Source organism: Bos mutus, chromosome 29 (assembly GCF_027580195.1).
Source record: "Bos mutus isolate GX-2022 chromosome 29, NWIPB_WYAK_1.1, whole genome shotgun sequence".
Lineage (NCBI taxonomy): Eukaryota > Metazoa > Chordata > Mammalia > Artiodactyla > Bovidae > Bos > Bos mutus.
In genome coordinates, this window is record NC_091645.1 from 26,084,552 (window position 1) to 26,156,640 (window position 72,089).

Here is a 72,089-nt window from a genome sequence, read left to right on the forward strand (position 1 = left end):
GCTTAAAGTTATATTTTTGATATCAAAGCATTCATAGTTAAACTCTTTGGGACATTTGCTTTCATTATGCAGTCTTTTTTCGATAATCTTGGAACACTGTAACTTGAATGCTAATCATTTTGTTGATGAGAGAAAGCTATTTAAACACATTAAAAATCCTTTTTTGAAGGATTGTAATAAATATAATGATAACATTTTTGGAATCTGAATAAAGGGTATACATGGATTTTTTTGTACTACTTTTGTAACTCTTTTGGAAGTTTCAAATTATCTCTAAATTTATAAAGTCTATTTGATGAAGCTTTAGGAATGTATCAAGAGAATGTAAAAGCTAGACATTATTTTTTCTTATATAGTTTTTTATGTTTAAAAACTTTTATATGTTTTGTGTCAGAAGTGGTAAAATTTCTGAATCAGAGGTGACCTCTTACAATAAAATACTGAATTATTTTTCTATTTAGTGTTTTTATTGCTATGATGACTTGTCTGGAAATTAATGAAAGTTCTGTAGCATCAAGATCACCCATAAATTCCTCAGTTGGAATTTATAAGTCTGTGCAACAGGAAAAGAACTGATCTGCAAACCAGAAGACCAAGATTCTATTTTTGGTTCTACCATTAACTAAGGAAATTTCTGTATCCAGGCTCTTAGCCTGTGAACCTGGCCCTTCATACAATTATGTAAAGTTTAAAAATAAAATAAAATTAAAAAAAATAATAAATAAATTTTGGAAGAAAAAAAATCTATGAGTATATCAATGGAAGGTGAAGAATTTGGAAGTAAATAGAAAGATATGAATAGTTAAAATTACATTTAAAAATACACATTAGAGGAAAACTGTTAGGATAAAATACAAAGAAATTTTCTAAACCATTGTAACTTTTCAAATGTTTATTATTTTTTTGTATCGTCGTGTGTTTCTTTGTAGTGACAAGTAGTAAAATCCTTAAAACAAAAAAGTGTGCGTTTAAAGAACAGAAGAGTGGAGGCTGTAAAACATAAACCTATTTCAGCATCTGTCCATCAAAGTTGGAGATCAGGAAAGAAAATATGGGTATTTATGTTTAGGGAAATGGAAAGCAATTAGTATAAATCCTTGGAGTCTAGAGAAAGGATGAAATGAATGGGATGGGTATGAATGCAGCTGACAGCATCAAGACAAGGCTAAAGAATGGAGGTGACTACAGTAGATGCCCATTATCCTGGGGTATATGTTCCAAGATCCCCAGTGGGTTCCTGGAACTGCAAACAGTATCAAACCTGAATCTGGTGGCTCAGAGTGTAAAGAATCTGCCTCCAACACAGAAGGCCCCGGTTTAATCCTTGGGTTGGGAAGATCCCCTGGAGAAGGAAATGACAATCCACTCTAGTGTTCTTGCCTGGGAAATCCTGTGGGCAGAGGGCTGGCGGGCTACAGTCCACGGGGTCACAAAGAGTTGGACACAACTGAGCGACTAACACTTTATATATGTCTTTTCCTATACATGCAAACCTATGATAAAGTTTAACTTATAAACTGGTCACAGTAAGAGATCAACAATAACTAATAATAAAATAGAACAATAATAACAATATGCTGTAACAAACATTATATGAATGTGGTCTCCCTCTCACTCTTAAAATACTTACTGCACCATTTAATGACTTTTCCATCCTAATTAAACACTTATCACACACTATGGTCATAGCTTTTGTAGTTTGAGGTGTGGCAACAAAACTAGTACAAATTTCTTTTTCTTTCTTCACAGTTTCTTGGGTATCCAATTCATTATTAGTATTATAGATCACAGCAACCTCAATACAGAACCAATTTTTTTCTTAAGTTGAGAACTTTAACTTTATCACTTACAGGAAACACTTTATGGCTTCACTATGGCTTATCTGTATTGGCAACATCACTTCTCTTGAGCTTTGGGTCCTTACTGAGTAAAAGAAAGGTTTCTTGAACATAAACACTGTATTCCTGGGACAGTGATTCATGTACGTGGCCAGATGGAGCTCGAGATTTCATCACACTACTCAGAAAGGCTGGCTGTTTAAAACTTAGGAATGATCTGTTTCTGGAATTTTTCATTTAATAGTTTCAGACCAAGGGTGACCTGTGGGTGACTGAAACCACAGAACTGAAACCACTGAAAAATGAAACTGCAGATAAGGGTGGAACTACTGTAGTTCGCTCTCGGTTAAGAGAACGTTGAAAAAAACAACCTTGCTATAATGGAAGATACTGAGTTTTTGATGTTTATACGAAAGCAATGAGTGAAAATCCAACCGTTATTTACACTATATCCTTTAACACTTGATATATTTAATATTTCAATACAATTGTTGCTAACCTGGAAACAACTTCCATGTAATTAAGGTTACTTGGTTAATGTCCTCTGGATTTCTAGCCAGAAATGCCTAGTGACTCCGGAATTACTTTTCAGGTGAAATTACAGTATCTCACATTAGAGATTCCTTTACAACAAATTCAGAGCACTGGTGACTGGCATCTCCTGCCATGGGAGCCCATTTAATATTTTCTGACAGCTCACTCCACATTCATTGTGATGCTTACAGTTTCTACTTGGAGAACTTATTTTCAATCATTTGATAGACAGGAATTGAAGGCCAGAGAAGGAAGAAAATAATAAATCCATTATGAAAAATACTACTGAAATACAGCTTTATTAATATCATTATTATTATTTGTTTTAGTGCATTATTTATTCTCTGGTTCTTACCAAAAGGACTTAAGGTGGCTTACAAGAAAAGTCATAAACATCTGGTAGGTAAAACATAAAAGGAAACAAACAAAAATCAGCAACAGAAGAATGAGACTATGTTATAAAATTTAACACAGTTTCTATAATAAATTTACCTATTTTTTCCCTTATCGTTAGGGAACCTAGAGATTAGCAGAATCAAAATAAGTTATATATACCTTATTATTTTCAATGGAAAAGCAAGTTTATTGCTACCTGAATTTAAATGAAAATTCTAACCAGCTTGCTTTTTATAACAGACAAATCAATCAATGTTGTTGTTTTAGAAAAACATGTAGTATTACATTTAAATTTGACTCTTTTTGTTTGTCTTACTATCCTTTTGTTTCCTTTTTTCTTTACAAAACTAAAGCTGATTTTTGTAGGGGCTAATGAGACAAGATTCAAGATCACAGCCTTCCAGTCATCTAATAATACAAGAATATCTGTATCCCAAAGGAATGTGTACACAAGGAAAATATTAAAATAAAACCAGACTACACATGAGATAGATCTAACCCTTAAATATTACTCAAGTGAGAGTTTTGGTGTTGAGTGGAAGTAAATTGGAGGTTATACTCTACAGAAAGGATATTGAGTTCTGATACTCTGTATTAAGCTGGGCTTGCTTGAATTTTTTTTTCCGTTCTCCCTTCCCTTTAGATATATACGGAAATACTTTTAACTGAGATTATGAGAAAGAAAATATGTTCTCTGAACTCTTTTAAAAATTTAATGAGGGAGGAAATGTTTGGGGAAGGATGGCGGTTCTGGCAGGGAATCCAGGCAGCCCAAGAATAAGATTGATGTCAGTAGTTACTCTAGTAATTATATTTCATTACAAACACAGGAAAATATGAAAGCAGACATGGCTTTAAAACTTGGTGAGGTTAAGTGGTAGAACCATTCAGAGCACATTTGATTTCAACACGCCGTGGAAGCTGTGGAAGAGAATTAGTCCTGAGAAATGGAGACTCAAACTTTGTCCAGCAAAGCTTGAGCTTTTCTCAGTTTTTCTTCAGAGTGAAGCATCTCTTGGGAAATGCATTCCTCAGAGCTGATTTAACATCCTGATTTCTCAGGCTGTAGATCAATGGGTTCAGCATGGGGGTTACATGATTATTCAATATCTGGATTATAGCACCAAGCAAGGCACTGGGATTGGGCTGTAGATAGATGATGATGACTGGCCCATAAGCACAGAGAATTGCAGTCATGTGTGCACTGCAGGTGGAGAATGCTAGCTGCCTGCCCTCTGCTGAGCGAATTTTTGATATGGCAATCCCAATGCCGGTGTAGGAAACAAGAATGAGAAAAAAGCAAATGAGAGACAAAAGACCAACATTTGTAAAACCTACCCTCTGGGCTAGAGATGTATCCCCACAGGCTAGAGGTAAGATGGCAGGTATGTCACAGAAGTAATAGCTCACCTTGTTAGAGCCACAGTAGGACAGCTGGAAGGTGAGGGACGTTAGGATAATGGCATGGATACAGCCGCCTATCCAGGTCCCTGTGGTCAAGATGGTGCAGACTCTGTGATTCATTATGACCATGTATCTCAGAGGAAAGCATATGGCAACAAAGCGGTCATAGGCCATCACCGTGTATAGGAAACACTCAGTATAGGAAACACTACCACATCCCAGGAAGTGGTAGAAGAAGAGCTGGGTAGCACAACCCTGAAAAGAGATACCTTGACTCAGCCCTGAAAGGTATGACAGCATCTTGGGAGCAGTTGTTGATGAGAAACCCAGGTCAAACACGGAGAGGTTCGCCAAGAAAAAGTACATGGGTGTATGAAGCCGAGAGGAAGAGATGATAGCCGAAAGGATGAGCACGTTTCCCAAGACAGTGCACAAATATAATGATGAGAACAGGGAAAAAAGCACAGTCTCTAGGCCCTCTGTCTCAGGGATTCCCAGCAGGATGTATTCAGTCACCACTGTGTGATTTCTCATGTTTATGGAAGGATCAAATCTTGGGCGTCTGTCAAAAGAAATCTGTGGTTAAAGTGAATATGTATGTGAATATGTATGTGAATGTGTTTAAGACAATGAAATGGAAAAGGAGCAAATAATCTCAATGTAAACAGACTAGTGCTTCCCTTTAGAATTGCCTTGATTGGCCCGCTTCTTTCCATGCTGGGTCTCTCTATGCAGTGCAGTTTCTGCTTGCAGTCTCACCAAGAAATCCTTACATGACAACTCTCCTATCTTCCACGCTTCATATACACTGTTAAATTGTATAAATTTTGAATGCTGCTTTGTGATTCTAAAAAGACAAATTTAAAGATGCAAGAAAGTCCTATCCAAGTTTTCTATATTCACCTGAGACAATTAGGTTACTTTAAATGTCCAAAATCATTTATGATCATATAAGTCACATATGGGCTTCCCTGGAGGCTCAGATGTTAAAGAATCTGCCTGTAATGCAGGTTTGATCCCAGGTCAGGAAGATCCTCTGGAGAAGGGAATGGCTACCCATTCCTGTATTCCTGCCTGGAGAATTTCATGGATGGAGGAGCCTGGTGGTCTACAGTCCATGGGGTCATAAAGAGTCAAACAGGACTGAACAACTAACACTTTCATTTTAGGGGCTTCCCAGGTGACACTAGTAAAGAACCCACCTGCCAGTGCAGGAGACAGAAGAGACCTGGTTTTGATTCCTGGGTTGGGAAGATCTCCTGGAGGAGGACATGTGAACCCACTCCAGTAGGCTTTCCTGGAGAATCCTATGGAGAGAGGAGCCTGGTGGCTACTGTCTGGAGAGTCTCCAGAGTCGGACACGACTGAGGTGATTAGCATGCGTGCATGTAAGCCACACATACAAAAGACAGACTCTTTCCCACATTATCTCCCTGGGTATGAGGGTCAACAATGAGAAACCAGCCAAAAGAGGGGTCTTTAACAGCCCTTAAAGAACGGAAAATTACATTAACAGGACGCATATGCTCTGGATTTTAGCACACATCAGTAACCAATAGCCTCCATTTCAGTATCCAAAACCTGTAATAGTCTAACCAGATCCAGGCTAAAAAGCATTCTACTTTTATGGCAGTAGAAGACACAGGGGTAGGTATAGTAGAGATTCCTTTCCAATTTCCATCTTTTGAACATTTCTCATATTTTTTTCAACTTGTTTTAACTTTCAGCACAGTAAGCTCTTTAAATCATACATTAACCCATGAATTCTACGGCCTAAGACCCTAGCTAGCTCTAGCTCTATCTTTATTATTTTATTTTGATGGTCATGACAGGAGGGTGAGAGCCAAAATTTTTTTAAATGAAGGAGAAATCTGGGCACTTACAAGGCAAACAGAACATAACTGACCGGTGCTATTGAATTGAATGTTACTTTGTTTTCCTTCCCTGGAAGAAGGAAGTAACCCTGTCCTGGGAAATTCCCATCAACTTGCAGTCTGTTGGTAGATCTTCAGAATTCTCTTTTTCAATCACTTTCAAATAGAATGTCAAAATCTGAGTGTGCTTTTCACTTTTATAGTAATTTCTCTCTGATCTAGGAACTGCAATAATTCCCAAATACAGGAGATAGTAAGTAGCCTTGGTCTTCCTTTGGGTATTAATCCTCCAAGTCAGGGTCCTTATTAAGCAAGGGAGAAATTAACTGCTTGATATAATTAGACCTTACCAATGAAACCTAGAGAGAAAGAGAGAGGAGGAAACTGATTAAAGAGGGAATCTTTTATGGTTTCCTTATAAAATATACTTCAGTGAATAATCATTTAAAACTTCATTTGGCACATATATCACATTTATAGATATATTTACTGCTTTTTCATGTGTATGTGTTGTTTTAATCAATCAATTATTTTACTATTTGTGGTAATAGGATTGATTTATTGCAAGCAACAGTTACTGGGTTAGCTCAGAAAATTAAAGAAATTGTTGAAAAAACTAGGCTCATGGAAGGCTAGGAATTAGGGCAGCTCCTCAGCAGTAAGAACTTGTGGTGCATCCTCTGGGCCCTGCCAGCAGGTGATTCAGCCTCAGCTGCCCATTACTTCTGGGAGCCTCAGATTCAAATCTGATTTTCTTGGCTGAATCTCACGCCCACCTCTGTGGCCAGGGTACAGGGTACAGTGGAACAGAAATGGGCAGTCCTCCAAAGGGTAGGGAAAATAAAGGCCTAAGCTAGGAGAAAAGGGAGGAAGACACATGCTAAGAGGTGGAAAAGAATTTTGAGCTATAATTTGAAGTACGTGTTTTATTGTTCTTGGCACTTAGGTAGTTATGTTATTCTAAGTACATCTGGAATTTCTACTTAAAAAGAAAACAATATTTTTATTGCACATCTAACTGATGCTAAAAGGATGTTAAAGTTAATGATTCTACCATGCTATTTATCTCCGATTATCTTTAATACTCTGAAGCATGGTGATCGACTTGAAAAAACTTTACAGACTGTCCAAATAAAAAAGATGGTAACAATGCCTTTGACTAGGAAGTAAACACCATTAAATTGACCTTGATGTGTAACGGTGTATTCAGGGTTAGGATTAAAGTCAAGAGAGGGCTTCCCTAGTGGCTCAGATGGTAAAGAAACTGCCTACAATGCAGGAGACCTGGATTCAATCCCTGGGTCGGGAAGATCTGGAGAAGGGCATGGCTACCCACTCCAGTACTCTTGCCTGGAGAATTCAATGGACAGAGGAGTGTCATGCAGACTAGAGTCATGGGGTTGCAAAGAGCCGGACTTGATTGAGTGACTTTCACTTCACTAGAGTGAGGAAGGCTAGGAAGGAAAAATAAATAAAAAGTGGAAAAGGCATTGAATAACTGGAGGGGAAAAAAATAAGTATAAAAAGGAGGGGTGCTTGGAGGGTTTAAAGCAGGAATAAGAGATAATATGGGAACATTCTCATATATCAGAGATGATGAAAGGAAAAAAAGCTGAGGTAAGATGTTTTGGTGTTTATATAAAAGGTCAAATATATATTTTAAGAATTTCAGCAAAATTGCTATATTGATTATAGCTTCATGATGATTTGAGATGGAATCCTTATCCTATCCACAAAAACCCTGTAATTTACAGAAATTTATGCAACATCCCTAAGAGTTGTTTTACCTCTGCAATGTGATCTAGCACTTTCTGTAGATTAACTAGGTAATACTTGTGAAGAAATTGCATTACACGGTGTCTGGTAATGAGTTAGGACACAGATAACTCCAGGACGACCCCCTGAAGCCTACGTTATGCTGGATTTCTGACTTTTCTCTGCCTACACCAGACTGAGGTATTCAACAGTTTAACAGTGATTTGAGTGGGTTCAAGAGTAGATGAAGTTATAAGAAAAAGGAGTGAACAGAAAACTAAAAAAAATCCCAGGGTATGTGAGAATCAGATAAGGAGGCTTCTTTTTATTTATTTTTGAAAAGTTTTTATTTTATATTGAAGTATAGCTGATTAACAGTGTTGTGATAGTTTCAGGTGAACAGCAAAGGGACTCAGCCCTACATATACATGTTTTCATTCTCCCCCAAACTTTTGTCCCGTTCAGGCTACCATGTAGCATTGAGCAGAGTTCCCTGTGGTATACAGTAGATTATCCATTTTAAATATAACAATGTGTACATGTCCTTCCCAAAGGAGCTTCATTTTTAAATGGTGGAAAAGCAATATAAAGCATAACATTTACCATCTTAACCATTTTAAGTATACAGTTCAGTAGTATTATATATATTCCTTCTACAGTGCAACCAAACTTCAGAACTTTTTCATCTTGCAAAAGGAAACTATATATATTAAACAACAATCTATCTTCCTCTTCCCCAGCCCCTAGGAATCACCTTCCTACCTTCTTATCTGTCATCTAACTACTCTAAACACCCAGTATAGCTGTAGATCCTACAGTATCTGTCTTTTTGTAGCTGCTTATTTCACCTAACATAATCTCCTCAAGCTTCATCCATCTAGTAGCATCCAACTGTGTCATCCCACTTTTTAAAGTGGGAATAATATTCCATGTATGTATATACCACATTTTGACTATTCATTTATCGTTAATGAATATGAATAGCTTTCACCTCCTACCTGTCTATTGTGAGTAATGCTGCTTTGAACATGATATAAATATGAATATTTAGGACCCTTTTGGATCTATACTCAAAAGTATAATTGGTGAATCATAGGGGAATGTTATTTTTAAATTTATATTGAGGAGCCTCCACACTGTTTTCCATAGTGGCTGTACCATTTTATAGTTTCCACCAACAGCAGACAATGGTTCCAATTTCTCCGCATGTCCATCCCCCACCCCTTTATTCAGAAAAAGCCATTTTGATGGCTGTGAGTGACATCTTCTTGTGAATCTGATGTACATTTACCTAGTGGGAGTGATATTAAACATCTTTTTATATGCTTGCTGTCTTCTTCACAGAATGTCTTTTAAGTCCTTTACACCCTTGTAAATCAAGTTACTTGTTTTTCTAAATTTATTTGTAATTGAAAGATAATTGCTTTACAGTATTGTGTTGGTTCCTGCCATACATCAACATGAATCAGCCATAGGTATACATATGTTCTCTCTGTCTTGAGCCTCCTTCCTACCTCCCTCCCCATCCTGTCCCTCTAGGTTGTCACAGAGCATCTTTCTAAGATCCCTGAATCATACAGCAAATTCTCACTGTCTATATATTCCACACATGGTAATGTATATGTTTCCATGCTATTCTCTCCTTTCGTCCCACCACTCATTCCCCGCCTCTGTGTCAACGAGTCCGTTATCTATGTCTGCATCTCCATTGCTGCCCTGCAAATAGGTTCATCATACCAGCTTTCTAGATTCCATATACATGCATTAATATTAGATATGTGTTTCTCTCTTACTTCACTCTGTATAATAGGTTCTAGGTTCATCCGCCTCATTAGAACTGTCTCAAATGCATTCTTTTTATGGTTAAATAATATTCCGTTGTATATATGTAACACAGCTTCTTTATCCATTCATCTGTTGATGGACATAAAGACTGCTTCCATGTGCTATTGTAAATTGTGCTGCAATGAATATTTCAGAACTTGTGTCTTTTTTTCAATTATGGTTTTCACAGGGAATATGCCCAGTAGTGGAACTGTTGGATCATATGGTAATTTTATTCATAATTTTAAAGGAATCTCCATACTGCCCTATAGAGTGTCTGTATCAGTTTACATTGCCACCAACAGTACAAGAGGGTTCCCTTTACTCCACACTCTTTCAAGCCTTCACTGTTGTAGATCTTTTGATGATGGCCATTCTGACGGGTGTATGATATTTCATTGTAGTTTTGATTTGTATTTCTCAATGAAACTAAGCCATGCCCGTGGGGCAACCCAAGACGGGTGGGTCATGGTGGAGAGATTTGACAGAATGTGGTCCACTGGAGAAGGGAATGGCAAACCACTTCAGTATTCTTGCCTTGAGAACCCCACGAACAGTATGAATAGGCAAAATGATAGGATACTGAAAGAGGAACTCCCCAGGTCAGTAGGTGCCCAATATGCTACTGGAGATCAGTGGAGAAATAACTCCAGAAAGAATGAAGGGATGGAGCCAAAGCAAAACCAATACCCAGTTGTGGATGTGACTGGTGATAGAAGCAAGGTCCAATGCTGTAAAGAGCAATATTGCATAGGAACCTGGAATGTCAGGTCCATGAATCAAGGCAAATTGGAAGTGGTCAAACAAGAGATGGCAAGAGTGAATGTCGACATTCTAGGAATCAGCGAACTCAAATGGACTGGAATGGGTGAATTTAACTCAGATGACCATTATATCTACTACTTCGGGCAGGGATCCCTCAGAAGAAATGGAGTGGCCATCATAGTCAACAAAAGAGTCCAAAATGCAGTACTCGGATGCAATCTCAAAAACGACAGAATGATCTCTGTTCGTTTCCGAGGCAAACCATTCAATATCACAGTAATCCAAGTCTATGCCCCAACGAGTAACGCTGAAGAAGCTGAAGTTGAACGGTTCTATGAAGACCTACAAGACCTTTTAGAACTAACACCCAAAAAAGATGTCCTTTTCATTACAGGGGACTAGAATGCAAAAGTAGGAAGTCAAGAAACACCTGGAGTAACAGGCAAATTTGGCCTTGGAATACAGAATGAAGCAGGGCAAAGACTAATAGAGTTTTGCCAAGAAAATACACTGGTCATAACAAATACCCTCTTCCAACAATACAAGAGAAGACTCTACACATGGACATCACCAGATGGTCAACACCAAAATCAGCTTGATTATATTCTTTGTAGCCAAAGATGGAGAAGCTCTATACAGCCAGAAAAAACAAGACCAGGAGCTGACTGTGGCTCAGACCATGAACTCCTTATTGCCAAATTCAGACTGAAATTGAAGAAAGTAGGGAAAACTACTAGAACATTCAGGTATGACCTAAATCAAATCCCTTATGATTATACAGTGGAAGTGAGAATTAGATTTAAGGGCCTAGATCTGATAGATAGAGTGCCTGATGAACTATGGAATGAGGTTCATGACATTGTACAGGAGACAGGGATCAAGACCACCCCCCTGGAAAAGAAATGCAAAACAGCAAAATGGCTGTCTGGGGAGGGCTTACAAATAGCTGTGAAAGAAGAGATGTGAAAATCAAAGGAGAAAAGGAAAGATATAAGCATCTGAATGCAGAGTTCCAAAGAATAGCAAGAAGAGATAAGAAAGCCTTCCTCAGCAATCAATGCAAAGAAATAGAGGAAAACAACAGAATGGGAAAGACTAGGGATCTCTTCAAGAAAATCAGAGATACCAAAGGAACATTTCATGCAAAGATGAGCTCGATAAAGGACAGAAATGGTATGGACCTAACAGAAGCAGAAGATATTAAGAAGAGATGGCAAGAATACACAGAAAAACTGTACAAAAAAGATCTTCAAGACCCAGTTAATCACAATGGTGTGATCACTGACCTAGAGCCAGACATCCTGGAATGTGAAGTCTAGTGGGCCTTAGCAAGCATCACTACGAACAAAGCTAGTGGAGGTGATGGAATTCCAGTTGAACTATTCCAAATTCTGAAAGATGATGCTGTGAAAATGCTGCACTCAATATGCCAGCAAATTTGGAAAACTCAGCAGTGGCCACGGGACTGGAGAGGGTCAGTTTTCATTCCAATCCCAAAGAAAGGCAATGCCAAATAATACTCAAACTACCGCAGAATTACACTCATCTCACATGCTAGTAAAGTAATGCTCAAAATTCTCCAAGCCAGGCTTCAGCAATATGTGAACCATGAACTTCCTCATGTTCAGGCTGGTTTTAGAAAAGGCAGAGGAGCCAGAGATCAAATTGCCAACATCCACTGGATCATGGAAAAAGCAAGAGAGTTCCAGAAAAATATCTATTTCTGCTTTATTGACTGTGCCAAAGCCTTTGACTGTGTGGATCACAATAAACTGGAAAATTCTGAAAGAGATGGGAATACCAGACCACCTGATCTGCCTCTTGAGAAATTTGTATGCAGGTCAGGAAGTAACAGTTAGAACTGGACATGGAACAACAGACTGGTTCCAAATAGGAAAAGGAGTTCGCCAAGGCTGTATATTTTCACCCTGTTTATTTAACTTACATGCAGAGTACATCATGAGAAACGCTGGACTGGAAGAAACACAAGCTGGAATCAAGATTGCTGGGAGAAATATCAATAACCTCAGATATGCAGATGACACCATCCTTATGGCAGAAAGTGAAGAGGAACTCAAAAGCCTCTTTGCCGGGGTCCAGCCCCGGTGGATCCAGGGAATTCGAAGGGGGGACGGCGTCGGCGAGGATCAGGAAACAATTGCTTAATTAAATGTTAATTAAGGGTATAAAGAATAATAGAATGAGGATAGCTCAGTAAAATTCAGTGAAGAAAAGAGGCTGAAATAAGGATAGCTCAGTGAGGAAATTCAGTGGAGAAAAGAGGCTGAATAATTCAGCCAGAAGGTGAGAGAAAGAACGACATGGTGAGACCAAGTTTCGGTGAACAAGGCCCACACTTTATTTTCCAAAGTAGTTTTTATACCTTAAGTTATGCATAGAGGATAATGGGGGAAGGGGTAGAGTCAGGCAGCAAGCCAGGCTTTCTTCCTGCAAACTTATCATATGCAAAAGCTTAGGTGATTTGCATCATCTTCTGGCCCAGAGGCCTTTTTCTCTAAAGGTGATTATTCTAAAGTCAGGCGCCAGCCTCCAAAAAGCATTAGATAAAGTTGCATTCCTACAGAGCAAAGGTGTGGTGGACTATAACAAGAAAAAGAATTAACTCAAGGGTCCCAGGTTACAAACATTAAAGCTACTACTTACACCAATTATATTAATCAATACACTGCCAGGGACACAGCAGATAAGGGATATGGAAACTTAGCAGCAAACATTGGCCCAACAAGTGAAAATCCCTTCACCAATACAATTTCTAATCAATCTTTTAACTACTCAAAAGAATCTGTGTTTAGACAGTTTAGAACATCTCCTGCCTCTCACAGTTGGGAGGCTCTGAACAATCACATGTGGCCGGAAAAACCTATTCAGGCAGGCTAGAGGATTTCCAAAGGAGTTTGTAGGTTAAACACTGTCACACCCAGGAATTATTAACTGGAACTGTAAGCTAACTCTTTTTTCAGAGAGAGGTAGTGGGGGACAGCCCCCCGTAAAGTCAGAGGTGTAGGTGAAAGCTCAAAGCAGAAAGTAGGCAGACTCTGGTTTTGGGGGTATATGCTCGAGAATTTCCAGGGGGACTTCTGAAGCTCGATCCCACCTTTGCGTATGCCGAGCCTCCTTCCTCATGACCTTTGTCATGGGCGGAGTTCCTCACACTGGCTACCGGCAGTGATAGAATTCCAGTTGAGCTATTCCAGATCCTGAAAGATGATGCTGTGGAAAGTGCTGCACTCAATATGCAATATACCGGCTCCCGGCACCTCTTGATGAAAGTGAAAGTGGAGAATGAAAAAGTTGGCTTAAAGCTCAACATTCAGAAAATGAAGATTATGGCATCTGGTCCCATCACTTCATGGCAAATAGATGGGGAAACAGTGGAAACAGTGTCAGACTTTATTTTTCTGGGCTCCAAAATCACTGCAGATGGTGACTGCAGCCATGAAATTAAAAGACGCTTACTCCTTGGAAGGAAGGTTATGACCAACCTGGATACCATATTCAAAAGCAGAGACATTACTTTGCCAACAAGGTTCGTCTAGTCAAGGCTATGGTTTTTCCAGTGGTCCTGTATGGATGTGAGAGTTGGACTGTGAAGAAGGCTGAGCGCCGAAGAATTGATGCTTTTGAACTGTGGTGTTGGAGAAGACTCTTGAGAGTCCCTTGGACTGCAAGGAGATCCAACCAGTCCATTCTGAAGGAGATCAGCCCTGGGATTTCTTTGGAAGGAATGATGCTAAAGCTGAAACTCCAGTACTTTGGCCACCTCATGCGAAGTGTTGACTCATTGGAAAAGACTCTGATGCTGGGAGGGATTGGGGGCAGGAGGAGAAGGGGACGACAGAGGATGAGATGGCTGGATGGCATCACTGACTCGATGGACGTGAGTCTGGGTGAACTGCAGGAGTTGGTGATGGACAGGGAGGCCTGGCGTGCTGCCATTCATGGAGTCGCAGAGTCGGACATGACTGAGCTACTGATCTGATCTGATCTGAATAATGAGTGTTGTTGAGCCTCTTTTCATGTGTTTATTAGCCACCTGTATGTCTTCTTTGGGAAAATGTCTGTTGAGGTCTTCTGCTCACTTTTTGAAATCAAGTTCTTTGTTTTTGTTGTTGTGTTGTTGATGGAGTGAGATTTTAAGAACTGGTTTTTGCTTGTGTGTGTGATTATGTATGTTTAAATAAAATTTTTTGTTGTGTGCTAGGCTGCAGTCCATGGGGTCGTGAAGAGTCGGACATGACTGAGCAACTTCACTGTCACTTTTCACTTTCCTGCATTGGAGAAGGAAATGGCAACCCACTCCAGTGTTCTTGCCTGGAGAATCCCAGGGACGGGGGAGCCTGGTGGGGTGCCGTCTATGGGGTCGTACAGAGTCAGACATGACTGAAGCAACTTAGCAGCAGCAGCAGCAGCAGCATACTAAAATATTAGATACAGGAAAGATTTAAAATGATTTAATTGTTTTGCCATGCCAGTCATCACAACACTGATCTGAGAATTGAGAAAAGTGGTTAGAGTTCATTCAGATTGGTTTTATATTTCCTCAACTTTAAGAGGATATGTATTTAAATCAGTTTATGTGGTTGTTCTGTTTCCCAATTATTGAAATTATGTTTCTGTTTATAGTAAATAAATATTAAATTACATCAAATTTGAAAGGTTAAGTGGTACCCATTCATTCACTTAATAAACTCATGCATAGCACTTACTAGATCACTGAGCCATGTCCTGCGGATACAACAGTGAATAAGACAAATGTGAGGAAGCATTTTCCATGAACTGTTTATTCATTTAAAAGGGAGTGGAGTTTGGAGGAGAATGATACATGTATATGAATGGCAGAGTCCCTTTGCTGTTCACCTGAAATTATCACAACATAGTTGACTGGCTATACTCCAATAAAAAATAAAAAAAATTAAAATAAAGCAAACAAAAAAGAAGAAATAGATTATCTTATGTGCAAAGAAGAAGTAGAGAAACAGGTATAGAATAGACCTATGGACACCAATTCGAAAATGGGGGGTGGTGGTGGGATGAATTGGGAAATTGGGACTGACATATAAATACTATTGATATTATGTATAAGATAGATAACTGATAGGAACCTACACTGTAGCACAGGGAACTCTACTCAGTGCCCTGAGGTGACCTAAATGGGAAGGAAATCCAAAAAAGAAGGGATATATGAGTGTGTATAAAGAACCTGCCTGCCAATGGAGGAGATACAGGAGACACGGGTTTGATCCCTGGGTTAGGAAAATCCCCTGGAGTAGGAAATGACAACCCCCTCCAGTATTCTTGCCTGGAGAATCCCATGGACAGAGGAGCCTTGTAGGTTTTAGTCCATGGGGTTGCAAAGAGTCGGACATGACTGATGCAGCTTAGTACATGGTGAGACAATATTATTTAATATTTGCACCGTGGCACTGAGAAAAGGGTTGGGTGTGGGCTGCAGATAGATGAAGATTACAGGCCCATAGGCACAGAGAATGGCAGTGAGGTGGGCACTGCAGGTAGAGAAAGGTTTCTGCCTGCCCTCTGCCGAACGGATCCTCAAAATGGCAATCCCAATGTGTGTGTAGGAGACACAAACACTCAACCAAAGCATTAAAGCCAGAAAGCCAACATTAGTGGAACCCACTCTCTGGGCCAGGGAGCTATCAGCACAAGCCAGGGGTAAGACAGCAGGAATGTCACAGAAGAAGTGGTCCACCCGATTGGGGCCACAGTAGGGTAGCTGAAAGGTAAAAGATGTCAAGATAGTGGCATGAAGACAACCCACCAACCAGGCTGCCAAGACCAAACCAACACAGACTCCAGGTCTCATGATGAGCATATATCTTAGTGGGTGACAGATGGCAACAAAACGATCATAAGCCATCACAGAATAGAGGCAGCCTTCCGTAGAACCCAGGAAATGATAGAAGAAGAGCTGAACAGCACATCCCTTATAAGATATGGCGTGGCTCTGGCCAGAGAGATAGAATAGCATCTTGGGACAGGTGACAGAGGGGAACAGCATGTCCAAAATCGATAGGAGTCCCAAGAAGAAGTACATGGGAGTGTGAAGGGTCGAGGAGGAGACAATTGCTAGAAGAATGAGCAGATTTCCCAGCAGGGTGAAGAGGTAAATAAATGAGAAGATGCCAAGGAGCACAGTCCCCAGTCCCTGTGTCTGAGGTATTCCCAGTAGGATGAACTCATTCAGCTCTGTGTGGTTCCTCATGTTCTTGGGAGGAAGGTCTAGGAGAGACAAAAGACAGGGAAGCATGAATATGCAGGCTATGACAGACACAATACCAATACATTCATCATCACTCTGAATCCAAAAAGAAATCAGTCCTCAATATTCACTGGAAGGACTGTTGCTGAAGCTGAAAAATTTTGGCCATCTGATCTGAAGAGTCAACTCATTGGAAAAGACCCTGATGCTGGGAAAGATTGAAGGAAAAAGAAGAGGGTGGCAGAGAGTGAGATGGTTAGATATCATCAATGACTCAATAGACTTAAACCTGAACAAATTTTGGGAGATAGTGGAGAGTAGAGGAGCCAGGCATGCTACAGTCTATGGGATGGCATAAGAGTCATACATGACTTAGTGACACTAACAACTATAACCTTTGCTTAACCATCAAGATGATGTTGAAGTTAATTAGAAATTCTACCAAGGACATTGAGGGGCTAGGAAGTACTTTCCTGGTGGCTCAGTGGTATTGAATTCACCTGCAATGCAGGAGAAGTGGGAGACTCGAGTTCTACCCCTGGGTCTGGAAGATTCCCTGGAGAAGGAAATGGCCACCCATTCCAGTATTCCTACTGGGAAAATCCCACACACGCTGAAGCCTAGGAAGCTATGGAGTAACAAAAGGGTCAGATAGGACTTAGTGACTAAACTACAATAACTTTATGGCAGTAGACAGCCCAGGAGTATGCATATTAGAGACTCCTTTCCAATTTTCATTTTTTGAACACATCTCATATCTTTTCCAAATTGCTTTAACTTTTCCAACACAATGAAGTCATTGAATCTTAGATCAATCCATGAATTCTACTGCCTAAAACCCTATCTAGCTCTAGCTCTGTTCTTACTTTATTTTATTTTGATGGGTGGGAGAGGGTGAGAGTCAATATTTAAAAAATAAAGCACAAAATTTGGGAACTAACAAGGCAAAGAGGGAACATAACTGGCTGGTGCTATTTGAGTTGAATGTCACTTTTCTCTCCTACTGCAGGAAGAGGAAGCAGTCTTGTCCTGCTGAATTCCCATCCGCTTGCAGTCTACTGGTAGACCTCCAGAATTCTTCTCTTTTCCCATCACTTTAAAACAGAATGTCAAAAATCTCAATGTGCTTTTCTTTCTTGCAATATAATTTCCTCTTTGACTCTAGGAAGGAACTGCAATAATTCCCAAACAAGCTTTAAGTAACCTTGGTCTTCCTTTGGGTGTTAATCCCCCAAGTCAGAGAGCCTATTAAGCAAGGAAGCAATTAACTGCTTGGTATAATTACACCTTAGCAACAAGACAGAAAGAGAAGGAAACTGATTAAAGATGAAATCTTTTATGATTATCTTTGCAAAATATACTTTAATGGAATAATAATATAATTTAAAAATTCATTTGGCACAGATATCACATATTTATAGGTACATTTATGTATTTACTGCTTTTTCATGTATATATGTTGTTTTAATTAATGAATTATGTGATTTTGGGGCTTCCCTGGTGGGTCATATGGTAAAGAATCCACCTTCAATACAGGAGGCCCCAGGTTTGATTCCTGGGTTGGGATTTCCTCTGGAGAATGGAATGGCAACCCACTCCAGTATTCTTGCCTGGAAAATCCAATGGACAGATGATCCTGGTGCCTACAGTCCATGGGGTCACAAAGAGTTGAACACTACTGAGCAACTAACACATACATACAAACATATTATTTTGGTACTTGTGTCAATAGGATTGATTTATTGCAAGAAATAGTAATTGTGGTAGCTTAGAAAAGAAGGCAATGGCACCCCACTCCAGTACTCTTGCCTGGAGAATCCCATGGATGGAGGAGCCTGGTGGGCTGTAGTCCATGGGGTTGCTAAGAGTCGGACGCGACTGAGCGACTTCACTTTCACTTTTCACTTGCATGCATTGGAGAAGGAAATGGCAACCCACTCCAGTGGTCTCGCCTGGAGAATCCCAGGGACGGGGGAACCTCGTGGGCTGCCATCTATGGGGTCGCACAGAGTCAGACATGACTGAAGCGACTTAGCAGCAGTAGCAGCAGAAAACTAAATAAATTGATGAAAAAACTGGGCTCATGGAAGGTTAGGAACTAGGGTAGTTCCTCAGCAGTAAGAACTTGTGGTGCATCCTCAGGGCCCTGCCCATCAGGTGATTCAGACTCAACCACCCATTGCTTTCTGTGGGAAAAAGCGAAGGTATAAAAAAGGAGATTGCTTGCATGGTTCGAAGACAGGAATAAGAGATAATATGAGGTATTGAAAGGAAAAACAAAGTGAAGTAAGATGTTTTGGGGGGTGTGTGTGTGTGTTTGTGTGTATGTGTATGTGCTGTGTGTATGTGTACTCAGTCATTCAGTACTGCCTGACTCTTTATGAGCACATGGACTGTAGCCCACCAGACTCCTCTGTCCATGGAATTTCCAAGGCAAGAATACTGGAATGAGTTGCCATTTCCTCTTCCAGTGGATCTTCCTGACCCAGAGCCAAAACCTGCATCTCCTGCACTGCAGGTGGAATCTTTACCACTGAGCTGTAGGGAAGCCTTGGTGTATGTATTTAAATGGCCAAATACTTACTTTCAAAATTTTTGCAAAATTGCTATCTTGAGGATAGCTGCAAGAGGATTTGAGATGGAATTCTAATTCTATTTACAAAACCCCGTGAAATTCACAGAAATTTATCCAACATCCCTTAGCCCTGTTTCACCTTAAGTAAAGTGATCTCAGCATTTTTTTAGGTAAACTAGATAATACTTGTAAAGCAATCACATTTCACTCTGTCTGGTAAGGAGTAAGGACACGAATGATAACTCCAAGCATACCCCAGTGGAGCCTACCTTAGACTAGATTTTTCTCTGCCCACACCAAACACCAAACTGAGGTATTCAGCAATTTAACAGTCATTTGAGTGGGTTCAAGAGTAGATGAAGTTATAAGAAAAAAGAGAGAACTAGAAAACTCAAAAATCCCAGGATATGTGAGAACCAGATAAGGAGGCTTATTTTTTTTTTTTATGTTTTTAACTTTTTATTTTACGTTGAAGTATAGTTGATTAACACTGTTGTGATAGTTTCAGGTGAACAGCAAAAGGACTCAGCCATACATATACATGTATCCATTCTCCCCTAAATTCCCCTTTTGTCCAGGCTGCCACATAACATTGAGGAGACTTCCCTGTGCTATGCAGTAGATTATCCATTTAAAATACAGCAGTGTGTACATGTCTATTCCAAAGGAGCCTCATTTTTAAATAGTGGAAAAGCAGTACAAAGCATTAAATTTATCATCTTAACCATTTAGAGTATACAGTTCAGTAGTGCTATGTACATTCATGCTACAGCACAACCAAACTTCAGGACTTTTTCACCTTGCAGAAGGAAACAATATACATTAAACAACAATCTCTCTTCCCCTGGGTCTTCTCTGGTGGTTCAGACAGTAAAGAAGTCTCTGGCTGTAATGTGGGGGACCCAGGTTCAATCCCTGTGTCTGGAAGATCCTCTGGAGAAGGGAATGGCAACGCACTCTAGTATTCTTGCCTGGAGAATTCCATGGACAGAGGAGCCTGGTGGGCTACAGTCCCTGGTGTTGTAAAGAGCTGGACACTGGGAATGAGTAACAAACATATCTTCTTCTCTCCCAGCCCCTGGCAAACAACTTCCTACCTTCTTATCTGTCATCTAACTACTCTAAACACCCTGTTTAGCTGGAATTCTACAGTATTTGTCTTTTTGTGGCTGCTTATTTCACTTGTCATAATCTCCTTAAGCTTCATCCATCTAGTAGCATCCATTCAGAGTCAATTTCCTTCCTTTATTTTTTAAAATTAATTTATTTTTTATTGAAGGATAATTGCTTTACAGAATTTTGCTATTTTCTGTCAAACCCTCAGCATGAATCAGCCATAGGTATACATATATCCCCTCCCTTTTGAACTTCCCTCCCATCTTCCTCCCCATCCCACCCCTCTAGGTTGATACAGAGCCCCTGTTTGAGTTTGAGTCATACACCAAATTCCAGTTGGCTATCTATTTTACAAACGATAATGTAAGTTTCCATGTTACTCTTCCCATACATCTCAACCTCTCCTCCCCTCTCCCCATATCTATAAATCTCTTCTCTATGTCTCTTTCTCCATTGTTGCCCTGTAAGTAAATTCTTCAGTACCATTTTTCTAGATTCCAAATATACGTGTTAGAACAGCATATTTATCTTTCTCTTTCTGACTCACTTCACTCTGTATAATAGGTTCTAGGTTCATCCACCTCATTAGAACTGATTCAAATGTGTTTCTTTTTATGGCTGAGTAATATTCCATTGTATATACCACAGCTTCTTTATCCATTCATCTGCCGATGGACATCTAGGTTGCTTCCACGTTCTAGCTATTGTAAATAGTGTTGCAATGAACAACGGAATACATGTGTCTCTTTCAATTTTGGTTTCCTCAGGGTATATGCCTAGGAGTGGGACTGCTGGGTCATATGGTGATTTTATTACTCGTTTTTAAAGGACTCTCCATACTGACTTCCATAGTGACTGTATCAGTTTACATTCCCACCAACAGTGCAAGAATGTTCCCTTTTCTCCACACCCTTTCCAGCATTTATTGCCTGTAGACATTTTGATGATGGTCATTCTGACTAGTGTTAGGTAATATCTCATTGTAGTTTTGACTTGCATTTCTCTAATAATGAGAGATGTTGAGCATCTTTTCATGTGTTTGTTAGTCATCTGTATGTGTTCTTTGGAGGAATATCTGTTTAGGTCTTTACCCGTTCTTTGATTGGGTTGCTTGTTTTTCTGGTATTGAGTTATATGAGCTGCTTGTATATTTTGGAAATTAATCCTTTGTCAGTTGTTTCATTTGCTATTATTTTCTCCCATTCTGAAGGTTTTCTCTTCACCTTGCTTATAGTTTCCTTTGCTGTGCAAATGCTTTTAAGTTTAATCAGGTCCCACTTGTTTATTTTTGTTTTTATTTCCATTACTCTAGGAGGTGTCATAGAGGATCCTACTTTGATTTTTGTCATTGAGTGTTCTGCCTTTGTTTTCCTCTAAAAGTTTTATAGTTTCTGGTCTTACATTTAGGTCTTTAATCCATTTTGAGTTTATCTTTGTGTATCATATTAGGAAGTGTTCTAATTTTATTCTTTTACATGTAGCTGTCCAGTTTTCCAAGAACCATTTACTGAAGAGGCTGTCTTTGCCACCTTGTATATTCTTGCCTCCTTTGTCAAAAATCAGGTACCCATTGGTGCATGGGTTTATTTCTGGGCTTTCTATCTTGTTCCATTGACCTATATTTCTGTTTTTGTGCCAATACCATCCTGTCTTGATGACTGTAGCTTTGTAGTATAATCTGATGTCCTGAAGGTTGATTCCTCCGGCTCCATTCTTCCTTCTCAAGACTGCTTTGGCTATTTGGGGTCTTTTGTGTTTCCATATGAATTGTGAAATTTTTGTTCTAGTTCTGTGAAAAATGCCATCAGTAATGATAGGGATTGTGTTGAATCTGTAGTTTGCATTTGGTAGTATAGTCATTTTCACAATATTGATTCTTCCTACTCAGGATCATGGAATATCTCTCCATCTGTTTATGTCATCTTTGATTTCTTTCATTAGTGTCTTATAATTTTCTGTATACAGTTCTTTCATCTCTTTAGGTAAGTTTATTCCTATATATTTAATACTTTTTTTTTTTCAATGGTGAGTGGGATTGATTTCTTAATTGCTCTTTCTGATTTTTCATTGTTAGTATATAGAAATGCGAGTATTTCTGTATATTGATTTTGTATCCTGCAACTTTGCTAAATTCAGTGATTAGCTCTAGTAATTTTCTGATACTATCTTTAGGGTTTTCTATGTGTAGTATCATGTCAGCTGCAAACAGTGAGAGCTTTACTTCTTTTCTGGTCTGGATTCCTTTTATTTCTTTTTCTGATTGCTGTAGCTAGGATTTCCAGAACTATGTTGAATAATAGTGGTGAAGGTGGACACCTTTGTCTTGTTCTTGATCTTAGGGGGAGTGCTTTCAGTTTTTCACCATTGAGAACAAAGTTTGCTGTAGGTTTATCATATATGGCTTTTATTATGTTGAGATAGGTTCCTTCTATGCCCATTTTTTGAAGAGGTTTAATCATAAATAGGTGCTGAATTTTATCAAAGGCTTTTTCTGCATCTATTGAAATGATCATATGGTTTTTATGTTTCAATTTCTTAATATGGTGTATCACACTGATTGATTTCCATATATTGAAGAATCCTTGTATCCCTAGAATAAACCCAACTTGATCATGGTGAATGAGCTTTTTGATGTGTTGCTGAACTCTGTTTGCTAAAATTTTGTTGAGGATTTTTGCATCTATGGTCATCAGTGATATTGGCCTGTAGTTTTTTGTGTGTGTGTGTTGTCTTTGGTTTTTGTATCAGGGTGATGGTGGCCTTGTAGAATGAAATTGGAAGTGATCCTTCTGCAATTTTTTGAAAGAGTTTTAGAAGGATAGGCATTAGCTCTTCTCCAAATGTTTGACAGAATTCTCCTGTGAAGCCATATGGTCCTGGGATTTTGTGTTTTTTGGGGGAGAGTTTTGATCACAGCGTCAATTTCAGTGCTTGTAGTTGGGTTGTTCATAACTTCTACTTCTCCCTGGTTCAGTTTTGGGAGATTGAACTTTTCTAAGAATCTGTCCATTTCTTCCAGGGTATCTATTTTATTGCCATGTAGTTGTTCATAATAGTCTCTTATAATCCTTTATATTTCTGCCTTGTCTGTTGTAACCTCTCCTTTTTCACTTCTAATTTTTTTGATTTCACTCTTCTCTTTTTTTTTTTTTCCTTGACGAGTCTGCTAAGGGCTTGTCAATTTTTTTACCTTCTCAAAGAACCAACTTTTAGTTTTATTAATCTTTACTATTTTTTTTTAAATTTCTTTTTCATTTCTTTCTGCTTGGATCTTTATGATTTCTTTCCTTCTACTAATTTTTTTTTCTTTTTCCAGTTGTTTTAGGTGTGAAGTTAGGTTGTCTATTCAATGTTTTTCTTGTTTCTTGAGGTAGGACTGTATTGCTATAAACTTCCCTCTTAGAACTGCTTTTGCTGCATCCCATAGGTTTTGAGTTGTCGTGTTCTCATTGTCATTTGTTTTTAGAAATTTTTTGATTTCCCGTTTGATTTCTTCAGTAACCTGTTAGATATTTAGAAACATGTTGTTTAATCTCCATGTGTTTGTGTTTCTTACAGTTTTTTTCCTTGTAATTGACATCTAGTCTCATAGCTTTGTGGCCAGAGAAGATGCTTGATATGATTTCAATTTTCTTAAATTTACTGAGGTTTGATTTATAACCCAAGATGTGGTCTATTCTGGAGAATGTTCCATGTGCACTTGAGAAGAAGGTGTATTCTTCTGCATTTGGAAGATATGCCCTGAAGATATCAATGAGATCCATCTCATCTAATGTGTCATTTAAAACTTGTGCTTCCTTATTAATTTTCAGTTTTGATGATCTGTCCACTGGTGTGAGTGGGGTGTTAAAGTCTCCTACTATTATTGTGTTACTGTCAATTTCTCCTTTTATGTCTGTTAGTGTTTGTCTTATGTATTGAGATGTTCCTATGTTGGGTGCGTAGATATTTACAATTGTTATGTTTTCCTCTTGGATAGATCCCTTGATCATTATATAGCATCTGTTCTTATCTCGTGTAGCCTTCTTTATTTTAAGGTCTATTTTGTCTGATATGTGGATTGCTATTCCAGCTTTCTTTTGCTTCCCATTTGAATGGAATATATTTTTCCATCCTCTCACTTTCAGCCTATATGTGTCTTGAGGTCTGAAGTGGGTTTCTTGTAGACAGCAAATATATGGGTCTTCTTTTTGTATCCATTCAGCCAGTCTGTGTTTTTTGGTTGGAACATTTAATCCATTTACATTTAAAGTAATTATTGATATATATGTTCCTATTGCCATTTTCTAATTGTTTTGGGTTGATATTGCAGATCTTTTTTCTTCTGTTGTATTTCTTGACTATACAAGTCCATTTAACATTTGTTGTAAAGCTGGTTTGGAAGTACTGAATTCTCTTAACTTTTGCTTGTCTGAAAAATTTTTTATTTCCCCATTAATTTTGAATGAGTCCTTGCTGGGTACAGAAATCTTGGTTGTAGATTTTTCCTTTTCAGTATTTTAAATATATCCTGCCATTTCCTTCCTGCCCACAGAGTTTCTGCTGAAAGTTCAGCGGTTAAGTGTATGGGGTTTCACTTGTATGTTACTTGTTGCTTCTCTCTTGCTGTTTTTAATTATCTTTCTTTGTGTTTAGTCTTTGTTAGTTTGATTAGTATGTGTCTTGGCATGTTTCTCCTTGGGTTTATCCTGTATGGGACTCTTTGTGCCTCTTGGACTTGACTGGCTATTTTCTTCTCCATGTTGGGGAAATTTTCAACTATAATCTCTTCAAAAATGTTCTCATACCCTTTCTTTTTCTGTTCTTATTCTGGGACCCCTATAATTCAAATATTGGTGTGTTTGACATGGTTCCAGAAGTCTCTGAGACTGTCCTGAGCTCTTTTCATTTTTTTTACTTTATTTTGCTCTTCAGAATTTATTTCCACCATTTTATCTTACAGCTCACTGATTCGTTCTTCTGCTTCAGATATTCTGTTATTGATTCTTTTTAGAGTATTTTTAGTTTCAGTAATTGTGTTATTTGTCTTTGTATACTTATTCTTTAATTCTTCTAGATCTTTGTTAATTGATTCTTGCATTTTCTCCATTTTGTTTTCAAGGTTTTTGATCATCTTTACTATCATTATTCTGAATTCTTTCCCAGGTAATTTTTCTATTTCCTCTTCATTTATTTGGACTTCTGTGTTTCTAGTTTGTTCTTTCGTTTGTGCAGTATTTCTCTGCCTTTTCATTAAAAAAAAAAAAGTTATTGTGTTTGAGGTCTCCTTTTCCCAGGCTTTGAGGAAAGTTGAATTCTTTCCTTGAAGAAGGTTGAATTCTTTCTTCCTTTTGGTTTCTGCCCTCCTAAGGTTGGTCCAGTGGTTTGTGTGAGCTTCATATAGGGTGATATTTGTGCTGAGTTTTTGTTTGTTTGTTTGTTTTTCCTCTGATGGGCAAGGCTGAGTGAGGTGGTACTTCTGTTTGCTAATGAATGGGTTTGTATTTTTGTTTTGTTTGTTGTTTAGATGAGGTGTCCTGCACGGAGTACTACTGGTGGTTGGGTGATGTTTAGTCTTGTATTCAAGTGGTTTCCTTTGTGTGAGTTCTCACTATGTGATACTTCCTAGGGCTAGTTCTCTGGTGGTGTAGGGTCTTAGAGTCAGTGCTCCCACTCCAAAGGCTCAGGGTTTGATCTCTGGTCAGGAATGAAGATTTCACAAGTGGTTTGTTATGGCATTAAGGGAGACTAAAACAAATATCGAAAAATGAGAAACCAAAGATGAACTCAGGACCAATGATAGTTACAAAATCAGGCAAATAATAATTAAAATAATGGAATATACACATATACATATACACCCATGAGCAAAGTGACAACAGTCCCACAAAAATAAAGTACAGTAGATTGATCTACTGAACAAAGAAAATACAAAATTATATTTACCAGCTAAGAACAAAACTAACAAGCAGAAACTGGGAAACAAAACTAAAGAAAGGTGCCAGGTGGGGAATAAAGCAATGAAAAAAACCTAACAAACTTGTTGAAAGGAAAAGAAAGAAAGAAAAGAAAGAAAGAATAGATATGCAAAGTTAAATAGATGTAGATGAAGAAGGTTTATATACATTAAAGATTAACTGCCAGGAGAAAAGAACAGTAGGAAAGGCAAGCCAAGGAATAAATGTAGAAAAATTATATTAGGTTAAAAAAATTAAAATTAGAGAAAAGAGAAAAAAACAGAAGAAGAAAGAAAGAAGGAAAAAAAAGGAAAACTCCACACAACTGCAAAAGCCCAATGTAGAGGTAGAGTTTTATAACAATAGAAAGTGTGACTGAATATGCACATATACATATACACCCATAAACAAAGTCAAAACAGTCCAACAAAAATTAAGTACAATAGATTGAACCAGTGAACAAAGGAAACAAAAAATTTTATCTACCAGAACAAAACTAATTAAAGTACAAACTGGAAAACATAACTAAAGCAAGGTGCCAATTGGGAAATAAAGCAATGAAGATAAAACTAACAAATATGTTGAGAGGAAAGGAGAGAAAGAAAAGAAAGAAAGAATAGATATGCAAAGTTAAACAGAGGTAGATAAAGAAGATTTACACACGTTTAAGATTAACTGCAAGGGGTAAAGAATAGTAGGAAAAGCAAACAAATGAATAAATGTAGAAAAATAATAATAGGCTTAAAAATTAAAATTAAAAAAAGAGAAAAAAAATTCCATAGAACTGCAAAAGCCCAATATAGAGGCAGCGGTTCATGACAACAATAAAAAATGTGACTGAAGAAAAAGGAAAAAAAAAAAGGTTCAAAAGCTTAATTGGATTTCTTAGTGCTAATAAAATCGATAACTACAATGGGAGGGGGGGAGAAAAAAGAAAAAATCCAAAAGAATCTACAGAACAAGCCAAAAAGTAAGAATAATAAATATTTTTCTTGAGTTACTGCTGTCAGAGTCCTTTCCTGCGCTGGGAATCACAGTCCACCTTACCTCTCTAGGATGCCTCCAACACTGTACTGATCTCTGTACCTGCTGTGGGGGCTGCTCAGATTCTAACCTGGTCTTACTCCTCTATGTTTTTGCTTCCAATGTCCACAGCTATCAGAGTTAGTGCATTTTTCTTTTGTGGGAGCTCTCACTGACTTTGTGTATATTCCATAGACACAGAATCGACTAGTTGATCGTGTGAGTTTAATCTGCCACTTGTACAGCTGGTTGGAAGGTTTTGGGTCTTCTTCCTTAGTCACACTACCTCTGGGTTTCAACTGTGGTTTTATTTCCACCTCTGCATGTGGGTCGTCCACTGGGGTTTAGCTCCTGAGGCTGCCCTGAAGGGCTTGGCTTTGCCCCTGTGAGGGCCAGGTGTGGAGATGGTGCAGATGCTTGGATGCAGGGGTTCTTGCAGCACTAGGTACTCAGAGGGGTTGGTGGCTAGGGTAGTAGGAAATATGGTGCTGTAGAAGGATATGGCAACCGGTATTGGTCAATATACTCCAGTATTGTTGCCTGGAAAACCCCCTCTCTGACAGAGAAACCTGGCAGGCCACAGTCTACAGGGTGGCAAAGAGTTGAACATGACTGAAGCAACCCTGCGTGCATAAACACAAGACTTTTTTTTTGGCCTGTGGCAGCTCTGCACCAGTGAGAGTTGAGCATGAAGGTGGTGCAGCTGCTTGGCTTGTGGGGACCCTGGTCCAAGTGTGCAGGGACACAGACTGCCTCCACGGCAGGAATTATGGCCCTATCAGAGTCTTTCTTCAAGCCTCTTGTACCTGGTGATCAGAAGGCCTCTTTGGCCAGTCTTTCTCTGTAGCTCCACTTGTTCAGGCACTTAGAGGGCTCCCTTACCTGGGGTCCTTCTCTGCTGTTCTGCTCGTCAGGCACATAGAGGGCCCCCGCCACCCCCCCCCGCCCCGACTGGGGTCCTACTCTGTAGATCGGTCCAACAGGCACTTAAAGGAGCACCCTGAGTGGGGTCCTACTCTTGTAGTTCAGTGCCTCAGACATTGGATGAGCTAGGCTGTCTATTGTTCAGCTGCTGATTCTGGCCTGTAGAGAGAGAGGCTATGGTATGGCTCCACCCCCTACGTGTGACTCAGCAGTATTGCCTTGCTTCCATGGCTGCTGCTTCCACGCTGCAGAATTGGACTCCTGATTCATTTCCCCCACCCACTGAGGGCAGGTCCAGTCCTACTAACACTCCTGTTTTTCCCCAGTTTCTTTGTCCTACCGAGTTTTGCATGGTTCTGTATCTTCTTTTCCACTGTTCAAGTACTCCTGTCTGCTCTCAGCTGGTATTCTGCATGCACTTCTGTGTCTGAAGGTATATTTCTGATGTATCTGTGGAGAGAGGTGTACTCCATGTCCACCTACTCCCCCGCCATCTTGTTCTTAGCAATTTCCTTCTTTTTAAAGTGGGAACAATATTCCATGCATGTATATACCATGTTTTGACTATTCATTTAAAGTTAATGGACACAAATAACTTCCACTTTCTACCTATTGTGAATAATGCTGCTTTGAACATGCTATGAGTATTCAAGAAACTTTTTTTTTTTTTTTAACTTTACATAATTGTATTAGTTTTGCCAAATATCAAAATGAATCCATCACAGGTATACATGTGCTCCCCATCCTGAACCCTCCTCCCTCCTCCCTCCCCATACCATCCCTCTGGGTCGTCCCAGTGCACTAGCCCCAAGCATCCAGTATCGTGCATTGAACCTGGACTGGCATCTCATTTCATACATGATATTTTACATGTTTCAATGCCATTCTCCCAAATCTTCCCACCCTCTCCCTCTCCCACAGAGTCCATAAGACTGTTCCATACATCAGCGTCACTTTTGCTGTCTCATACACAGGGTTATTGTTATCATCTTTCTAAATTCCATATATATGCGTTAGTATACTGTATTGGTGTTTTTCAGGAAACTTTTGAATGTGTACTCAGAAGGATAATTGCCAAATAATTAGGTAATGTTATTTTTAAATTTATTGAGAAATTTCCTTACTGCTTTCCATAGTGGCTGCACCATTTTACAGTTTCCACCAACAGTGCACAGTGGATCCAAAATTTCTCCACATTTCTTTTCCTTCTTTTTTTCCCCCCAAAAGCCATTCTAATGGGTGTTAGGTGACATCTCCTTGTGAATTTGATATGCATTTCCCTAATGGCAGTGATTGGAATTAAAACTGACCTTTTCCAGTCCTGTGGCCACTGCTGAGTTTTCAATGCCAAAGAATTTTCAAACTACCACACAATTGCACTCATCTCACACACTAGCAAAGTAATGCTCAAAATCCTCCAAGCTAGGCTTCAACAGTACATGAACAGTACATGAGAAATTCCAGATGTTCAAGCTGGTTTTGGGAAAAGCAGAGAAACCGGAAATCAAATTGCCAACACCCATTGGATCATAGAAAAAGCAAGAGAATTCCAGAAAAATATCTATTTCTGCTTCATTCACTATGCTAAAGCCTTTGACTGTGTGGATGACAAAAAGCTATGGAAAATTCTTAAAGAGATGGGAATACCAGACCGTCTTACCTGCCTCCTGAGAAACCTGTATGCAGGTCAAGAAGCAACAGTTAGAACCAGACATGGAATAGTGGACTAGTTCCAAATTGGGAAAGGGGTACATCAAGGCTGTATATTGTCACCTTGCTTATTTAACTTATATGCAGAGTACATCAAGATAGATGCCAGACTGGATGAAGCACAAGCTGGAATCAAGATTGCTGGGAGAAATATCAATAACTTCAGATATGCAGATGACACCAGGAACTAAAGAGCCTCTTGATGAAGGTGAAAGAGGAGAGTGTAAAAGCTGGCTTAAAATTCAACATTCAAAAAACTAAGATTATGGCATCTGGTCCCATAACTTCATAACTTCATAGCAAATAGGAGAACATGGGAAACAATGGAAACAGACTTTATTTTTTTGGGCTCCAAAATCACTGCAGGTGGTGACTGCAGCCATGAAATTAAAAGACACTTTCTTTTTGGAAGAAAAGCTATGACAAACCTAGACAGTGCATTAAAAAGTAGAGACATTACTTTACTGACAAAGGTCCATCCAGTCAAAGCTATGGTTTTTCCAAGTCATGTCTGGATGTGAGACTTGGACCGTAAAGAAAGCTGAGCACCAAAGAATTGATGTTTTTGACCTGTGGTGTTGGAGAAGACTCTTGAGAGTCCCTTGGACTGCAAGGAGATTAAACTAGTCAATCCTAAAGGAAATCAGTCCTGAATAGTCATTGGAAGCGCTGACAGTCCAATACTTTGGCCATCTGATTTTTCATTGGAAAAGACCCTGATGCTGGGAAAGACTGAAGGCAGGAGGAGAAGGGGATGACAGAGAATGAGATGGTTGGATGGCATCAACGACTTGATGGACATGACTTTGAGCAATCTGTGTGAACTGGTGATGAACAGAGAAGCCTGGAGTGCTGTAGTCTATGGGGTCGCAGTGTTGGACATTACTGAGTGACTGAACTGACTGAATAGCAGTGATATTATGCATCTTTTTGTATGTTTCTTGTTTTCTTTGCAGAATGTCTTTAAGTCCTTTACCCCTCTTTTAATCAAATTGTTTTTCAAAATGTATTTGTTTTTAATTGAAGGATAATTAAGTGTTGTATTGGCTTCCATCAAACATCAACTTGAATTAGCCGTAGGTATATATATGTCCCCTCCCTCTTGAATGTACCCCCTCACCGCACCCCTCTAGGTTGTCACAGAGTCCCAGTTTGAGCTCCCTGTGTCATATAACAGATTCTCACTGGCTATTTTACATATGGTAGTATATTCTTTCTATGCTACTCTCTGCGTTTTCCCCATCCTCTCCCATGTGCATAAGTCTGTTCTCTATGTCTGCATCTCCATTGCTGCCCTGCAAATAGGTTCATCAGTATCATCTTTCTAGATTCCATATATATATATATATATATATGCTAATATATGGTTTTGTTTTTCTCTTCCTGACTTATTTCACTCTGTATAACATGCTCTAGTTTCACCCACCTGATAAGAACTGTCTCAAATGCATTTTTATGGCTGAGTAATATTCCATTGTATATGAGTACCACAGCTTCTTTATCTATTCATTTCTTGATGGACATAAAAATGGCCTCCATGTCCTAGCTACTGCAAATAGTGCTGCAATGGTATTGGGAACGTGTACCTTTTTCAGTTGTGGTTTCCTCAGGGAAATGACCAGTAGTGAGATTGCGGAGTCGTATGGTAATTTTATTCCTTGTTTTTTAGGAATCTCCATACTGTTGTACATAGTGTCTATATCAATTTACATTCCCACCAACAGGGTAGGAAGGTTCCCTTTTCTCCACACCCTTTCCAACATTTATTGTTTGTAGATTTTTTGATGATGGCCATTCTGACCAGTGTTAGGTGACATCTCATTGTAGTTTTATGTGCATTTCCCTAATAATGAGCAATGTTGAGTATCTTTTCATATGTTTATTAGCCACCTATATGTCTCCTCTGGAGAAATATCTGTTGAGATATTCTGCCCACTTTTTTGAATCAAGTTCTTTGTTTTTGTTATTATTGTGTTGTTGATAGAGTAAGATTTTAAGAACTCATGTTTGCATATATTTGTGACACATATTTTTAAGTAAAATTTTATGTTGTGTGCTATATACTGAGGTTTTAGATACAGGAAAGATTTAAACTGATTTAATTGTTTTGTAATGCCAATCATCACAATACTGATTTGAGTCGAGAAAAGTGGTTAGATTTCATTCAGGATCAGTTTTCATATATTCTCAACTTTAATGAGAATGTATATTTAAATTAGTGTAGCTGGTTGTTCTGTATCCCAATTATTTCTATCATGTTTCAGTTTTCATTAAATAAATATGCGATTACATCATAATTTAAAGAGCTACGTGGTATGCATTCATTCTTTTAATAAACTCATGCACAGTGCTTACTTTGTCACTGGCCCATGTCCTGTGGATACAACAGTGAATAAGACAAATGTGAGGAAGCATTTTCTATCTCTTTATTCATTTAAAAGGAAAAGGAGTTTGGAGGAGAACGATACATGTATATGTATAGCTGAATCCCTTTGCTGTTCACCTGAAACTCACAACATTGTTAACTGGCTATACTCCAACACAAAATAAAAATTAAAAAACAAAACAAAGAAACAGAAAAGAAATAGACAACCTTACTTGCAAAGCAGAAATAGAGACACAGATACAGAGAACAGAAATATGGATACCAAGCCAGAAAGGCTGTGGTGGGATGAATTGGGAGATTGGGACTGACATATATACACTATTGATACTATGTATAAGATAGATAAAAAGTAAGAACCTGCTGTGTAGCACAGGGAACTCTAAATGCTCTGCGGTGACCTAAATGGGAAAGAAATCCAAAAGAGAAGGAATACATATGTGGGTATGACTGATCCACTTTACTACATAGAAGAAACGAACACAACATTATAAAGCACATATTCCAGTAAAATTTAAAAAAAATCAGAAGAATTAGGAGAATGATGTTAAAAGACAATAAATCTAAAATCCTTCACAAAACTCATAATTTAGTCCAGAGCAGTAAATACTACATTATAGAATACCCTTTTTAATGAGCTTTTCACCTCCTTATTCCTTAAGGAATAGATTAATGAGTTCAGCATGGGTGAGACAATATTATTTAATATTTGCACTGTGGCACTGAGAAAAGGGTTGGGTGTGGGCTGTAGATAGATGATAATTACAGGTCCATAGGCACAGAGAATGGCAGTGAGGTGGGCACTGCAGGTAGAGAAAGCTTTCTGCCTGCCCTCTGCCGAACGGATCCTCAAAATGGCAATCCCAATGTGTGCGTAGGAGACACAAACACTCAACCAAAGCGTTAAAGCCAGAAAGCCAACATTAGTGGAACCCACTCTCTGGGCCAGGGAGCTATCAGCACAAGCCAGGGGTAAGACAGCAGGAATGTCACAGAAGAAGTGGTCCACTCTATTGGGGCCACAGTAGGGTAGCTGAAAGGTAAAGGATGTCAGGATGGTGGCCTGAAGACAACCTACCAACCAAGCTGCCATGACCAAACCAACACAGACTCCAGGTCTCATGATGAGCATATATCTCAGTGGGTGACAGATGGCAACAAAACGATCATAAGCCATCACAGAATAGAGGCAGCCTTCTGTAGAACCCAGGAAATGATAAAAGAAGAGCTGAACAGCACATCCCTTATAAGATATGGCTTGGCTCTGGCCAGAAAGATAAAATAACATCTTGGGACAGGTGACAGAGGGGAACAGCATATCCAAAATCGAGAGGAGTCCCAAGAAGAAGTACATGGGAGTGTGAAGGGTCGAGGAGGAGACAATTGCTAGAAGAATGAACAGATTTCCCAGCAGGGTGAAGAGGTAAATAAATGAGAAGATGCCAAGGAGCACAGTCTCCAGTCCCTGTGTCTGAGGTATTCCCAGTAGGATGAACTCATTCAGTTCTGTGTGGTTCCTCATATTCTTGGGAGGAAGGTCTAGGGGAGACCAAAGACAGGAAAGCTCGAATGTGGAGGCTGATTGTCGACAGACAAAATACCAATGCATTCATCCATCATCACTCAATCCTAATGGAAATCAACACTGAATATTGGAAAGACTGTTTCTGAAGCTGAATCTCCAAAACCTTGGCCACCTGATCTGACGAGGTGACTCCTTGGAAAAGACCCTGATGCTGGGAAAGATTGAAGGAAAAAGAAGAGGGCAGTAGAGGAAGAGATAGTTAGAAAGCATCACCGACTCAATGGGCAAATGAACATGAATTTGAGCAAACTCTGGGAGATAGTGAAGGACAGAGGAACCAGGCATGCTATAGTCCATGGCGTGGCAAAAAGTCCAACATGCTTAGGGACTTAACAGCAGCAAAATTTGCTTAAACATAAAGATGATATTAAAATTGAGAGGTAGAAATTCTGCCAAGAACATTGAAGGCATAGTACATACTTTCTTGGTGGTTCAGCCATGTAGAATCTGCCTGCAATTGCAGGAGAACCAAGAGATTAGGGTTGGATGCTTGGGTAGAGAAGATCCCCAGGAGAAGGAAATGGCAATCCACTCCAGTATTCTTGCTGGGAAAATCCTACACACAGAGGAACCTAGTGGGTTATAGTCTATCAGGTGGCAACGGAGTCATATATGACTTAGCCACTAAACTACAACTTTATGGCAATAGACGGCCCAGGGGTAAATGTAGTAGAGGTTCCTTTCCAGTTTCTAACTTTTGAACACTTCTCATATCTTTTCAACACTTCTCATATCTTTTCCAACTTACTTTAACTTTTCCAACACTGAGGTCTTCAAATCATAGATCTATCCATGAATTCTACTGCCTAAAATCCTATCTAGTTCTAGCTCTATTTTTACTTTATTTTGGTGGTAATGATATGTGAGAGAGGGTGAGAGTCAGTACTTTTTAAAAAAAAATAAATAAAATTTGGGCACTTACAAGGCAAAGAGGGAACATAACTGGCTGATGCTATTGAATTTAAAATTGCTTTTCTCTCCTTCTGCAGGAGAAGGAAGCAGCCCTGTCCTGCTAAACTCCCATCAGCTTGCAGTCTGCTGGTAGATAGCCAGAATTCTCTTTTCCGATGGCTTTCAAATAGAATGCCAAAAATCTCAATGTGCTTTTCTCTCTTGCAATAATTCCCTCTTTGACTCTAGGAACTGTAAAAATTCCCAAACAAGCTTTAAGTAACTTTGGTCTTCCTTTGGGTATTAATCCCCCTAGTCAGAGGTCCTATTAAGCAAGGAAGCAATTAACTGCTTGTTATAATTATATCTTAGTAACTAGACAGAAAGAGAGTGAAGGAAACTGATTAAAGATGAAATCTTTTATGATTTCCTTTGTAAAATATCCCTCAGTGGAATAATATAATAATTTTAAAATTCATTTGGCATATATATCATGTATTTACAGGTACATTTATGTATTTACTGCTTTTTCATGTTGCTCTGAGTGAGTGAAGTCGCTCAGTCGTGTCTGACTCTTTGAAACCCCATGGACTGTAGCCTATCAGGCTCCTCCATCCATGGGATTTTCCAGGCAAGAGTGCTGGAGTGGATTGCCATTTCCTTCTCCAGGGGATCTTCCTGACCCAGGAATCGAACCCAGGTTTCCTGCACTGTAGGCAGATGCTTTACCGTCTGAGCCACCAGGGATGCTCAAGTGTTGCTTTAATTAATTAATTATTTTATTATTTGAGGCAAAAAGATTGATCTATTCAAGAAATAGTAACTGGGTTAGCTCAGAAAATTAATGCAATTGATGAAAAACTAAACTCATGGAAGGCTAGAAACTAGGGCAGCTCCTCAGCAGCAAGAAATTGTGGTGCATCCTCAGGGCCCTGCCAGCAGGTGATTCAACCTCAGCTGCCCATTGCTTCTGAGAGCCTCAGATCCAGATTCAAATCTGCTGAATCCCATGTCCACCTCTGTGACCATGATACATGGTACAGTGGATTAGAGATGGGCAGTCCTCCAAAGGGTAGGGGAAATAAAGGCCCGTTGCCAGGAGTAAGGGTTTCCTTGATAGCTCAGTTGGTAAAGAATCCACCTGCAGTGCAGGAGACCCCAGATCAATTCCTGGGTCAGGAAGATCTGCTGGAGAAGGGATAGGGTACCCACTCCAGTATTCTTGGGCTTCCCTTGTGGCTCAGCTGGTAAAGAATCCCCCTTCAATGCTGGAGACCTGGGTTTGATCCCTGGGGTGGGAGATCCCCTGGAGAAAGGAAAGGCTACTCACTCCAGTATTCTGGCCTGGAGAATTCCATGGACTGTATAGTCCATGGGGTCTCAAAGAGTCAGACACAACTGAGCGACTTTCACTAAAGGGGTAAGAAACAAACTGAGGTCAAAAAGAACGTTTAGCTGTAACTTGAAATATGTGTCTTATAGTACTCAGCATCTGTTGAAGTTTCTTGGATAAATGCCTGGGGTACTCAATAAATATTTGGGGTGACATATTTCAAATTCCTCATTGAACACATTTATTAACTTGCTTATTTATACATACACTGATCAATTTATCTCACAAATACTGGATACCAATTATATCATTAATTGTTTTCCAGGAGAGCCAGAAATGTTGTTGAGGCTGTGTGGTTAAACATAGTCCCTCTGTTCAAGAAAGTTAGAGTCTATCTGAAAGGAAAAGAGTGTATAGACAGTCTTATTTAAACCTCATAATTCTCTGATGACATCGTCTACAGATGAGGAAAGTTGGGGTCCAAGAACTTAATTTATCATGGAGTTTACTCCAAAATCATGGAGTTTACTCTGAAAGGAACTAGGATTTGGTCTCTTCTTTAGGACTTTTGCCCCTAGTTTCTGATCACAAAGTTTCAATATTTAAGGAGCATCTAGGTAGTTAGATTATTTCAAGTATATCTGGATTTCAATATAAAAAGTAAGCTTAATATTTTTGTTCATATAAAAGAATGTCCAAGTTAATAATTCTGCCATCTTATTTATCCTTAATTACTTTAAAAGTTTTAGAGAGTGATTAATGACTTGAAAAAAACTGTAGAGGCTGTATAAATTTAAAAAATGGTAACTATGCTTTTGACTAGGAAGTAAACACCATGACATTGACCTTGGTCTATAAGAGTGTTTTCAGAGGAGATATAAGTCATGGACTATCTTAGATACCAACCCAGATGTTTCAGAATCAAGTTTGCGTGTGCTAAATCAACATCACAGTCAAACTGAAAACACAAATATTCTGCATTCAGAGATGATACTTTTTGCAGAATAAATAGTTATCAGATCTCAAGAGGGCAGAGTTCAATAAATAAGTTTTCTTTTAAAAATTTTCTCCAGAAAGTACAAAAATCTTCCAGAATTATCACAAGCAACAAAGGATGAATGGTAAGTTGTAGTTTACCTGCATTTTTCATCAAAGTTTCAATTTGCTTTTTATACTAATAAATTGTTACTTTAAAGTCACTAAGCTTTCTAATTGTATTTCATGAATCAATGTCACTAATACATTAATTCTGGGCCTTGAAGCTGAACCTGTAAAGGCAGCTTTCAGTCATCCTTTTTTTTTTAAATTTCTGGACTGCCCCACAAGGGATACCTGGGGCGGAACAGCCTGGACCATGCCTTCCCAGGGTCCAGTCATCCTTTTTTAAGCAGCTTCTTAAAATATATTTGACAGTTAAAGATTGTCCATATGTTAGGTGTACGACTTGATGTCATACATGTATGCGATGTAAAATGATCACTTCAATCAGATAATTAACATTACCATCACCTCACAGAGTAACCATTTTCTTTCCTTTTTCACATTTCTTTTGTTTCCTTTTTGTTCTCTTTTTTTGTGTCTGGTGAGAACACTTAAGACACTGTCTTAGGAAACTTCAACTATTCAATACAGTATGGTTAAATATAGTTGACATGCTGTCCATCATCTCTATAGAATTTCTTCATTTTCAGTAAACAAAGCCTTATGCCCAAGTTATTGGTGTTAAATGTAGATTCCGTGCATGCCTTGAATACATTAAATATTTACATTTAATAAAATAGAACTGTTAGTTTTTTATTTACTTCTTACCCAGCAAAGCCAAGTATTCAGGATTTTAATTTTCTTTAATTGATGAGAAGCACATCAAAAAGCAATTATACAAAGAAGCATCTCAGCCTTTAGGAAATTTAATTTATTAAAAACTAACATTTGTTCAAAATGGCTTGCAAGGCATGCATCACTGTGTTTGATACGAAAGATCATGCAGAAAACTAAATGGTAGAATGATATACTTGACCTGGATTCTCAGTATGGGGCAGAGAGAGTCTGAGGAATTAAGAAACGTTAGCAGGAGAAGGAAGCCATTCTCCCTTGCTCTAGTTATTTCAGCTTCCCCTCCTGTGTTGGGGGTGGGGGTGAGGAGATGATAATTCGGGCAGATCCTGGACTGTCTTGCATGTGTGCTAAGTCATCTCAGTTGTGTCCGACTTTGCGACCCTGTGGACTAGAGCCATCCAGGCTTATCTGTCCATGAGATTCTCCAGGCAAAAATACTGGAGTGGGTTGCCATGTCCTCCTCCAGGGGATTTTCCCAACCCAGGGATTGAGGTCGTGGCTCTTAAGTCTCCTGCATTGGCAAATGGATTCTTTTCCACTAGCACTACTTGGGAAGCCTGACTATCACCAAATCAGCCGGTAAAGAGGAAGAGTCTCCCCAGGCTCAGTTTTCCACCTGACTTACCAAGGAGTCCTGTGGTGGGAGATACTGAGGTCTTACTGATCTTTTAGTCCTCAGTTTGCTGGTGAATCCTGCTTTTGTTCCTTATGATTTAGACCCCAGGAGTTGAGTAGAAGTCCAGGTACCAATTCCATATCAACACTTATTCTAGTAGACCATGAGCACAATCCGAGTAAAGAAAAGTCCTAAGAGGGCAGCAACTTGAGGTAGGTGGTGATGAATTTATTGCTGCTTGACTTGTGGTTTTTCTCCAGGAAAGCTTAACAGAACAGGTGGAGGAGTGGAGTAGGCACATGGATGCACCAAAGGCTTGGCAGTAAGACATGATGGAGAGAAGGATTTGAGTGATTTAAAACTAATTATAATAATAGTCAAAAGAATCTAAACTAGATAGGAAGCTAAGTAAAGACAAGAAAAGGCTGACGGAGGAGAAAGTGATGTGAACAAATTAGCAGTTTCAGTGAGGTCATTTATTCTTTTATCCCAAATTTATTCACAGCTGCTGTGATGTACAAAATTGCTATGCTCTGATGAGGAGAAAATAGTCGTGGTCTAAACTCTCATAGAGATTGCAGTCTAGACCCAGAAAGGCATTAATCAAATAATCATACATGCAAGTTATAATTATTTAATGCAGTAAATGCTAGAAAGAAGAGTTTGATGTATCAAAAGTTATAATGGGAGAGTGTTTGTATTCAAAGAAATTATGTTTCTCTTTCATGTGTATAAATATTTGTTGTTCAGTCGCTCAGTCGTGTCTGACTCTTTGTGACCCCATGGACTGCATCATTCCAGGTTTCCCTGTCCTTCACTATCTCCTGGAGTTTGCTCAAACTCATGTTCGTTGAGTTGATGATACCATCCAACCATCTCATTCTCTGTCCCCCACCTTCTCCTCCTGCTCTCAATCTTTCCCAGCATCAGGGTCTTTTCCAATGAGAAGTATCCACATTAATATCTATTATTATTTTTATTTGAAGAACTAGGTAGTGTTCCTTGAAGGTCCAGAGGAACTTCTCTGAGAAACTGTTATCTGAGTTGAGATCCAAAGAGAGATTAAGAGTGTAGGGAAGGGAAGGGAGAAAGCATTCTAGGCAGAGGCAACAGCAAGTGCACAAGATCTGAAAGAGAGCACAGCACAGTTGATAAACTTGAGAAAGAGAGGAAAAGAACTGTGAGATAAAACTGGGGAGGCCCTAAAACACGTGATTACTAAGGCCCATTTGGTCACTGTCAAGATTTTGATCTCCATATCAGGAGGTCTAAGAAAAGTTAAGAGGGTTTTCAGTAGCAACATGCTTGAGTATTTAGGGGAGAGAGGACATATGAAGAGACAATTCTGACTATCATGGGGAGAGTGGCTGGAGGAGCTAGAATACATTAAGGGAGCCAAATAAGGAAGATGCTTGAACTATAGAACTTTGAGATCATTGGTCAGGAAAAAGGGAGAAAAGATAGTAACAAGGTCAGAGAAATGCTATTGGGAATGTATGTGGATTAATGTCCTGCTTTAGCTTAATCTGATAACATCAGGACAGAACTTCATTTTTGCATTTAAGGTTCTGTACCTGAATGTACATTGAGAACTGGACTTAGATTCTAATAATCAGGTAAAGTGAAGTGAAAGTGAAAGTGTTAATAACTCAGTCATGTCTGACTCTTTGTGACCCCATGGACTGTAGCCCGCCAGGCTTCTCTGTCCATGGAATTCTCCAGGCAAGAATACTGGAGTGGATTGCCATTCCCTTCTCCAGCAGATCCTCCTGACCCAAGGATTGAACCTGGGTCTCCCGCATTGCAGGCTGATTCTTTGCCATCTGAGCCACGAAGGATCCATAATCAGGTAAAGCTCCCTCACAAGTTTCTCCTGGGAACACCCAGAAGATGGGAACCAACAAAGGAGAGTAACAATATGAGGATGAGAATAATAGAACCTCAGGTTTTGAGATTAGAACATTGAAAATTAGTTTTGGCATGATTTATAAACAACACCAGTTCAGTTCAGTTGCTCAGTCGTGTCTGACTCTTTGCAACCCCATGGGCTTCAGTACGCCAGGCCTCTCTGTCCTTCACCAACTCCCAGAGCTTGCTCATACTCATGTCCATCAAGTTGGTAATGCCATCCAACCATCTCATCCTCTGTCATCCCCTTTTTTCATGGCTTCAATCTTTCCCAGCATCAGGGTCTTTTCCAATGAGTCAGTTGTTCCCATCAGGTGACCAAAGTATTGGAGTTTCAGCCTCAGCATCAGTCCTTCCTATGAATGTTCAGGGCTGGTTTCCTTTAGGATTGATTGGTTTGATCTCCTTGAAGTTCAAGGGACTCTCAAGAGTCTTCTCGAACACCAAAGTTCAAAAGCATCAGTTCTTTGGTGCTCTGCTTTCTTTATAGTCAGCATAACAACATGATGCATAACAACATAACACAACATAACACATCCCATAAACAACATAACACATACTAATTTGCAACTGGTATCCCCAGTTAGTTTCAGTAGATTTCTAGCCTTCCCCTTTCTATTGTTTCCCTCTACTTCCTTGCATTGTTCATTGAAGAATGACTTATTATCTCTCCTTGTTATTCTCTGGAACTCTGGATTCAAAAGGGTGTACGTTTCCCTTTCTCTTTTGTCTTTCACTTCTCTCCTTTTCTCAGCTATTTGTAAGGCCTACTCAGACAACCGTTTTGCTCCTTGCATTTCTTTTTCTTGGGAATGGTTTTGATCACTGACTCAAATACAATGTTAGGTACCTCTGTCCATAATTCTTCAGGCACTCTGTCTATCAGATCTAATCCCTTGAATCTAAGGTATTAGAAACTGAGGTATTTAACAACTAAACATGATTGGAGAGGTTCAACAGTAGATGGAATTATAAAAAAAAGAGAGAAGTTAGCAAACTCACAAATCACAGGATATGCTGGAACTAGATATGAAGCCTTATTTTTAAATAGGGATAAAATGCCTATGGTGGACTCATGTTGATGTGTGGCAGAACCAATGCAATATTGTAAAGTAAAAAAATAAAAAATAAAAAAAAATAGGGATAAAGCATACGAAAGGGCTTCCCGTGTGGTACAGTGGTAAAGCATCTGCCTGCCAATGCAGGAGGCACAGGTTCAATCCCTGGATTGGGAAGATCCCTTGGAGTAGGAAATGGCAACCCACTCCAGTATATTTGCCTGGGAAATTCGACGGACCCAGGAGCCGGGAGGGCCCCAGTCCATGGGATTGCAAAGTATTGATCAGGACTGAGCATGCACACACACACACACACACACTCACACACAAACACACAAAGATTACAAAGCATAAAATTTACTATCTTCACCATTTGAAGTATATAGTGCAGTAGTATTAAGTATATTCACGCTGTTGTGCAACTAATTTCAGAACTTTTTCATCTTGTAAAAGGAAGCTCTATATTCATTAAACTACCTATCTTCCCCTCCCCAGTCCCTGAAACCACCTTCCCACCTTCTTTTTTTTTTATCATTTAACTACTCCAAAAACCTCAGATAGCTGGAATCCTGCAGTATTTGTCTTTTTGTGGCGGCTTATTTCAATTAACTTAATCTTCTCAAGGTTCATCCATCAAGTAGATTCCAACTATGTCAATTAATTTCCTTTTCAAAGTGGGAGTAATATTCTATGTATGTATATACCACATTTTGACTATCCTCCTATTGTTAATGGACAAAAATAGTTTTCATCTCCTACGTATTGTGAATAATGCTGCTATGAACATGCTATAAACACGAACACTCAGGATGCTTTTGGGTGTATATTAGAAGTACAATTGCTGAATCATAGGGTAATGTTAATTTTAAATTAATTGAGGAATCTCCATACTATTTTCCATAGTGAATGTCCCATTTTACAGTTTTCACAAACAGTGTACAATGGTTCCAATTTCACCATATTTTTTTTTCCTTTTTCCTTTTGTTTCATTGAATGCCATTTTAGTGGATGGTAGGTGACATTTCCTTGGCAACTTGACTTGCATTTCCTTAATGGTAATGATATTAAGCGTCTTTTCATCTGCTTATTGTCTGCTTTGCAGAATGTCTATTTCAGATCTTTACCCTCCTTTTAATCAAGTTGTTTCTGTTGTTGATGATGGAGTCATATTTTAATAATTGGTGTTTGCATGTCTGTGTGTGCACATATAAGTAAAATTTTATGTTTTGTGCTATACTAAAGTTTTAGATACATGAAATATTTAACTGGTTTATTTATTTTATTTTTGCAATTGCAGTCATCACAATACCAATACAATATTGTAAAGTAATTAACCTCCAATTAAAATAAATAAATTTATATTAAAAAAAAAGTCAAGAAAAGTGGATGGAGTTCATTCAGAACTGGTTTTCTTATACCTTCAACTTTAAAGAGAATATATTTTTAAAATTAGCGTAGTTGTTTTGTATCCCAATTACTTTGCTCATGTTTCTGATTTCACTCGACCCTGATGACTCAAGCAGTAAAGAATCCCTCTGCAATGCCAGAAACACAGGAGATGAGGGTGTGATCCCTGAGTCTGGAAGACCCTTTGCAAAGGAAATGGCAATCCACTCTAGTATTCTTGCCCGAGAAATCCCATGGATTGAGCAGTCTGGCGAACTACAGTCCACAAGGTTGCAGAGTCGGACAGGACTGAGCACATATGCATATATTCTGTTTTCGTGTAAATAAATAAACAATTGCATCATAATTTGAAAGGTGAGGTGGTATCGATTCATTCATTCATTCAACAAACTCACTCAATACTTATTAGGTCACTGGGCCTTGTCCTGTGGGCATAACAGTGAATAAGACAAATGTTATGGAATTTTCCATTGTAAAGACATCTACTGAACAAGTTTAAGTATTAGTGTGATAAGTATCTGTCCATAATCAGTCTCACAGCATATGGGTTCTTCTAGCTGTGTCCAGTATTAAGTGAACAGAGAACTAATACTACTTAAATCCAGCATATTGTCTAGGTTACACTCCCATAGCACAATAATAAAATTCGAGGTGATCTTAGATTTTGAAAGTCAGGTTAACAGGGCCATAGAACTATGATATTTATCTATGCTTAGGTGAACTTCCTTTTGTTCTTTTGTCTCAGGCCTTTTGTAACGGCCAGAGAAGGCAATGGCACCCCACTCCAGTACTCTTGCCTGGAAAATCCCATGGACGGAGGAGCCTGGTAGGCTGCAGTCCATAGGGTCACTAAGAGTCGGACACGACTGAGCGACTTCACTTTCACTTTTCACTTGCATGCACTGGAGAAGGAAATGGCAACCCACTCCAGTGTTCTTGCCTGGAGAATCCCAGGGACAGGGGAGCCTGGTGGGCTACCATCTATGGGGTCACACAGAGTTGGACACGGCTGAAGCAACTTAGCAGCAGCAGCAGCAGCAGAAAGCCACACCCCACTCCAGTACTCTTGCCTGGAAAAGCCCATGGAAGGAGGAGCCTGGTGGGTTACAGTCCATGGGGTCACTAAGAGTCGGACAGGACTGAACGACTTCACTTTCACTTTTGTAATGGCAGCAATTTATTTTATTTGAAATTTTCACTTTTTTTTGTTTTAATGGTTTCAAATAGCTTGGAAACTTTTGAGAGTAAAAGTGGAATACAGAAACTACAAATCACTAAAATGTCATAAAAACTAAGAGCAGATGTGTCTCTGGGATCTCCAGTGAAAATTACCCACTCTTTCTCCATGGATTCTGGAGAAAACTGAGAAATAATTATCAACTGAAATATTGTTGGAGACTAAGTTGGAAGCTGTAACTTGGTGGGAGAACCAGTTAAGCATGGTAATTGAACTCAGTAATCAGGACATCTTCTCTTCAAACAAACCTGGGCAGGAGGGCTTCCCTAATTCTTTTATATTAGAGAGTAACCTGGGGTGTTGTCAGTATGATAGAGTAGGAAACAGGGACAGTAGGAGGTGAGGTCTGGGACTAGACCTGGCTTTACCATAACTAAGCATGTGTTATGAATGGCAAGATACTTATTGCTATAACTCAGTGCCACCATGTACAGAGGGGTACGATGGGTTGTGGCACAGAATTAGTGGAGATAATAATAAAGTCAATATGTAAACATGACCTGTATCAGTGCATGCTTTACCACTTATTTACTGAACACTGTCTAAGTATCATGAACTCTGGAGAGAGGTAATGAGGATGAGTAAATTGCCAAGTAGGTCCTTTAGGGCAGTCATGGGATAAGAGCTATGTAATTAACAAGATCCGAGCTTCAGGCCTGGTTTTCCACTTAATGTGCAATCTTGGGTTCATCTGAAGTCTATAATCTTCAAAGTTCTGTTTACAAAATGAAAACTACTCTATGGGGGTGATCATGATGTGAAAAATACATGAGATGATATCTGTGCATCATTCATCACAGAGCCTGGAAAACAGATCATGTTCTGTCAATGGTAATAAAAACTATTAGCAACATGGAGGAAGTGAAATGTTTATAACCAGAAAAGAGGAAAAAATTACATCCTAAATGGAGGAAAAAAAAAAATGGAATGAAGAATGGTTTGGCACAGAGATGGCTGTTAAAGATCCTTCTTGGATTGTCACAGTTTCTCACTATGAGCAGCCAGACAACACTGGCTGCCCATTCTAAGGACAAGAAATCTGTCTCCAGCTCCTTGGTATGCCTCTTGACTTCTATCCTAGGATTAAGGTACTAAGGATAGTATTAGTTATAGAGTTACTGTTGGGGATCTATGGTTTACACACAATGATAGAAAGTCTTATTAGGTAAACAAAATCTAATGCTTTAGAGGAAGCATTTTCTATTATCTATTTATTCATTTAAAAGGAAGGGAAGTTTAGAAGAGAATGATACATGTATATGCATGGCTGAGTCCCTTTGCTGTTCGCCTGAAACTGTCACACCATTTCTAACTGGCTATTGGCTGGATGACATCACCGACTCGACGGACATGAGTTTGAGTGAACTCCAGGAGTTGGTGATGGACAGGGAGGCCTGGCATGCTGCAATTCATGGGGTTGTAGAGTTGGACACGACTGAGTGAGTGAACTGAACTGAACTGATGCTCCAGTTAGTAACACAAAATAAAAGGTAAACAAATAAAAACAAAAAAGAAGAAATAGACAACCTTATTTGCAAAACAGAAATAGAGACACAGAGAATAGAAGAGAATAGAAGTATTGCTATTGGGTAGAGAATAGAAGTATGGATATTGAGCCTGAAAGCGGGGGTATGAATTAGGAGATTGGGACTGACATATATACCCTATTGATACTATATATGATAGATAACTAATGATAATCTCCTGGGTAGCGCAGGGAACTCTACTCAATGCTCTGTTGTGACATAAATGGGAAGGAAATAAAAAGAAGGGAAATATGGGATATATGGTTGGGTATGGCTGATTCACTTTACGGTGCAGAAGAAACTAACACATTGTAAAGAAAGTATATTCCAATAAAAATTGATTTAAAAAGAAAAAGAAATAGAGAATGATGTTAAAAGACAAGAAGTTTCTAAAATCTTTTACAAAATTCACAATTTATTTCAGAGCAGTAAACACCACATTGTAGAAAACCATTTTTAGGGATCTTTTCACTTCCTTGTTCCTTAAGGAATAGATTAAAGAGTTCAGCATGGGTGAGACAGTATTATTTAATATTTGCACTGTGGCACCTAGCAAGGGATTGGGTGTGGGCTGCAGATAGACAATGATTACAGGTCCAAAGGCACAGAGAATGGCAGTGAGGTGGGCACTGCAGGTAGAGAAAGCTTTCTGCCTGCCCTCTGCCGAACGGATCCTCAAAATGGCAATCCCAATGCGTGTGTAGGAGACACAAACACACAACCAAAACATTAAAACCAGAAAGCCAACATTAGTGGAACTCACTCTCCGGGCCAGGGAGCTATCAGCACAAGCCAGGGGTAAGACAGCAGGAATGTCACAGAAGAAGTGGTCCACTCGATTGGGGCCACAGTAGGGTAGCTGAAAGACAAAGGCTATCAAGATGGTGGCATGAAGATAACTTAGCAACCAGGCTGCCAAGACCAAACCAACACAGACTCCAGGTCTCATGATGATCATATATCTCAGTGGGTGACAGATGGCAACAAAACGATCATAAGCCATCACAGAATAGAGGCAGCCTTCTGTAGAACCCAGGAAATGATAAAAGAAGAGCTGAACAGCACATCCCTTATAAGATATGGCTCGGCTCTGGCCAGAGAGATAGAATAGCATCTTGGGACAGGTGACAGAGGGGAACAGCATGTCCAAAATTGAGAGGAGTCCCAAGAAGAAGTACATGGGAGTGTGAAGAGTTGAGGAGGAGACAATTGCTAGAAGGATGAGCAAATTGCCCAGCAGGGTCAAGGGGTAAATGAACAAGAAGATGCCAAGGAGCACAGTCTCCAGTCCCTGTGTCTGAGGCATTCCCAGTAGGATGAACTCATTCAGCTCTGTGTGGTTCCTCATGTTCCTGGGAGGAAGGTCTAGGGGAGACAAAAGACAGGGAAGCATGAATGTGGAGGCTGATTGTGACAGACGCAATGCTGATACATTCATCACCATTCACTCCTAAAGGAAATCAACCCTGAATATTCATTGGGAGGACTGTTGCTAATCTGAAGGTCCAATTCTTTGGCACCTGAATGAAGAGCTGACTCCTTGGAAAAGACCCTGATGCTGGGAAAGATTGAAGGCAAAAGGATAAGAGGGTGGGCAAAGTATGAGATGGTTAGATAGCATGACCAACTCAATAGGCTTGGATTTGAGCAAACTCTGGGAGTTAGTAAAAGACAGAGGAGCCAAGAATGCTGCAGTCCATGGGACAGCAAAAGAGTCTGACACGACTTAACAACTAAACAACAACCACCACCACCTCTGTTTAAATATAAAGATGATGTTGAAAATAAGAATAAGAAATCCTGCCAAGAATATTGAGGGTCTAGTAAGTGCTTCCCCAGTGACTCAGTGGTGTAGAATCTGCCTGCAATGCAGGAGAAGTGAGTTCGATCCCTGGATTGAGAAGATCCCCTGAAGAAGGAAATGACAACCCACTCTTGTATTCTTGCCTGGGAATCCCAAGGACAGAGGAGCCTAGAGGGCTACAGTCCATGGGGTCGCAAAGAGTCAGACATGACAGAGCAGCTAAGCAAAAACTTTATGACAGCAGACAGCCCAGAGGTAGGCATAGTAGAGGCTCCTTTCCAATTTTCATCTTTTAAATATTTCTCATATCTTTTTCAACTTGTTTTAACTTTTTCAACACAGTGAGGTCTTCAAATCATAGATCAACTCCTCAATTCTAAGACCCTAACTAGCTGTAGCTCTATTTTTATTTTTACTTTACTTTTATGTTGGTGATTGCACTGAGAAGGAGAGGGTGAGAGTCAAATTATTGCTTTTTTAAATTAAGGATAAAATTTGGGCACTTACGAGGCAATATAACTGGTGCTATTGAGTTCATTGTTGCTTTTCTCTCCTTCTGCAGGAGAAGGAAGCAGTCCTGTCCTGCTGAATTCCCATCAGCTTTTGCATTCTGCTGGTAGACCTCCCAGAGTGCTCTTTTCTGATTACTTTCAAATAGAATGTCAAAAATCTCAGTGTGTTTTTTTCTCTTATAGTAATTTCTTCTCTGACTATAGGAACTGCAATGATTCCCAAACAAGCTTTAGTAACCTTGATCTTCCTTTGGGTACGAATCCCACAAGTCAGGGACCTTATTAAACAAGGGAACAATTAGTATAATTAGCCCTCAGCAATGGACAGAAAGAGAAAGAGAGAGGAGGAAACTGATTAAACAGGAAATCTTTTTATGATAATTTTTGTAAAATATGCTTCAGTGGAATGATATTCAGTTCAGTTCAGTTCAGTCGCTCAGTCATGTCCGACTCTTTGCGACCCCATTTGGCACATATATCACATATTTATAGGTACATTTATATATTTACTGTTTTTTCATGTGTATGTGTTGTTTTAATCAAATAATTATTTTACTCTTTGTGTCAATAAGATTGATTTATTACAAGGACTAGTAACTGGGTCAGCTCAGAAAATTAATGAAATTGATGAAAAACTAGGCTTATGGAAGGCTAGGAACTAGGGCAGCTCCTCAGCGGTAAGAACTTGTGGCACATCCTCAGGGCCCTGCCATCAGGTGATTCAGCCTCAGCTGCCCATTGCTTCTGGGAGCCTCAGTTCCAGATTCAAATCTGATTTCCTTGGCTGAATCACCTGCCCGGCTCTGTAGCCAGGGTACAGGATGCAATGGGATAGAGACTGAAAATTCTCAAAAGTATAGGGGAGATAAAATCCTGTTGTTAGGAGAGAAGTGGTAGGAAACATGCTGATAAGTCAAAAGAACTTTTAGCTATAACTTGAAGTGTGTGTCTTTTAGTACTTGATATCTGTTCAAATGTCTAAATGCCTAGAATACTCAATAAGTATTTGGGGGGATAGATTTCAAAGTCATTATTGAAAACATTCATTAACTTGCTTATTTATGTATACATGGATCCATTTATTTGCACAAATACTGAGTCTCAATCATATCAGGCAGGGCATTAATTATTTTCCAAGAGTCAGAAAGTTTAAGGAGGGCAGAGTGGTTAATTATAGCCCCTCTGCTCAAAACACTTAAGAGTTTATCTGAAAGGAAAAGAGTACTAGACAGTCTTATTTAAACCTTTTAAAACTCTCATGAAGTTTTCTACAGATAAGGAAAGTTAGGATCTAAGAACTTTATTTGCCCCAAATCATGGAGTTTACTCCAAAGGAACTGGAATTTGTTCTCTTTAGAACTTTTGGCCCTAAAGTTTCTGATCATCAGATTTCAGGGTTTAAAGACCACTGACGTAGTTACATTATTCCAAGTACATCTAGAATTTCTATTTAAAAAGTAAACATTATTTTTGTTGCACTTCTAACTAATGCTAAAAAGATGTAAAAGTTGATAATTCTAGGACTTCCCTGGTCAAGTGAAGTGAAGTGAAGTTGCTCAGTCATGTCCGACTCTTTGTGACCCTGTGGACTGTAGCCTACCAGGCCTCTCCATCCATGGGATTCTCCAGGCAAGAATACTGGAGTGGGTTGCCATTCCCTTCTCCAGGGGAACTTCCTGCTCCAGGGATCGAACCCAGGTCTCCCCCATTGCAGGCAGATGCTTTACCCTCTGAGCCACCAGGGAAGCCCCTAAAAACGATGTAAAAGTTGATAATTCTAAGGCTTCCCTGCTAGCTCAGTGGTAAAGACTCTGCCTGCCAATGCAGGAGACACAAGGTTGGATCCCTGGTCCAATGATTCCACGTGGTGTGAGGCAACCAAGCCTGTGCACCACAGCTACTGAGTCAGTGCTCTTGAGCCCCGGGGTCACAACCACTGAGCCTGTGCACCACAGCTACTCAAGCCCACGTTCCCTAGAGCTCATGCTCTGCAACAAGAGAAGCCACCATCTTGAGAAGCCTGACCACTGCAATTAGAGAGTAGACCCTGCTAACCACGATGAGAGAAAAGCTAGAGCAGCCATGAAGACCCAGCTCAGCCAAATAAATCTATCAGTTGCTCAGTTGTGTCCTACTTTTTGTGACACCATGAACCTGCAGCATGCCAGGCCTCTCTGTCCATCACTAACTCCCGGAGTTTACCCAAACTCATGTCCATTGAGTCGGTGATGCCATCCAACCCTCTCATCCTCTGCCGTCCCCTTCCTGCCCTCAATCTATAAATACCCCAAATTATTTAAAAAAATGTTGTAAAAATGTTAATAATTCTACCATCCTATTTATCTTTGATTATCTTTAATACTTTGGAGCATGATGACCTACTTGAAAAACCTGTACAGGCTGTATAAATAAAAAAAGATAAACATGTTTTTGACTAGTAAATAAACACCACTGAATTAACCTTGGTCTATAAAAGTGTGTTTAGAGTTAGGGCTAGGAAGGATAAATAAATAAAAAGTAGAAAAGACACGGAGTAACTTATAGAAGTTTAAGTTTTTACTTGTAAGTTTACTTGTAGAAGAAAAAGAAGGGATAAAAACAGGAGGGGTGTTTGCAGGGTTTGAAGGTAGGAATAAGAAATAATATGAGAATACTCTCATACATCTGGAGAAGAGAATGGCAACCCACTCCAGTATTCTTGCCTGGAGAATTCCATGGACAGACGAGACTAGCATGCCACAGTCCATGGGATTGAAGAGTCAGAAACGACTGAGTGACTAACACTCATATGTCAGAGATATTGAAAGGACAAAAAGCTGAGGTAAGAAGTTTTGGTGTGTGTATGTAGAAGGTCATATGTTTATTTTCAAAATTTTGGCAAAACTGCTATATTGAGTAGAGCTGCATGAAGATTTGAGATGGAATCCTAATTCTACACACAAGCTGTAATTTACAGAAATCTACCCAATATCCCTAAGCCTTGTTTCACCTTCTGTAAAGTGATCTCAGCATTTTTTTGTAGATAAACGAGATATAACATGTAAAGCAATTGAATTACACCTGTCTGGTAAGGAGTAAGGACACAAATGATAACTCCAGGCAGACCCCCTGAAGCCTACCTAAGGTTGCATTTCTTAGACTCTTCTCTATCTCTGGTGGCTCAAACGGCAAAGTGTCTGTCTGCAATGCAGGAGACCCAGGTTTGATCCCTGGGTTGGGAAGATGCCCTGGAGAAAGAAATGGCAGCCCACTCCAGTATTCTTGCCTGGCCTGGGGTCGCAAAGAGTAGGACACGACTGAGCCACTACACTTCACTTCACTTCTCTGCCCACAGCAAACTGAGGTATTCAACAATTTAACAGTAATTTGAGTGGGTTCAAGAGTAGATGAAGTTATAAGAAAAAAGAGAACTAGCAAACTAAAAAATTGCAGGATATGTGAGAGCCAGATAAGGAGGCTTCTTTTATTATTATTATTTTACTTTACAATATTGTATTGGTTTTGGCATACATCAACATGTATCCGGCAAGGGTGTACACGTGTTCCCCATCCTGAACCCCCTCCCACCTCCCTCCCCATTCCATCCCTCTGGGTCATCCCAGTGCACCAGCCCCAAGCTTCCTGTATCCTGCATCGAACCTGAACTGGCGATTCATTTCTTATATGATATTATACATATTTTAATGCCATTCTCCCAAATCATCCACCACCACCCCCATGTGTATATGTATGGCTGAATTCCTTCACTGTTCACCTGAAACTATCACAACATTGTTAATCAGTTATAATCCAATGTAAAATAAATAAATAAAAAGAAGACTTCTACTCTATTTTAAATAGAGCAGTGTGTACATGTCCATAACAAATGAGCCTCATTTTAAATAGTGGAAAAGCAATCAGATCAGATCAGTCGCTCAGTTGTGTCTGACTCTTTGCGACCCCGTGAATCGCAGCACGCCAGGCCTCCCTGTCCTTCACCAACTCCAGGAGTTCACTCAGACTCACGTCCATCGAGTCAGTGATGCCATCCAGCCACCTCATCCTCTGTCGTCCCCTTCTCCTCCTGCCCCCAATCCCTTCCAGCATCAGAGTCTTTTCCAATGAGTCAACTCTTTGCATGAGGTGGCCAAAGTACTGGAGTTTCAGCTTTAGCATCATTCCTTCCAAAGACATTCCAGGGCTGATCTCCTTTAGAATGGACTGGTTGGATCTCCTTGTAGTCCAAGGGACTCTCAAGAGTCTTCTCCAACACCACAGTTCAAAAGCATCAATTCTTCGGCACTCAGCCTTCTTCACAGTCCAACTCTCACATCCATACATGACCACTGGAAAAACCACAGCCTTGACTAGACGAACCTTTGTTGGCAAAGTAATGTCTCTGCTTTTGAATATGCTATCTAGGTAGGTCATAACTTTCCTTCCAAGGAGTAAGTGTCTTTTAATTTCATGGCTGCAGTCACCATCTGCAGTGATTTTGGCATGATGTACTCTGCATATAAGTTAAATAAACAGGGTGACAATATACAGCCTTGATGTACTCCTTTTACTATTTGGAACCAGTCTGTTGTTCCATGTCCAGTTCTAACTGTTGCTTCCTGACCTGCATACAAATTTCTCAAGAGGCAGATCAGGCGGTCTGGTATTCCCATCTCTTTCAGAATTTTCCACAGTTTATTGTGATCCACACAGTCAAAGGCTTTGGCACAGTCAATAAAGCAGAAATAGATGTTTTTCTGGATCTCTATTGCTTTTTCCATGATCCAGCAGATGTTGGCAATTTGATCTGTGGTTCCTCTGCCTTTCTAAAACCAGCTTGAACATCAGGAAGTTCATGGTTCACATATTGCTGAAGCCTGGCTTGGAGAATTTTAAGCATTACTTTACTAACCTGTGAGATGAGTGCAATTGTGTGGTAGTTTGAGCATTCTTTGGCATTGCCTTTCTTTGGGATTGGAATGAAAACAAACCTTTTCCAGTCCTGAGGCCACTGCTGAGTTTTCCAAATTTGCTGGCATATTGACTGCAGCACTTTCACAGCGTCTTTCAGGATTTGGAATAGCTCAACTGGAATTCCATCACCTCCACTAGCTTTGTTCGTAGTGATGCTTTCTAAGGCCCACTTGACTTCACATTCCAGGATGTCTGGCCCTAGGTCAGTGATCACACCATCGTGATTATCTGGATCATGAAAGTCTTTTTTGTACAGTTCTTCTGTGTATTCTTGCCATCTCTTCTTAATATCTTTTGCTTCTGTTAGGTCCATACCATTTCTATTCTTTATCGAGCCCATCTTTGCATGAAATGTTCCCTTGGTATCTCTGATTTTCTTGAAGAGATCTCTAGTCTTTCCCATTCTGTTGTTTTCCTCTATTTCTTTGCATTGATTGCTGAAGAAGGCTTTCTTATCTCTTCTTGCTATTCTTTGGAACTCTGCATTCAGATGTTTATATCTTTCCTTTTCTCCTTTGCTTTTCACTTCTCTTCTTTTCACAGCTATTTGTAAGGTCTCCCCAGACAACCATTTTGCTTTTTTGCACTTCTTTACCATGGGGATGGTCTTGATCCCTGTCTCCTGTACAATGTCACAAACCTCATTCCATAGCTCATCAGGCACTCTATCTATCAGATCTAGTCCCTTAAATCTATTTCTCACTTCCACTGTATAATCATAAGGGATTTGATTTAGGTCATACCTGAATGGTCTAGTGGTTTTCCCTACTTTCTTCAATTTAAGTCTGAATTTGGCAATAATTCATGGTCTGAGCCACAGTCAGCTCCTGGTCTTGTTTTTGCTGACTGTATAGAGCTTCTCCATCTTTGGCTGCAAAGAATATAATCAATCTGATTTCAGTGTTGACCATCTGGTGATGTCCATGTATAGAGTCTTCTCTTGTGTTGTTGGAAGAGGGTGTTTGTTATGACCAGTGCATTTTCTTGGCAAAACTCTATTAGTCTTTGCCCTACTTCATTCCGTATTCCAAGGCCAAATTTGCCTGTTACTTCAGGTGTTTCTTGACTTCCTACTTTTGCATTCCAGTCCCCTATAATGAAAAGGACATCTTTTTTGGGTGTTAGTTCTAAAAGGTCTTGTAGGTCTTCATAGAACCGTTCAACTTCAGCTTCTTCAGCGTTACTGGTTGGGGCATAGACTTGGATTACTGTGATATTGATTGGTTTGCCTTGGAAACGAACAGGGATCATTCTGTCGTGTTTGAGATTGCATCCGAGTACTGCATTTTGGACTCTTTTGTTGACCATGATGGCCACTCCATTTCTTCTGAGGGATTCCTGCCCGAAGTAGTAGATATAATGGTCATCTGAGTTAAATTCACCCATTCCAAAAAGCTTAAATTTACCATCTTAACCATTTTAAGTATACAATTCAATAGTGTTAAGTATATTCATGCAATTGTGCAACCAAACTTTGCACCTTTTTCATATAGCAAAAGGAAACTCTATATTCATTAAACAGCTACCTATTTTCTCCTTCCTCAGCCCCTGGCAACCACAATTCTACCTTCTTTTTCTATCATTTCACTACTCTAAAAACTTCATATAATTTGATTAGTGCATTATTTGTCTTTTTTGGCTTCTTAAATCACTTAACACAATCTCAAGTTTCACCCACCTAGAAGCATCCATCTGTGTCAATTCCTTTCCCTTTTAAAGTGTGAGTAATGCTCCATGTATGTATACATCACATTTTGACTATCCATTCATCATCAATGGACACTTAAATAACTTTCACCTGCTACTTATTTTGAATAATGCTGCTGTTAACATTCTATAAATATGAATATTCAGGATCCTTTGAGGTGTATACTCAGAAGTAGAATTGCTGAATCATACAGTAATTTTATTTTTAAATTTTTTGAAGAATCTCTGTACTGTTTTTTCCATTGTGGCTATACCATTTTAGAATTCCCACCAACAATGCACAATGGTTCCAGTTCCTCCACAATTTTTTTCTTTTTTCCTTTGGTTGTGAGGTGATATCTCATGGTGAATTTGATTTGAATTTCCCTAATGATTAGTGATATTGGCCATCTTTTTATATGCTTGTTGTATTTTCTTTGTAGAATGTCCATATGAGCCCTTTACCCTCTTTTTAATCAAGTTATTTCTTGTTTTTGTTGTTTATGGAGTAAGATTTTAAGAATTGGTGTGTGCATGTGGGTGTGTGCACATGTGTTTTAAGTAAAATTTTATGGTATATGCTATACTAAAGTTTTAAATACAGCAAAGATTTAAACTGCTTTAATTTTTTTTTTTTGCAATACCTGTCATTGCAACACAGATTTAGGAGCTGAGAAATATTGTTGGAGTTCATTCAGATTCAACTTTCATATATCTTCAACTTTAATGAGAATATATATTTAAATTGTGTATATGGTTGCTCTCTATCCCAATTATTTCATTCATGTTTCTATTTTCATGTAAATAAATATACAATTACATTATAATTTGAAAGGGTAAGTTGTCTATATATTGAAAAGCAAAGACATTACTTTGCTGACAAAGGTCCATTTATTCAAAGCTATGGTTTTTCCAGTAGTCCTGTATGGATGTGAGAGTTGGACCAGAAAGAAGGCTGAACGCTGAAGAATTGATGCTTTTGACCTGGGGTATTGGAGAAGACTCTTGAGAGTCCTTTGGACTTCAAGAAGATCCAACCAGTCATTCCTAAAGGAAATCAACCCTGCATATTCATTTGAAGGTCTGATCCTGGAGCTGAGGCTCCAATTCTTTGGCCACCTGATGTGAAGAGCTGACTCATTGGAAAAGACTCTGATGCTGGAAAAGACTGAAGGCAGGAGGAGGAGGTGATGACAGAGGATGAAATGGTTGGATGGCATCACCAACTCAATGGACATGAGTTTGAGCAAGCTCCAGGAAATGGTGAAGAACAGGGAAACCTGACATGCTATGGGAATGGGGTCACAAAGAGTCCGACATGACTGAGCAACTGAACAACAACAACAAAAGGATAAGAGAGACAAAGGCAGAAATCTCTGAAAAGAGAGAAAGTCTCTGAATCAGACCAGGTGAGAGACCATCCATTCTTGACTAGGAGCCTGCAGTCTGCTAGGTCCCAAAGGAAAGAAGCTTAATTAGCAAGCTGTTTATCTAGAAGTAAGTCTCAAATCATTCCCAGAGCAAAGAAGCCCCAGAACTTCTTTGTGATGGCCCTAATCACCAGACAAGAGTCATCAAAGAGATGATGAACCTCACCAGAGAATTATCCTTTTGGGGTTTAAAGCCCACTTTTTCCACCTTGAATTTAAAGAAGAAATCAAAGAAAACAAAACCCAATACAGTACAGCTAAATAATTCCCAGAACAAGGAATTTTTCAACCAAGAGTGTCATAGTTATTTAACTGGGAATTTAATTTTGGGCTAAGTAAAAATTCTTATGGAATGATGGCCCAACAAATGCAAAGAAAGGCATTTGGAAAAAAACCCCCTATTTATCGTAATGTGAAACAGTCTAATCCACAAGGATTCAAGGGCCAAAACAATATCTCTTGAGATATCAAATCAATCTAAAGTTATATTATTTAAAATCAATGTTTCTCTAACTTTTCCTCTTGTGGCTTTGTCTATGAAGGGAAAAAGAAACCCTCTACTCATCAAAGATGGACAGTTTCTTTAAATTTTGAATTTTACTTAATGATCCAAATCCTAGTTATAAGATTGGTAAGTAACAAAAATTGGCAAAATGTTAGTGTTTTTCATTCTTTGGAATTTTGGGGTGATTACAATGTATTTATGGTCATAGTTTTGTTTTACATCTTCAGTGTAAGCAGATACTGCTTTTGTCATGGCTTATGGAGCCAACTTTGTGTCATTTTATAAAAAAACAATACAAAATTCCATAAAATTACAAGTCAATAAAGTGCTTTCTCTATACACCATAGCCTTACAACTCTACATTTTTGACAAAAGAAAAACTCTGATTTTATCACATGCTCCAGAATAGAAGTGTGATGCTGATATGACTCTTTGTGGCATTAGCATCTTCAAAATTCATGGAGAAATGGTCCTTCTCTATTAGAGGGGTCCAAGTGTTCAACCAAATTTCTCTTCATTTCTTCATTTTATTCCTTTTCTCTTTGAATATGTAATTGCTCACTCAGATCACTCAAACAAAACAAAATAAAAATACTTACAGTATGAGTCCTAGAGTAATAGAAATCCTAGAAAAAATAAAAATGATTTCAGACTGCTGCTGCTCCTGCTAAGTCGCTTCAGTCATGTCTGACTCTGTGTGACCCTACAGACTGCAGCCCGCCGGGCTCCCCATCCCTGGGATTACTCCAGGCAAGAATACTGGAGTGGGTTGCCATTTCTGTCTCCAATGCATGAAAGTGAAAAGTGAAAGTGAAGTCACTCAGTCGTGTCCGACTCCTAGCAACCCCATTGACTGCAGCCTACCAGGCTCCTCTACCCATGGGATTTTCCAGGCAAGAGTACTGGACTGGGGTGCCATTGCCTTTTCCGGATTTCAGACTACCTATTATCCTTTACTTTTAAAAGCACATTTGTGTCTGTTTTATAGCAAATATAAATATTCAGTCTTAAGAACTCAATTCCCATAGATATAGTTTAGTTCTATTCATTAGTACTTAAGTAAATTGAACCCTTCATGGCCATCTCTAAATACATTGTGAGATGATTTGATCACACTTTTTAAGGAGGATCATTGATTGCTTAAAATCCTGGAAGGAAAGGAGATAAAATAAAAATTTATAAATACCAATAAACATTGTATAAGAGGAGCTGAGGAAAGCAGGGATATTCTGACCACCAGTGCATAAGTTTGGTGCCAGATTTCATTTGGAAACAGGAGAGCATGGTTTAGGGTGGGACGAAGTAATCTGGCTGCAACTAATGCTGGACCAGTATTGGGCTCCTGCCTTGACACATCTAGGCTGACCAGGGAGCTTTAGGAAAGCAGTTTTCTCTCCACAATCAAGGATGAAGGTCTCTTTGTGTGCTCAGTCGCTTCAGTCGTGTCTGACTCTTTGCGAATTCATGGACTGTAGCCCATCAGGCTCTTCTGTCCATGGGATTCTCCAGGCAAGTATAATGAAGTGGGTTGCCATGCCTCCTCCAGGGGATCTTCCTGACCTAGAGATCAAGCCCCACATCTCCTGCATTTCAGGCAGATTCTTTACTGACTGTGCCACCGGGGAAATCTTTAGGATCTTATATTTATCGTGGAAACTCTCTGATGATCAAGAGACAAAATCTGTATGTTTGAAAGTATGTGTGTATGTGGGGTATATTTCTGTCTGTCTCTATGGTGTCTATATAGGCATGTGTGTTAGAGAAAAATAGAAAGAGGAAAAAAAAAGAGAAAGAGAAAGAGAGAGGCTTTATTCTTAGAGTAGTTACCAACTCTGGAAAGTAGCTAGTTTGGGTATATCTTTACTAATTCCACAGAAAATAGAGTATAAAATTTACTCCTCTTGTCTATTTAGCTGATTTTATATGAATTCAGTCCTCTTTTTAATTTGGCTGATTCTTTTCTATTGGGCGATTTAGGTTCTACAATAGAGAAACAACCATTCCTCCTCAAAGCCCCATGATGAAGCAAAAGTGCTATCTGCTATCTTTGTAAAAATTTATCCATTGTTTTCTCTATAAGCTAAGATGTAGTTGGCATATTTAATATTGAAATATGTTCTTATATCAAATATGTCAGTGTTGGACTTGCTGTAGTCCTTCCTGTAGGAACAGAGTACCATACAGAAGAGAAATGACAAATGCGAGCCTGGTGAAAACTTTCATTCTAACGGGCCTTCCCCATGCACCAGAGCTGGACATGCTCCTCTTTGGAATCTTCCTGGTGATCTATGTCCTCACCGTCGTGGGAAATCTTCTCATCATGCTACTGATTATAGTGAATCCCCACCTGCACACCCCCATGTACTACTTCCTGAGCAACCTGTCCTTCATTGACATGTGGTACTCCACGGTCACTGTGCCCAAAATGCTGATGACCCTGGAATCACCTGAAGGCAGTCCTATCTCCTTTCCCAGCTGTGTGGCCCAGTTCTACTCCTTTGACTTCCTGGGCAGCACCGAGTGCTTCCTCTACACCGTCATGTCCTATGACCGCTTCCTGGCCATCAGTTACCCACTCAGGTATGCCAGCATGATGAGTGGGAGGATGTGTGCCATCCTGGCCACAACCACGTGGCTCAGTGGCTCTCTGCACTCTGCTGCCCAGACCATACCGACATTCCGTTTGCCCTTCTGCGGGCCCAACCAGATCCAGCATTACATCTGTGATGCACCATCTATCCTCAAACTGGCCTGTGCAGACACGTCCACTGTGGAGATGGTGATCTTTGTCAACATTGGGTTGGTGGCCTTGGGCTGCTTTCTTCTTATTATGCTGTCCTATGTGTCCATCGTCCATTCCATCCTGAAGATCCGCACCTCAGAAGGGAGATGGAGAGCCTTCCAGACCTGTGCCTCCCACTGCACTGTGGTCCTTTGCTTCTATGTTCCCCTTGTTTTCATTTACCTGAGACCAGGCTCCAAGGAGGTTGTGGACAGGATTGTGGCTGTTTTCTACACTGTGATGACGCCCCTTCTGAACCCTGTGGTCTACACCCTGAGGAACAAGGACGTGAAGAAAGCTCTGTTGAAACTGAAAAAGTCAGTATTTATTCAAAGTAAATAATCAACACAGACCAGATATGGCTAACTTTTATTTACAATTAAGTTAAACACCAACAAGAATTTAAACTAAAAAAAAGAAGAATTTATACTTTTAAGGGACATTTCAATTAATTCTTTAATGAAAACAATAATTTTTTACTGTTTCTCCCTGTGCAGAGTTCCAGCTCAAGCAGACTTTTAATGGTAATAATTTAAGGGAAGATCCCTGGAGAAGGAAATGGCAACCTACTCCAGTATTCTTGCCTGGAAAATCCCATGGACAGGCTACAGTTCATAGGGTTGCAAAGAGTTCAACACAACTGAAGCAACTTAGCACAGAGCACACGTATATAGCACAAAACACATTATAAACAATAGAAACACAGAAAGACCAAAATCTCTACATTCACAAAGGTCATCGTTGGGTAAGGGAGAAAAACAAATGCAGTATCAAACAAGGTACATTGAGATAGGTGTCATGGGTGCCCAGGAAGAGACTCATTAACTGTTTTAACTTGGAAATTCACTGGAAGACTCTAAATACTGTAATAATATGTATGAAACAAAACCATGTTGAAAGTTATTTAGATTTTTAATGAAGACACAAAAGGTAAATAAAAGTCAGTGTCTTTTTTAATTGAAATTTTTATTGGTATAACTGTCATACAAAGTTGTAAGAAATAATACAGAGAGAGATCCCTTGTATACAGAGAGAACCTTTGCCCAGATTCCTGCAATGGTAGTGATTAGCAGACTGCACCATAATATCACAACTAGGATTTGGACATTAATATAAGCCACAGATTATTCAGATTTTCCCAGATTTATTTATGTGTTTGTATGTTAAGTTGTACACAGTTTTGACTCCTGTAGGTTTGTGTATCCACCATCACAGTCAATATATTGAACAGTTCCAAGACCATAAGGATCTCTTATATGATGATGTTTTAGCTGATGTGAATATTGACCACTGAATAAAGCTATCAAATATTATTATTTTTTTAAAGAATTATATAAAACAACTTTGAGGAGTTTTTTGTTACAATTTTTTTGTGTTCTTTTTTTTGTTTTGTTTTGCTTTTCTGAGTGAATCAATATTCAATATATAAATATGTATTTAGTGGCTACTATGTGGTATGAACTGTGTGTACAAAGACTAAATAGACATAGACCTCAAGGAGCTTGTAGTCTTTATATAAGAAGAATAAGGTGTTTAAGAAATGGTCATAAAAATCAGACTAATGATGAAGGAACATATATACAATACTAGGATGAAGGATTCTTCTCTCTCAAAATTGGGAAAGTAATTGAAATATAGCCAGTGTAAATGTCATATGACCACATTTTTATTTAGAGATGTAATTAGTGTGTGAAGACAGATGGGAGGAAGGTTAGCCTTAAGGCAGAAAGATCAACTAAAGAGCTTTTTCAACTGCATATTAGGGAAAAAACAAACAAACAAACAAAACAACACATGAAAACCCAGGTTCAGGCAGTAAAAGTGAAAGTCACTCGGTCATGTCCAACTCTTTGCAATCCCATGGACTATATAGTCCATGGAATTCTCCAGGCCAGAATACTGGAGTGGGTAGACTTTTCCTTCTCCTGGGGATCTTCCCAATCCAGGGATCAAACCCACGTCTACCGCATTGCAGGTGGATTCTTTACCTTCAGGCAGTAGTAATAGGAATCAAGATGGTACAATGAATGGTGAAGGGCCAACTTCATGAGAAGGTAAAACTGCTAGAGAAGGTTAATACTCTTTGGTAGTTGTGATAACACAACACACAGAGAATGTGATAAGGGTAAGTTCTTAGGATAGAATGAAGCATCTAGCTCCGGAATTACTTGGATAAAATACCCGTGAAAGTTTCAGGTAAAATCTCCTGGTTGATAGTGTAGCCTAGGAAACAAGGCAGGAAAAGCCTACAGACTCTGTAAACAAGGAGACTAGCCACAACATTCTTCGGTTTCTGGTTTTTAAACATCCATATCCTAAACATGGAGAAGAAAGCTTCTATTGAGCAGAATAAAGGGGCCAGATCAGCAAAGGGAAACCACTGTCTTTCCTATGTTTCCAAAGTAAGTCCAAGAAGATTTACACAAATCTGCTATTGAAACTTACAGAATCATTTCTCACAATAACACGAAAAGACCTTTACAGAGACTGTAAATTTAAGGAGTCCCAGAGAAGGTGCATATGATAGTGGCTACTTTTCAGTGACATGGTCCTGGGAGCAGAGAATTCAAGGACCAAAGCTGTTGCTCTTCTAGTTTCTTCATGCCACTGAACTATTCCACTGCAGAGATGACATATAAACATCATCCATGGAATATTTGTAGGTGATTAAAAGGAAACGAGGAATTGAAAACATTCATTTGAATAACAAAGGGGCAGCTGGAGGATTTAGGGGTAAAGGTGCATATAGTCGGCATGTAAACATAAAACCCGCATGTTTAAAAACTGTGATAGTACTGTAAACCGTAGTAATCAAGAATCTGCACAACTGGCATGAAGTACTGACAAGTACGTCAGTGGAGCAAAATGTGGATCCACACCCGCACATGTCACTCAGACAATGTTTAATCAAAATGCCATCACATTTCAAAGGGGAAAGTATAGTGCTTTCAACAAATAAAGCAGAAAGAGCTGGCTATCCATCAGTAAAAACCAAATTTTGAGTGTTACCATACTCTTTATTAAAAAAATATTATTTTTTTGGTAAATTAATTTATTTATTTTAATTGGAGGTGAATTACTTTACAATATTGTAGCAGTTTTTGCCATACATTCACATTAATCAGCCATGGGTGTACCTGTGTCCCACATCCTGAACCCCTCTCCCACCTCCCTCCCTATCCCATCCCTCAGGGTCATCCCAGTGCACTGGCCCTAAGTGCCCTGTCTCATGCATCGAACCTGGACTGTCAATCTATTTCACATATGGTAATAAACATGTTTCAATGCTCTTCTCTCAAATTATCCCACCCTTGCCTTCTCCCACTGAGTCCAAAAGTCTGTTCTTTATATCTGTCTTTTTTTTTGCTGTCTTGCATATAGGATCATCATTACCATCTTTCTGAATTCCATATATATGCATTAATATGCTATATTAGTGTTTTCCTTTCTGACTTACTTCACTCTGTATAACAGGCTCCAGTTTCATCCACCTCATTAGAACTGATTCAAATGCATTCTTTTTAATAGCTGAGTAATATTCCATTGTGTGTATGTATCACAGCTTTATTATCCATTTGTCTGCTGGTGGACACCTAGGTTGCTTCCATGTCCTGGCTATTGTAAACAGTTCTGCGATGAACATTGGGGTACATATGTCTCTTTCAATTCTGGTTCCCTCAGTGTGTATGCCCAGCAGTGGGATTGCTGGGTCGTATGGCAGTTCTATTTCCAGTTTTTAAGAAATCCCCACACTGTTCTCCATAGTGGCTGTACTAGTTTGCATTCCCACCAACAATGTAAGAGGGTTCCCTTTTCTCCACACCCTCTCCAGCATTTATTGTTTATAGACTTTTTTTTAAATTTGATTTAATTTTTTTACTTCACAATATTGTATTGTTTTGCCTTTTTGATAACAGGTATTGTGACTGGAGTGAGATGGTACCTCATTGTGGTTTTGATTTGCATTTCTCTGATAATTAGTGACGTTGAGCATCTTTCCATGTATTTTTTAGCCATCTGTATGTCTTCTTTGGGGAAATGTCTATTTAGTTCTTTGGCCCATTTTTTTGATTGAGTCATTTATTTTTCTGGAATTGAGCTGCATGAGCTGCTTGTATATTTTTGAGATGAATTCTTTGTCATTTGCTTCATTTGCTATTATTTTCTCCCATTCTGAAGGCTGTCTTTTCACCTTGTTTAGTTTCCTTTGTTGTGCAGAAGCTTTTGAGTTTAGTTAGGTCCCATTTGTTTATTTTTGCTTTTATTTCCATTACTCTGGGATGTGGGTCATAGATGATCCTGCTGTGATTTATGTCAGAGAGTGTTTTGCCTATGTTTTCCTCTAGGAGTTTTATAGTTTCTGGTCTTACATTTAGATCTTTAATCCATTTTGAGTTTATTTTAGTGTATGGTGTTAGAAAGTGTTCTGGTTTCATTCTTTTACAAGTGGTTGACCAGTTTTCCCAGCACCACTTGTTAAAGAGATTGTCTTCTCTCCGTTGTATATTCTTGCCTCCTTTGTCAAAGATGAGATGTCCATAGGTGCATGGATTTATCTCTGGGCTTTCTATTTTGTTCCATCGGTCTATATTTCTGTCTTTGTGCCAGTACCATACTGTCTTGATGACTGTGGCTTTGTAGTAGAACCTGAAGTCAGGCAGGTTGATTCATCCGTTCCATTCTTCTTTCTCAAGATTGCTTTGGCTATTTGAGTTTTTTTTTTTTTTTTTGTATTTCCATACAAATTGTGAAATTATTTGTTCTTAGCTCTGTGAAAAATACTGTTGGTAGCTTGATAGGGATTGCATTGAATCTATAGATTGCTTTGGGTAGTATACTCATTTTCACTATATTGATTCTTCTGATCCATGAACATGGTATATTTCTCCACCTATTAGTGTCCTCTTTGATTTCTTTCACCAGTGTTTTATAATTTTCTATATATAGGTCTTTAATTTCTTTAGGTAGATATATTCCTAAGTATTTTATTCTTTTGTTGCAATGGTGAATGGAATTGTTTCCTTAATTTCTCTATTTTCTCATTATTAGTGTATAAGAATGCAAGGGATTTCCATGTGTTGATTTTATATCCTGCAACTTTACTATATTCATTGATTAGCTCTAGTAATTTTCTGGTGGAGTCTTTAGGGTTTTCTATGTAGAGGATCATGTCATCTGCAGAGTTTTACTTCTTCTTTTCCAATTTGCATTCCTTTTATTCCTTTTTCTTATCTGATTGCTGTGGCTAAAACTTCCAAAACAATGTTGAATAGTAGTGGTGAAGGTGGGTACCCTTGTTTTGTTCCTGACTTTAGGGGAAATACTTTCATTTTTTTTTACCATTGAGGATAATGTTTGCTGTGGGTTTATCATATATAGCTTTTATTATGTTGAGGTATGTTCCTTATAGTCCTGCTTTCTGGAGGGTTTTTATCAGAAATGGATACTGAATTTTGTCAAAGGCTTTCTCTGCATCTATTGAGATAATCATATGGTTTTTATCTTTCAATTTGTTAATGTGGTGTATCACATTGATTGATTTGCAGATATTAAAGCATCATTGCATCCCTGGGATAAAGCCCAGCCCATGACGTATGATCTTTTTATTATGTTGTTGGATTCTGTTTGCTAGAATTTTCTTGAGGATTTTTTCATCTATGTTCATCAGTGATATTGGCCTGTAGTTTTCTTTTTTCATGGCATCTTTGTCTGGTTTTGGTATTAGGGTGATGGTGGCCTCATAGAATGAGTTTGGCAGTTTACCTCCCTCTTCAATTTTCTGGAAGAGTTTGAGTAGGATTAATTTTTGGTAGAATTCACCTGTGAAACCATCTGGCCCTGGGCTTTCATTTGTTGGAAGATTTTGATTACAGTTTCAATTTCGGTGCTTGTGATGGGTCTGTTAAGATTTTCTATTTCTTCCTGTTCAGTTTTGGAAAATTATACTTTTCTAAGACTTTGACCATTTCTTCCAAGTTGTCCATTTTATTGGTGTATAGTTGCTGATAGTAGTCTCTTATGATCCTTTGTATTTCTGTGTTGTCTGTTGTGATTGCTCCATTTTCATTTCTAATTCTGTTGATTTGATTCTTCTCCCTTTTTTCTTGATGAGTCTGGCTAATGGTGTGTCTATTTTATTTATCTTCTCAATTGGATTATTGACCTAAATGTAAAAGCATTTCCATGGGGAATGTGAGAGAGAACTTTCATAAACATGGAGTTGGTGTAGATTTCTTAGAAAGGCCAGAAAAGTATGGGCCATAAAAATAAATTAAAAACTGGATTTTACTTAAATTAAAAACTGTGTTCTTCAAATGGTGTTAATAAAAACATGGGTAGGTATGACACACATTGGATGCAAACATTTGTAATAAATGTGTAAAGATATCTCACAAGTCAATAATCAAAAGCAAACAATTCAATGAGAAATGGACAAAAGACTTGACTACACACTTCACAAAGGAAATAAGTGAATGGCCAAAGATGAAAAATGCTCAGCATTGTTAATCAACAGTAAAATGTAAAATTAAGCCATAATAAAGTGTTATCACACATATTCAATTGGTTAAGGTTTTGAAAGTGACAACATCAAATATTAGTGAGGATAGAGAGAAATTGGAACTCATATATTGCTAGTGGATATATAAAATGGTATAGCTGACTTGTGATTTAACTTATCATTTGACTTAGACGTTCTAGTTTTTTATGTTTACCCAGGAATATTGAAAACAAATGCCCACAAACATTTGCAAATAAATGTACATAACATCTTCATTAATAATATACCCAATTGAAACAACACAAATGTTAAACGATGTGTGAGAAATTGTGATGTATTTATATAATAGACTACCCTACAGTGAGAAATGAATTATTGCTATGTACAAATACTCAGATGAATGAGGAAAAGGCAGATGATCAATAGAAATGGGATTAATATATACAAACCAATATATATAATAAGTAAATCATAAGGATATAGTGTATAACACAAGGAATTACAAAAAATTGTAGTTTTTAAGGGCATTTAATCTGTAAAAATCAGATAAGGCAATGGCACCCCACTCCAGGACTCTTGCCTGGAAAATCCCATGGATGGAGGAGCCTGGAAGGCTGCAGTCCATGGGGTCACTGAGGGTTGGACACGACTGAGTGACTTCACTTTCACTTTTCACTTTCATGCATTGGAGAAGGAAATGGCAACCCACTCCACTGTTCTTGCCTGGAGAATCCCAGGGATGGGGAAGCCCGGTGGGCTGCTGTCTCTGGGGTCACACAGAGTCGGACACAGCTGAAGTGACTTAGCAGCAGCAATCTGTAAAAATACAGAATCAATATACTGTATACCAGGAACTAATATGATACCATAAATAAATTATGTTTCAATTAAAAAAATAAATGAGGCACAAAAGTATATGTAACATATGATCCCATATTTAGGAAACTCTAGGTTAAATCTAATCCACAGTGAGAGAGAGCAGTTGAGTCTGGTTCTCAGGAGGTGGGAGATGACCAAGAAGGGACACAAGGTGTTCCATACAGTGATGGAGAGGTTTTTTAATACTGATTTTTGTAGAAGTTAACATTTGTCATAACAGGTCAAACTGTGTGCCCAAAATGGATGCATTTTAGTGAATGCACATTCAGTTCAGTTCAGTTGCTCAGTCATGTCCAACTCTTTGCGACCCCATGAGCTGCAGCACGCCAGGCCTCCCTGTCCATCACAAACTCCCGGAGTTCACTCAGACTCATGTCCATCAAATCCGTGATGCCATCCAGCCATCTCATCCTCTGTTGTCCCCTTCTCCTCCTGCCCCCAATCCCTCCCAGCATCAGGGTCTTTTCCAATGAGTCTACTCTTCGCATGAGGTGGCCAAAGTACTGGAGTTTCAGCTTTAGCATCATTCCTTCCAAAGAAATCCCAGGGCTGACCTCCTTCAGAATGGACTGGTTGGATCTCCTTGCAGTCCAAGGGATGCTCAAGAGTCTTATCCAACATCACAGTTCAAAAGCATAAATTATTTGGTGCTCAGCCTTCTTCAAAGTCCAACTCTCACATCCATACATGACCACAGGAAAAACCATAGCCTTGACTAGACGGACTTCTGTTGGCAAAGTAATGTCTCTGCTTTTGAGTATGCTATCTAGGTTGGTCATAACTTTCCTTTCAAGGAGTAAGTGTCTTTTAATTTTATGGCTTCAGTCACCATCTACAGTGGTTTTGGAGCCCAAAAAAATAAAGTCTGACACTGTTTCCACTGTTTCCCCATCTATTTCCCATGAAGTGATGGGACCAGATGCCATGATCTTAGTTTTCTGAAGCTTTAAGCAAACTTTTTCACTCTCCACTTTCACTTTCATCAAGAAGCTTTTTAGTTCCTCTTCACTTTCTGCCATAAGGGTGGTGTCATCTGCATATCTGTGGTTATTGATATTTCTCCCAGAAATCTTGATTCCAGCTTGTGTTTCTTCCAGTCCAGCGCTTCTCATGATGTACTCTGCATATAAGTTAAATAAGCATGGTGACAATATACAGCCTTGACGTACTCCTTTTCCTATTTGGAACCAGTCTGTTGTTCCATGTCCAGTTCTAATTCTTGCTTCCTGACCTGCATACAGATTTCTCAAGAGGCAGATCAGTATTCCCATCTCTTTCAGAATTTTCCACAGTTTATTGTGATCCACACAGTCAAAGGCTTTGGCATAGTCAATAAAGCAGAAATAGATGTTTTTCTGGAACTCTCTTGCTTTTTCCATGATCCAGTGGATGTTGTCAAATTGGTCTCTGGTTCCTCTGCCTTTTCTAAAACCAGCTTGAACATCAAGGAGTTCATGGTTCACATATTGCTGAAGCCTGGCTTGGAGAATTTTGAGCATTACTTTACTAGCGTGTGAGATGAGTGCAATTGTGTGGTAGTTTGAGCATTCTTTGGCATTGCCTTTCTTTGGGATTGGAATGAAAACAAACCTTTTCCAGTCCTGTAGCCACTGCTGAGTTTTCCAAATTTGCTGGCATATTGAGTGCAGCACTTTCACAGCATCATCTTTCAGGATTTGGAATAGCTCAACTGGAATTCCATCATCTCCACTAGTTTTGTTCGTAGTGATGCTTTCTAAGGCCCACTTGACTTCACATTCCAGGATGTCTGGCTCTAGGTCAGTGATCACACCATCGTGATTATCTGAGTTGTGAAGATCTTTTTTGTACAGTTCTTCTGTGTATTCTTGCCACCTCTTCTTAATATCTTCTGCTTCTGTTAGGTCCATACCATTTCTGTCCTTTATTGAACCCATCTTTGCATGAAATCTTCCCTTGGTATCTCTAATTTTCTTGAAGAGATCTCTAGTCTTTCCCATTCTGTTGTTTTCCTCTATTTCTTTGCATTGATGGCTGAGGGAGGCTTTCTTATCTCTTCTTGCTATTCTTTGCAACTCTGCATTCAGATGCTTATATCTTTCCTTTTCTCCTTTGCTTTTCACTTCTCTTCTTTTCACAGCTATTTGTAAGACCTCCCCAGACAGCTGTTTTGCTTTTTTGCATTTCTTTTCCAGGGGGATGGTCTTAATCCCTGTCTCCTGTACAATGTCACGAACCTCATTCCATAGTTCATCAGGCACTCTATCTATCAGATCTAGGCCCTTAAACCTATTTCTCACTTCCACTGTATAATCATAAGGGATTTGATTTAGGTCATACCTGAATGGTCTAGTGGTTTTCCCTATTTTCTTCAATTTCACACCTCTCTAAAGTTGATTTTTAAAATCAGGCAAACAGAAAAGTCAAATTACAAATTAAAAACAAAGAGGAAAATTATTTCTACACAGCCATGGTGAAGTAGTCTCTATTAACAAGTATTAACAATATAAAATATAGCCCGTCAATATAGAAATTACCACAGGAAATTCTAAAATTGAATAAAATGATCCCAGATGGAAGTGTAAGAAGGAATAAATAGCACTGGAAAAGGTAAATATGTAGGTAGAAATTAAACACCTATTTTTACTAAATAAGTGTTTATTTAATAAGTGTGATCATTAAAGTGGGCTTCCGTGGTGGTTTAGACAGTAAAGAATCTGCCTTCAATGCAGGAGACCTGGATTCAATCCCTGGGTCGGGGAAGATCCCCTGGAGAAGGGAGTGTCGACCCGTTCTAGTATTCTTGCCTGGGGAATCCCATGGACAGAGACAACATCTTGTGAACTTTACAACACAGTTGGAAATAAAATAGAGGACAACAATATAAAAAATATAGAAAGCTGATACATGTACTTAAATGACTGTAAAGGTCTTTGATTGTTCAGAATTTAGCATGGCCTCTAACAGTGATGTTTAGTTAATATACAGCAGATTGCCTGTTATGACATTGCTCTTCTGAGTTGAGTTTTGGAGTTGTGAACACCTGTGAATGGCTTGTAATGCTTCATTAATAATTTCAAAATACCCCAATATCACATAATCAAACATGTGAATATACATCCAGTGGACATCCTTTAGAGGAGTGATGAAAAGTCTTATATGTCTTGTCCATTAATATGTCACTCCAGGAGAGTCCTTGTCTTCTCTTTATATATAATGATCTTAAGTGCTATCATTAGGGCATCTGACCACTTCAGACTTGATTCTGCACAAATTTCAAACACATTTTCAAAATTCTTTTTATGGCTTTCCACTGCCCCTGCTGACTGTGGGTGAAATAGATGCATAGAGTGGTACTGAACCTTTTGTTTTGTTGTCCACTCACTAAGTTGTGTCTGACTCTTTGTGATCCCATGGACTGCAACATGCCAGTCTCCTCTGTCCTCCACTATCTCCTGGAGTTTGTTCAAATTCACATCTATTGAGTCTGTTATTCTAACCATCTCATACTCTGCCATCCCCTTCTTTTACTATTTTACTGCTTTTAATATCTTACTACAGGCTGCCTAATATTTCCACATCACCACCACAGAGACACAAAAGAAATGCACATTCTGGCCTTCTTGTGATGGAAGAAGGTAAGTCCTGGCCAATATATATGCATTGTCTGGGCACTGAGATTATCAGAGAATAAAAACAGAGGTGAAAACTTTTGAATTTAGTCTCTTGTGTCCAAAATTTCTTCTTATTAGAACTAAAGGACTCAAAATGCATTGTGACCTGGGGTGAAAAGCAGAATCTCTGAGAATTTAGGGCAGACTCCAAAACACGTGAACTGAAATAATCTCTATATTATTCATGCATACTCAGTCATATCCGACTCTTTGAGACCCTATGGACTGTAGCCCGCCATGCTCCTCTGTCCATGTGATTTCCCAGGCAAGAATACTGGAGTGGGTTGCCATTTTATCCTCCAGGGTATCTTCTCTACCCAGGGACTGAACCTGCATCTCCTGCTTTGGCAAGTAGTTTCTTTACCACTAAGTCACCAGAGAAGTCCATATTATTTATGCTTGCTGCTGCTGCTGCTGCTGCTGCTGCTAAGTCACTTCAGTTGTGTCCGACTCTGTGCGACCCCATAGACAGCAGCTCACCAGGCTCCCCCGTTCCTGGAATTCTCCAGGCAAGAACACTGGAGTGGATTACATGTTATTAATATGAATTACATGCTTGGAGAAATCCTTATTATCTGTGTCTGTAGTTTTATTTATTTTCAGATTGTGACTCATTCAATTGCCTAACCTCTGTTAGATGCCATATGGTTTACCATTTCACCTGATGTATACTTTATGACATTCTAAAACTCACTTGTTTACTTATGTGTTTCAGGTATGGATGCTGGACCTTTAGAACACAATTACTGTCTCGATGTTCTCTATTTCCTGTGCCTTAAATATTTTGTTGCTGTTGTTCAGATGCCCAGTCATATCTGACTCTTTGCAACCCCATGAACTACAGCACACAGGGCCTTAAATATAATACTCATTTAATTAAAAATTTTAAAGGAATTATTGCATTGATTAATTAATTGAGAATGCAGGATTGAATGGATGGACAGTATCAACATTAAGATTATTATAAAAGTCATCCTATTCCTTCTGGATTTACCCCGCTTCTTTCCATGCTATCTACTTACATCTCATAATTTAATTATGTATTTCTATAATTTAAGATCCCTTTTGGCTACTAGTTAACTCAGAAACTATAACTTCAAGGAATCAATTAGACACATCATGCTATTACAAACAATGTTTTAAAATTTGGGGTTAACAGGGGAATGATAGCATAATAATGAGTCTCCAAGGACAAGTTCAATACTCTATAGCTGTTTCTGTAAGGAAAGACCCAAGAGCATACATGAATATGACACAGGATGTTGAAAGTTTTTCTCAGTTTTCATCATTCCCCAACTGGAATGGAAACATCAACTCTGAATTATTTTATTATTATTAAAATTATTTTTCCTTTTGAAAACAGGCCTGATAACTTTTAGGGCATAGTAATGACATAAGGAAGTATTTACAAAATAAGGTTTTCCCAATTAATATTTGAAGATATGAAGAATTCATTATAGAAGTATTAAAATTATACACTATGCTTCTTTATTTTCCAGAGATTTTTCATGCCATTTGAACTCTCTCAGTTTTTTTTTTTTTTCTTTTTTATTTTATTTTTCTAATTTTATTTTATTTTTAAACTTTACATAATTGTATTAGTTTTGCCAAATATCAAAATGAATCCGCCACAGGTATACATGTGTTCCCCATCCTGAACCCTCCTCTTTCCTCCCTCCCCATACCATCCCTCT

General features: G+C 39.0%; 5 protein-coding genes across 5 annotated transcripts; 1 reads left to right on the forward strand and 4 right to left on the reverse strand.

The window, feature by feature from the left end:
• Positions 1-3,755: 3,755 nt before the first annotated feature.
• LOC102287554 (putative olfactory receptor 10D4) lies at positions 3,756-4,706 on the reverse strand. Its single transcript, XM_005902688.2, has one exon. The coding sequence runs from the start codon at positions 4,704-4,706 to the stop codon at positions 3,756-3,758; it is 951 nt and encodes a 316-aa protein (XP_005902750.1).
• An 11,040-nt stretch (positions 4,707-15,746) lies between these two features.
• Positions 15,747-16,634, reverse strand: LOC102287265 (olfactory receptor 10N1). Its single transcript, XM_005902687.2, has one exon. It carries the CDS (start codon positions 16,632-16,634, stop codon positions 15,747-15,749), a length of 888 nt encoding a protein of 295 aa, XP_005902749.2.
• Positions 16,635-32,887: 16,253 nt separating this feature from the next.
• On the reverse strand, positions 32,888-33,820 carry LOC138986218 (olfactory receptor 10N1-like). Its single transcript, XM_070365023.1, has one exon. It carries the CDS (start codon positions 33,818-33,820, stop codon positions 32,888-32,890), a length of 933 nt encoding a protein of 310 aa, XP_070221124.1.
• A 12,290-nt stretch (positions 33,821-46,110) lies between these two features.
• LOC102286978 (olfactory receptor 10N1-like) lies at positions 46,111-47,043 on the reverse strand. Its single transcript, XM_014480425.2, has one exon. It carries the CDS (start codon positions 47,041-47,043, stop codon positions 46,111-46,113), a length of 933 nt encoding a protein of 310 aa, XP_014335911.2.
• An 11,730-nt stretch (positions 47,044-58,773) lies between these two features.
• On the forward strand, positions 58,774-59,706 carry LOC102277708 (olfactory receptor 10G9-like). The gene has a single exon (XM_070365220.1). It carries the CDS (start codon positions 58,774-58,776, stop codon positions 59,704-59,706), a length of 933 nt encoding a protein of 310 aa, XP_070221321.1.
• The last annotated feature ends 12,383 nt before the right edge of the window (positions 59,707-72,089 follow it).

Excerpts from the sequence above, each read along its gene's own strand:
- LOC102287265 (XM_005902687.2), bottom strand. The coding sequence starts at position 16,634 with ATGAGGAACCACACAGAGCTGAATGAGTTCATCCTACTGGGAATACCT.
- LOC138986218 (XM_070365023.1), bottom strand. The coding sequence starts at position 33,820 with ATGAGGAACCACACAGAACTGAATGAGTTCATCCTACTGGGAATACCT.
- LOC102286978 (XM_014480425.2), bottom strand. The coding sequence starts at position 47,043 with ATGAGGAACCACACAGAGCTGAATGAGTTCATCCTACTGGGAATGCCT.
- LOC102287554 (XM_005902688.2), bottom strand. The coding sequence starts at position 4,706 with ATGAGAAATCACACAGTGGTGACTGAATACATCCTGCTGGGAATCCCT.
- LOC102277708 (XM_070365220.1), top strand. The coding sequence starts at position 58,774 with ATGACAAATGCGAGCCTGGTGAAAACTTTCATTCTAACGGGCCTTCCC.